The sequence below is a fragment of the Struthio camelus genome, chromosome 1, assembly GCF_040807025.1.
Source record: "Struthio camelus isolate bStrCam1 chromosome 1, bStrCam1.hap1, whole genome shotgun sequence".
NCBI classification, from domain to species: domain Eukaryota; kingdom Metazoa; phylum Chordata; class Aves; order Struthioniformes; family Struthionidae; genus Struthio; species Struthio camelus.
This window is the reverse complement of record NC_090942.1, coordinates 175,187,789-175,259,877: the sequence shown is the minus strand read 5'-3', so window position 1 is coordinate 175,259,877 and position 72,089 is coordinate 175,187,789.

The window sequence follows — 72,089 nt, the reverse complement described above, 5'->3', positions numbered from 1 at the left end:
ACAAAGTTAATATAACATATTACATTGATAGCAAAAGCTATTCAGAAGAAATGCTCCAGGCAAATATTACCATGGTTCGGGATATGTTGCTGTGACCCTTCCTGGATAACCTGAAATGGTTTCTCAGTCACCCATAGCTCACTGCTGGTTTGGCAACAAAAATGTGACAACATCGAGACCAGACTGTTGTTAAGTAGGAAAAGCACAAAGGTGGGGGTGTGGGGGGAACAGAGAGAGAAAGAAAGAGAAATTCCATTTAAACTGTAACATTGTGTATCCATATCTCATTTTGGTCATTTTCAGTTAACAAAGTTAAAATAGTAGTGAAGACGAAGTATATGAGTTTGGGCATTAACTTTGGATATCTATTTTGAAGTAAAATCTTCAGAAAAGCTCAGACTAAACCCAGATTTGTTTTACTGCTAAATTAATTCAAGTTAAGGGACTTGAATTATATAAACTATGAATGTAAGCAGTGCAGACATATCCTTAATGAGTCCAATTTTGCAACCCTTTCTCTTACATAAGCAACCCATATTCTTTTAGACAGTTTGAACATGCTCACTGGGCCTGTATGTGCGAATAAAGTTCATAGAATCAGGAACACCGGGTTAATACAATATAAGCATAGAAATGCTAAGGTCGAAGTATTTTGGAGCTGAAAGATTTATTAGACGTTACAGTACCAAACAACGAAAATTCTCAGAAGAGCAAAGTGACATCACTTTATCAAAAGTACTGCCAACTCTAATTACAGATTCATATTAGGAAGCTGCTTTAAAAGCATATACTTAGTAACAGGTGGCTTTACATGCAGACATGTATCAGCAGTTTTAAACATTAAAAGTATTTTGTTTACGTTAACTCCAGCCTTACTTACATTAAAACGGCACAGTTAGCCAGTATGACATCCTATCCCTTTCCTTTCCAGAGGAACTGTTTGTCATGTAATCTGAATAATGTCATTTGTAGCAGTGTCAAAATACGTAGTGCAGCAGCATATATGCATTATGGAATAAGGTTTCTGCCCCAACCCCAACCACCAAGCTATACAGCAGTGATGGGAGAGCAAAGCAGGATAGTGTGATTGTCAAATTAAGAGCCAAATACCACTCATTTTAAGGAAGTGGTCATAAGATACTTTATAAAAATGATTTTTTCTAAATACACAGTTTACGAACAATCATAGAGAAATATGCAAGAAAAGGATTATGTTCAAAAAAATACACAGCTATTGTACAGAGTAAAGACTGAAAAATTAATTCCTGGCACACTGTGGCATAGCTGAGGTCCGAAACTAAATTAAATAAATAAGTTAGAATTTGATTTATATTTCCATTGACCTCAATAGGAATCAAGAATAATCAGTGCTTCCAGAATTGATTTCTGACTGTAGACACTATGCTTAGCATGATAAATATCAGATTTTCAGTAAGGCTTTAACTGTATTGCAATTTATGCACAAATCATAGAACTTGAGTTACGGAAGTGCAACCAGTCCCTTATTTTGATCCTACATTTGGCAAGCCATTAAGCACATTTTCATTTCAGCCTTTCGTGCAGTCAGTGCAGCTATTCATATTTTGTCATGTGCCCAAGCGCTTTCTGAATTGAATCCTATACTAAGGTTGCTTTACAAATTATTTTTAACAAAAATCATAAATTCACTGCACTCAGATTGTTTTTTAATAACTATCAAGAAGTGAAGAGCATGAGATTTCCTCTAAATAAATGGTTTCTACATGTTTTTGGGGCAATCCTTCCTTCTGCTATGTTCTTCTCTTTATCCTGCTTTCCAACAACCTACCTTAAAGTGCTGAGACTTTTCTCTTCTCTGAACCTGCCCACCAAATTCCTTGCAGCTTTCTCTTTGTGACAGCACCAACTCCTGAATAAAATGTGAGCTAGGAAACCTAGCCTGAGCCTGATAACTTGTGCTGTCCCCATCCCATATTTTTAAAGTTGGTTTGCCTCACTAGTAAGAAATTGGAGATCATGCTTCAGAGCTCTGTTTTACCTTGTACTCAGAGCCACATAAATATGCTAGTTTCCACTTTCAAATTAAAGGCCTGAGACAAATTCGTCTCTCAGCTATGTTTATTACTAGTGGACAGAGCTGAATGTAACTCAGTCACTCTCTTCTTCATGCATACGATGGAGTTTTGCTGAAACATCACATTAAGCTAACTATCACAACAGCTCAGTCTGTAATAATCTGCTCAACCCAAAGGAAGCTAATTCACAACAGAAACTGGATTGATTTCACGGGCTGTTGGTGTACACGGACCTAGCTCTCTGACAACCAGAGATCCTGTAAAGCAGAAAAAGAGCCCTGGTTGCTGCAAAGCTGCAGGAAAAAGCAGTCCCAATTGCAGTTTCCACCACTGTAAAAAAGATACGCTCTTTTTAATGTAAGAAGAGATGGACTAAGCGCTGCATGTTTGTTCCCAAACACTTTCATTAAATGTAGACAGAAAGGTGACTGTCCCTTCTTCTTCTCGAGCCAAAGGACAGACGACCTAGGGACCGAGCTCACGTAGATAACCTTATTTTGCACTGTTAAACTGGAAACATTTTTTGTTTGCTTACTTTTTGGACATGCAGCCAATATCATGTTTCACAGAAAAGTCAATAAGATTTGCACAGGACAGTGCATAGCTGAAGGGTAAAAAATGTCATTGTGCAATATTCAGGAAAGGTCACCTTTATTAATTACAGTATGCGTTGAAATAAGAAGGCACATGCAGCCTTGCAGTTCATTGTTGCAACAGTGTTTGATTAGTATTTATTCCTTTTTAATAACAAGTATCTTTCCCAAATCCTGATTCAGCCAGATAGAATGATAAGGTCTCCCTGGAAGTGACAATCAGAAAGAAGGTGAGTGGAAAGGCATGGGGAATGGCTGATGGTCTAGATTTCTTGAGATTACTGGTTTCAGAAATACTGATGTAAATGTAGCATAAATCCTGCTGAATTATCCTTAAATTACATCACTGCCATAAAGAAAAAGAGTCTAACCTTGTATGTTCTCATGACACTTCATTACTCTTCACTTTACTGATCTTCTTCTTATACTTCTGTATATGATGTCTTGTACAGATTATGTCTTATTAAAAAAATACTTAAATACAGCACAGTGAAACAGGCCTCTTTAGCTTGCAGGGGTTCAAATAATTTTTTTTTTTATAAAGTTGTAGGTATATCTCTTTGACTCAGTGCGTCATTTTTCCACCCCATATCTCATATCAAAATTTATCTGAAACAGGATGAAAAACTAAATTGGCTCAGGTTTGTTTGAAATTAGGTTTAACCCAAAGTTTTTCTACAAATTATAGTGAACCTTTCAATCATTATTGACCAGGTAGTGAGCTGCAGTGAAACTGAATCAGATGTGTATTTGTTTCTTAAGTTTTATTGCAAATATTTTCCACTCTCCTTGGTGGGCCAACATCATCCTGGGTCTAACTTCACCAAAGTCAGCGAAGTTCTACCGAAGGATAAATTGGCTTGTTAATTTTTAACAGACTGCTAAAGGAAATTCTGATTGCGTTTTGCAACTCCGACTCTTTCCTTTCAAAAAGAAAAAAAAGAAACATTTATACAGAAAGAATATTGAAGCATGACCTAGTTAGTAAACTGAATATTGTTGTCATATCGGGCATGTTTGCTAGTGTACTTTTAAAGTGTTTGGAGAATGTATATGTATCACTGAAGGGTTTTTTGGCACAGTCACTTGATATCTGGATGTAGCAAGCACTTCTTTTATTACTGACAAATAGAAAGCATGTGTTTGGCATTATTTATTGTTTTCTGTGGAGCATGTGTCAAAGATCTGAAAGTGAGTATTTCACTAGTCACATGCTAAGTTTAACTATTATAATTAAGTTGCTAATATTTGGCATGGTAAGCAGTCAGTAGGATTTGATTTGACCATTTAGGAGACTGATTTGACGCCTTCGGAAACTGATGAGGAGACACTCAGCAGCACACTGAGATAAATACCATCACTTTCCCTCTCCAAGGGATTTGTTAATTCTGGCTCTTCCACACTTGAGTGTAGAAATGGAAAGTGTCCATAAGCAACTTCACTTGACTACAGTTGTGTTTCAAACATAAAAAACATTAAGAGACATTTTGGAAATATAGTTTTATTGTGTTGCTATTATTAAGAATATTTTTTTTTAAAGAATACCAGCAAGATTTCAAAATTTAACACATTTTTTGCCCATTTTCCTCACTTCAATACTTTTAGCTCTAATTCTGAAATTTCTAGAAAAGTTGGTCAAACCAGAACGTTTCTATACCATGAGAAATCTCACATTTCAAGCTCATTTTAATTTTCAAATGGCCATTCTATGAGAAATAATTTTATTTTGTATAGGAATAAAATCAAATTACTTTGAAGTTTTGAAAAAGATGTTTCAAGTAAATGGTATTTTGTTTCTTTTTTTCCCTTTTATACTATATGCCTTTTATATCTATCTATACAGTATATGAACAGAAGAAATAAAAAGCCATTTTGAAATATAAAAATCAAAGTTATTGTTTCTAACATACAAAATAGTGTCTGGCATTGAACTGAAATTTCATATAGATAAGTGTGCTTCAACTTTTTTTCATTTTGAGGGTTTTTTTTTTTTCCGACATAAATAGCAGTTCAGAGAAATTTTGACTTGCGGAAGCATTCCATTAGAGAAATGGGTATTGGATATATATTCAATGCTAAAGTGAAGAGCAGGTTATAAGCTTTATACACACAACAAAATTTAGAGTTGAATGCTGCAGTTTGGGATTTTTGGGGATTTTTGTTTGTTTTATTCTGAAGAAGTCAAAGTATTCAAAATACACAGACACGCAAATGGAAATTTTCATTAGCTTGACAAAATACTCATAGTGGTTGAGATAATCAGAAAGCCTCTGTTCAGTCTCTAATTTTGCATATACAAATGACGAACATTTCATACAAGTCAAAAGATACAGATGAAGTATGTAGTATTAGGTTGCATCTATACTACTAAATAAAACAGGTCAGAGACTAGTTCAAGTGGCTAAGTGGCATCGCACAGCTTGCCTCTGCGCAGCTAAACTGCTAGCTGGCATGAGCCAAACCACTCAAGGAGCTTGGTAAGCAGCATGGATAAGTGCAAAGCAGTGCTCCAGCATGTGCACTGAACCTGTATTATTCATAGTAGAGACACAGCCTCAATGATTCTTGAAAATTTAGCTGTACTGATATGGATATTGGTAGAGCAAGCAACATTGACTTTGTTGGTTTATATTAAGAATAACAACAACACAAGTCTTAAGAGGACTGGAACTCTCTTACTATCAAGAAGCTAAAAGCAAAACCAGTTTAATGAATAAACTAAACTGATTATGCTTTTTTAAAGTCATTCTTAATTTTATTGAATTGGAGGGACAGTCATGATTTCAATATACAGACCAATATAGCTATGGTTATCATCTTTCCAAACATTTTAATAGTCTGTAACCTGTATTTTACTAGCAAACATTTTGGGGATATGACTAAACTATGCTATATTGCTATATAATGAGTAAACAATAGATAATATTTTCAAAAAGAAATAGAGGTCTATGTACTGAAAATGGCCTACTGGCCTAACACCAGGAGCCACATGCTTTTGCAGCGCAGCACTCTAAGTCCTCTTAGAAGAGCAGTGAGTGAGTGACCACGTGTCCAAGCAGACTAGCAATGGGATAAAAAACCTCTCCTGCTTACCTCCCGCTTGCAGTTAGAGTAAATTATGAGGCAAAAAGGAGTTTCATCCACTGGTGGCATTTTTTGCACATGATAGTTATGACTTGACTCTGTTCTTCAATTTAATGTTTCATTTTGAGACTTTCTGTTTTTTTTTTTTTTTTCTCTGAAGAGAAATAGATTAGAAGGAATCCGAGAGTGAAAAAGTTAACTAGTTAATTGTTCTGGGCACACAAATCTTCTGAATGACTCATTTGAGCTGTATAGGCTCATACAGAATTAATGGACTTCAGCAACACCTGTATGAGAGTTCCTCCCACTGTGGTGTTATTTAGAAAAGAGACCATTTCATATATAGATCTAGGGCTGAGAGAAATTTTGGTCCTGCTCCAAGGCAAGCCAGGAAAACAAACCCACATATGACCAGACTATGTCATATCGGTGAGCACTAGCCAGAGATGATCTGAGGACATTATACAACTGGCACTACATGACACTTTGAGGCAATCTCTGAATAAGATGCAAGCATTTTTCTGCATTTTATCCAGAGATGTCCTCCCTTAATCTTAAGATGAAGTACATTGTGCCTGGCTGTTTGTTCATGCTATATAGGTGACTGGGCCTTACAGATAAATCCTGTTCCCAGGTAATAATTTCTATTCATTACCTTTAATGGCCATTGATTTTTAGCAGATTTAATGAGAGTGAGCAACTGCCAAAATCTGCCAAAAGGAGGTAGAAGAAAAGCTTAAAATACTTGAACAGTCAACTATTTGTAGTGCTATCAGTCAGATTAACATTTTCCAGTCACTCCGACTTTGGTTGCCCCAGGTTTAAGGTGCTCAGTTATCTGAATTAGTAGGGCTTGCACAGGTGTGACTGAGGGCAATAATTAGCCCATTCATTCTACAATGCGTGCTTCTCTGAGGATCCCCAGGGAACATATTACTGGCAACAGGTATTTGTAGCACTTAGTAGTTTCATGTTCAAAGCCAAATACAATATTCTTACTGTGTAAATCTCCTAGGTTTAACACTTTGATTAAATCTGAGACTGAACATTCTTGCCCAGGAAGAATGAGGAAGAGTTTACTTTGTGTCCGCCTGCACTTTTCAAGCCTAAAGAGGGAGAGTGGTTTTCCTAGGCTACTGGTTGATCTGATAGCTATAAACTGTTAGCCCCTTTCCCAGGAAAGTGTGACAGGATTAATCTAAAAGCTAAAAACTCAGAAAATACAAGCACTTCATAGAATATACCAAAATGGGGACAAATATACCAAATGGGCACTTCTCTTCTGCCAAAATTCATGCTACAGGTGAAGGGAGGAAGGACAGAACTACACATGCTGCACACTGGCAAACTGGAGATGTTAGACAGAAATACTTTGGCAACTGGATTACCTGTTACATTATAGGCATTATAACATAGTGAAGCTGTGACTGCTAAACATCAGACTCTGACTTACCAGAACGACATTGTGAGGCCATCAATTCAATGTTTAAAAATTCCTGTCACACGTGGCCTTATCAGATGGCTTTATTTACATTCAGCTACAGGTGTCTTTACTCTTTCTGCATGACTAAGAGGGGTGGAGATACCTACAGGAGAAAAAAAAAAATCTTTCTTTCATCTATTTTCAGGAGCCACAATATACAACGCCAGCTAGGCAAAGCAGTCTGGGCTAGGGTTTCAGAAGCATTTAATGCTAGCTTAATTGCTGCTGTTGAAGTTTATAGGAAATTTATAACATTTTGAACTCTTGAAAATACCATTACATCTGGTTATTTTGATGCTCAGCATTTACATCTGTTTGGTCTCTTCTGAGCTCTTCTATTTAGCTAGCCTCCAGATGCAAAAAAGTTCTGTGAGCGTTGAAAGTGATGCAGTTTGGTGTCTAGTGAATTCAAATCGTGTCCTTTGATCCTTCTATAATAAGGTGTGAGTTCCAATACTGTCCTAATCATGTAGATCTGCTATAGATCTATAGATCCTTTGCATCTAATAAAGATTGTGCTATAAAGTTGCATGTACTTTCATAAGACTTAAAAGAATATTATACTTCAGATAATGCCTTCTAAAGTGATAGGCAGAAAAGAGGAAAAGCATATCTGTCATACATAGAGAAAAGCATGACTAAAGTTCTCTAGGTAGCCAGACCAAGAAAAAAAATAGGGAGGATGGGATACATTCAGCATGTTGGCAAGATTTTCAAGCTAAACTGAGTCTTTTTAATTACACACAGACCTAATGAATGGTTATGAGTTCTGCAGACTGGCTTACACACAGTGCTAGACACCTGCATAGAAGAATGGCTGGGAGGGGTGTCAAAGACACGGTGTAAGGAATAATAACGATGTCCTCTGTCCAGCCAATGACTAATTTTTCCTCTAGGTCCTGTTCTGTAGGCCTCTGTAGGACTGTATTGCTCGTGTTTTCCATAGCTGCCCCAGGCACCTGTTTTTGTGAACCCTGAATGTTTCCTTTCAGTGAAGCAGAACCATAGAAAATTTGAGATTAAAAGAATTTTTCCTGAGTAAGAGGGAAAAAAAAAAACATAGAAAGGAAACTGAAGCATCGATTTAAGGTAAGCTTTAATTTCCCCCTGAATTTGTAATAGTCAGTTTGTATACACATCCTTGATCTTACTTGCCTTCCTTCTCCTCGTCTCAGCTCTCTGGGTGTGCTTAGAGATGACCTCTCACATTTCCTGTATTCAGCTATGGTGAATCCAGCTCATGGCTTGCACTGCCACTGCCAGTTTGTTCACTGGTGTTTGCTCTTTATGGATTTCATGTGAGATATTACTCATCAATATGACTAGTCAAATGATTTAACAAGTGTAGTATCATCCAATGAACACACTCTTGTACTTCAGCCTGACTAAGCCAGCTGGTAAGGATAGCAACAGCTGTTGATTCATGAAAGGAATGGGAACATTTCTTTGCTAACGTATCCAGCAAAATCTGTCTTAAATGAAAATGACTGACTACAGCTATGCATCAAATAAGCCCAGGTGGAAGTCTAGGCAGGGTAGTGGGAGTTTTGTGATTACAAAAATCTGTTCTAAAAAGGAAAGCTGTGAAGAAAGAGATCATTTATTCTCTCCCCTTTTACCTTGTTTTTTCCTGAGATTTACTCAAAGTCTAATGAATTTAACACAAATTTTAACATATACAGCTAATACTACTAGGTGAAAAATTCTGCATACAGACCACAGTCCTCTGCATCTGTCAGTTTCCATCTCCATTCTCTTCTTTTGAGATGTTGCAGTCCCCTGCCTTTTCTTAAAAGAATAATCATACTCACACTTACACAACCACGTTGTCGTATCCTTGATCATTAACCAGTGAAAGTCTATACATGAAGAAGATTCTGGTGAAAAATATTTTCTCTATATTCCTCTTCATTGTCTTCATATAGACCCCCAGCTTTGCCAAGCTCAACGTCAGAAGCAAACTTACTGCAGATCAGTGCGTGCCATGCAAGAAACCAACATCTCTATAACCCACGCATTAAAGGCTTCCAAAAACAGAACTGTCAAAATCCCTGGATCATACAAAAACCCTTCTTATAATATGTTTCTCCTATGGCAACAAATGCTCTCATAGAAACCATAGTGACAAGTCAAAACAATCATCATATACTAGAATGAGTTTGCTCAAGCACTCAGCAAAGGACTGAGATGCACAGTCTGCATGGGGATAAAGTATTTCACAAAACTCTGTCTAATTTCTCAGTGCTGATCTTCAGTGGAGACCAACAAAACACTTTTCTAAGACAAGCCTCGACATTAAAATCATGGAGTCAAGGGATATAATTGTTTTATGGTACATGTTAATTTCTCTCTCTCTCCCAACTCACCCCTCCAAAGATGTTATTTCATGGGTGATAATATGATCTCTTTTCTTTTCTCAGATGACTGATTGATTAGAACAATTGTTTTTAAGGTTTTTAATATAAATTCAGAGTATTTTTTCAAAATGTATTTATCACTGAAATTTTTTGCTGCTTCTTAGAGCTGCAGGCTTTTCTGAAAGTCTGTTTCTTTTCCAGATGTTTCAGTTGGTTTTACAGAAGATATTACTTACCATAGCATTATTTTTCTCTTCTATACCAGAAAACATCATGGCTATGAGAACACTAATTCTGCTTTCTGCATTTCTTTTTCACAAAGTAAAATTACAAAATAACTCAAGACTATTTAATTCAGAACTGTCCTAACAATACAAATTACTGGAGTTCCACATAAAAACATTCCTTGACAAATCGGAGGCTTGGAGATTAGTTGTGATTTACCACTGCAGTTCAATTTGCTCTATTTACTCTACATTGTAATATAGGAACACATATACATTCAATAATTGAAAGTTTGTTTTTGTTTTGAATCGTAAAGCTTCTCAGAACCTGATTTTATGCTAGTCTAATTCTGCAGTAGAGAGTAGAGCATACAGAGTAGAGCCAGTGTTTTCCTTACATATAGTCATCCTTCATAGATAGAATGATAGCTCTACAATATCTCCTACAAAGATTCCTTTTGGACATTGAAAAGAAGTATTTGCATATTGTACCTATGTTATTTTCCAACATACTATTTTTTAGTGTTAGAGATACTGATCTTAACTGATACTAATTCAGAATGATATTGGAAAGTGAATGAAACGTGTGATATATAAAATATCATTTCTGATTGATGGAAGAGATACATTTCTTGCTGTTGAACTTCATGGCAACATTGCAAAAAATGGGAAATATTTCCTGCAAGTTAGACATATTCTCTACAAGGAGATATATTTGTGCTTGGGGTTTTTGGGTGGTGGGGGGGGGGAGTTTATTTTGATTTTGTAAGACATTTTCCATAGCAGGTTACTTAATCTATCCTATAAAAAATAGAAGTGTTGCCAAGTTTCTGTTTAAACAGAGGAGGAAGTGAATATGAGTTTACTCTCTGAAAAGTAAATGTGGGAGACAGCCTTCCATAAGAAGAGTAATTGTCTAAGTTATTGGTGCCGAAATTCTTTCAAGTGAAAGAAAGTTATAATCTGTTCTAAAGAGGATAAATGCCTTCTAAAAAAAAAGAGGATTAATGTATCAACAACTTAACTCTAACATCTCCTCATTATATAGCTGCCTCTTATAACAATCTTTCTGTGATTCAGTCATCAAACTTCAATTGACATGTGTGCTTGACCCCCTACTATAAATCAGCCTTGAAGAGGTAAACCTTTGTCACAGTGAACCAACTGTCTAGCTTCACAGGACTGTCTTTTACTTAGGGTGATAGTAAAGCAATTGTAATAGTAACATTTGAACAGTGTTAACACTTTCCATGTCCTTTTAAAATAGTTTTCCTTCGAGTGTTCTTTGGTGGGAAGTATTTTTAATGAACCAAAGCATAAGGATCTGGTAGTATTTTTACAACAGAGGAAACAGAAACTGCAGTTAACAATAATAATTAAAAAAATCATGTGTAGAGCAGATGAGTGTCTTAATAGGAACTAGGATGAAAAAATATTTCAGGAATCTTGCTTTGTGCTGTCAAATGGCAGCTTCTCATTGACTTATAAAGATATAAAGTCAATGTTTCAATAAAAACTCATGTAATCTAATTATCTTTATTCCATGTGATGCATGCATAAAAGTCTCACTCATCAGCACAAAGTTTACAGCATCTATGATGATATAAGCTGGGGGATGAATATAATGTATATAAACAGAAGCTAAAAACTCAGCAGTATTTATCAGAGAAGTATACCGCACTGCTTATTACGGATTTCACAGATGTAAACAAAGACAAGGCCTGTCTCTCAAGAGCCGAAATTCTAGATAAGCAGCTTACTAAGATTTGGACTGGACAGGTCAAAGGTATGGTGACTGTGTCTGAAAAGATGAGATGTAAAAGAAACACAGAAAAAAAAAAATCCTTCTTAGTTTTGACTTTACTCCTATGCTGTTTCCCAATGTGCGATGCATACATTACTCTCTGCTAGATAACGCTGATGATAGCTCCCTAAGTGGGGTCATGGCCCATCCTGTCCCCACAGGCAGGACTGATGAGCATAGATGTTTGAATGCAGAAGAAAATAATGAATTAATTATTCCCCAGAAGAAAATCAGAGAGCTGGAATTCTTTTGGGTTTGTTTTGTGGTGTCTCATATGTTGAGCTCTTCACTTCCATGGCATCTGTCTCTCTGTGCATGCTTTGGTCTGCTCCAGACTATCAGCGTAGAAAGGAAGATATCTGCTTATCTGACCTTAGCTGAAAAGATTAGCGTTCCTGTTTCCTCCATGGCAATCAGTGTTGACAGTCAAAATGTAATTTCTTCAGTGACATGAAATTATCTTCCCTGCACATTTTGTTCAGTCATTTCACCTCCTTTAATTCTACCGTTAACAAAAATCTTCACAAAAAGAAGGACATGTGAAGTGATTTTTTTTTCTTCAGGTATAATAGACTTTAATTATGGCAGAGTAATTTGTCAGACCAGAGAAAAACATTGCTTATTAATTATCTTATTTATTAACTAACACAAAAAAGATCTGTCTATAGTGGGGTGGGGTGGAGTACAGCTGCTGCAGCAGTCAGGACATTTTACATAACTGTTTGCTGTGCCCATCTCCCATGACAGGAATCAGGTGTTGCAATACACATCTCTAACATGGGAGCATGGACTCCCTTTCCCCCATTCTTCTTCCCCGTTCCCCTTTTCTTTTTCCCCCTTCCCCTTTTTCCTTTTTCCCTTCCCTTTCTTCCCTGGTAAAGTCTTGGTGGTATACATATATTTAATTAAGTAAAGCTGCAGCAAAGTCTAATTCTTCAAAAAAATTTTAATAAATGCTACTTGAATATTTAATTCAGGACTTTTCTGTCACTTGCAGAATGTAGTTCTGGGCATCATGTCCTAGAATGTAATGGGTTGAAGTGCCAGAACTGAAATGGCAGTTCATATACTGCTAGCACAGGGTGGAATAAATTTGCTACCTACATTGTATTTCTGGGGACAGTAAGTAATTGTTTTCTTCTTAAGGAACAAGGTAGAATTAATTTATTGAGAATGATCTAATTTTAGCTAGTTCAGAAAGTAGAGAAATTTTGAATTAGTACTCAACTTCAGAAAATTACTGGCTTGGTTTCTTTAAAAAGTCTATCATCCATCAGTTATGAAAATAATCAAGTGCAATTGTTCCTTGAGTTGTCCTCAGACTAAAGCATTCATGCTCTGGCTTCCAAGGGCAAGACTCTGTGGGTGCTGCCATGTCAACTTTGTAACTACATGGAAAGGCATGCAAGGATTCCCAACTCGTTCCCTGGCATAATTCTTAGAGGATAAATAACCTTTTTTCCTCTAGTGAAGGACCAGTTGACTCTTCTAGGATAATCTGTGTCCAAAGATTGAACCTCTCTATCTCAGCCTAAAAAAAGTTTCCTTCAAGTAGAATCTAAACTTCTACATTTCGTAGCTTTGGAAAGACTAGAGGCATTTACACATTTTTTGAACTTCATTATGATCAAGAAGCTTTTTCAGGGAGGAAGAGAGGGACAATGCATGTACTTGCAAAAGAAGATCTAAACCAAGTATCTGTGTGTATATTTGTTTTCTGCAATGAGGTTATGTGCAGCAGAGAAGAGAAAAGGGAAAGACTGAAAAAAGAAAAAAGAAAAGAAATAAATTTCTCAACTTGTAAGAAAATATACAGATTGCAGTTGAAAGAGTAATTCCTGAAAACTTCCAGGAGAACTTAGCCAAAAAGTAAAGTAAGCATAAATAAAAATGGTCTCCTAGACAGAGGAATGTTAGAGAAGTTTTATACATGCATTTTTGTATAGCTATGTCTTTTAATTGCAATATTATCTTTGGTAAGAGGCATGCTATATAATTGAAAAATAATGATAAGCTACTATCTTCTCGATAACATTTTCCTAGTGCCCTTCACTACTGGATACTAAATGAAAGACTATGACCTTCCTTGACTTAAGTGTTTCAGGTGTGAAGAGGAATGCACTGCTCAACCCCCACTTACCACCTGACTTTGATTATGTTTTCTTCTCTACAGTTATCTTTATTCTACATCTCTACATTCACCCTTCCTAAAGATAGAATATAATATCTCACTTTTTACTCTCTCTCTCCCCCTTTATTCACATAATATTAATTTGCTTTTCCAACCTGAGCCAATTTATTTTGTTTGATATCTATCGTATGGTCAAAACATAGGCTTCCTTTCATATCTCCCTTCTTTTATATCACATGTATAGAAACTATGAGGTATCTCATTTAGGAGTACAGTTGTGTTAGAGGACTTCCATGATCAATAGCGAGAGGAAGACTGAAATCTCATTATGGAGACTTGAAACACCTCCGGAGGTCACAGTCTCTCCCCAGTCATTACAAGAGGAGCTGCGGATGACTGTGCCCCACCAGGTACTGAAAGCTGAGCTGGACAGAACTGAGCTTTCCTGCCTTAGTCGTCACTGAAACCACAAGGAATGAAGATTACACAGTCTCTTCTCAGGGTGATCTGGATAGTTTATGGGTATCTTCATAAAATAAATGATGATAATCTTCCTGCTTTAATAAAGCCTCAAAAGCAGATGACTATTGCACCCAGTGATTAACTGCTAGATGCTGGGTTTTCTTCTTTTCAGTTGTTTCAGAAAATGATTTGTTGAAGGCACGTAACAGACTATAGCTGTAATTTTTATAGGTATCTCATTCTTCCCTTTCCTCCTTCATTTTCCATGACTTTTTTCAGACTTATCTACATCCCTTACCTGTTTTAATGTGGTTTCATTAATTCCCAGTCATTTTCCTTTGAATGCAGGAAGAGTAAAGAAACATGCTGCAGTGACATAAATAATCTTTTCCCATTTTAGCCAGGTTAAACTTTCATTCCTTCTTGTATAATTGTAGCTATAAGCTCAGAAACAGAAAAAAAAAAAAACAAACAACCCCCTCCACACCTTTCTAGAGAGATTTATCTTGCTGTTGGTCTTCCAAAAACATTGCATAGTCAAAAGTAGAGGATCAGTAACAGCCCATCCCACAATATTTATCATAGTTCCATACAAAACAAAATATATTTTAGACATAGCTGCAATGATTATAGGAAGTGAAAAAAATGCATAGCATGAAACGAGAAGAGGACAAGGAGAAATCAAGGAAAGGTTTGAAAATACTGAAAAATTCTTCAACCTGTAATAAATCATTTGGCCAGATATAGAGCAAATACTTCCTCCCTTGTGAAACAAAATGTTCAGATACTGTGAAAGTTTTCCTCATATTTTGAGGTCTCTTTCTGTTAATTCAATGCTATGCACTTATTGCCTTCTTCAAGAAAGACTTAACAGCATGCCAAAATATCTTTAAGATGAAAAAATGGAAAGAGTCTGTGAATCTAAGTAATGCTTCAAGGAAGACTGAAGGACTGACAGACAGTCGTATTTTTTCACCAAAGAACTATTTAAGTTTAACAAAATATTAGGAGATGACATTTTATCTGAGAGTTCATTGCACAGGAACTGTTTTATTTTGGCTGATGAGGGAATCTGGCTACATGAAGGAATCCCTTCATTGCCACTACAGAGAGAGTTCACACAGCATTTTTTAACATCATCAAATATTCTATTTGTAAGCTAAAATATGTAGCTGTTTAAGTGTAATGTACTTCTTTTACAAATATACATGAATTTGTTTTAATTGGCCAAGTAATTATTTATGTACTGACCATGAAAATGTTTTTCAAAGCTTCTTTTTGATATACAGAAGGTTCTCTTAAGCTCGTTGTGTAAGCTATGTAGCTGGTGAAAATCACCACAGCTTCCTAAAGGACTTTCTCAATAAATGGCCGCCTGGGTGCCATTCTTATCCTGAATCTTTTTTTTTTCTATACTTATAATTTATTTTCTTCAATGAAATATTTCTTTACTGTCACTGCACTAAGAAAGTCATGCCCCTTCACTCTTGATATGAATGACTTCAGTTCACTCCAACCAGGCTACTAATAATTTCACAGAAAATATGGTTTTCTCAAAGTTCCTGGGTAATTAATGGTTAAAATAAAACTCTCACTAGCCGGATTGGTCAGTACTGCCAGCAACAACCAAACCTATCCTTCTCAGCCCATTTTGTCAGGTCATAAGAATTTGCCTTTTAAGAAAATTTTTCTCTGAAGGTAGCTTGAAAAAACTACAAACACTAATAATCCTTGTATCTTCTTATAGTCTGAATTGAAAAGGCTGGCAGGGTAGCAGTAAATCTAGGTCTTTAGTCTAAGGAACCTCTGATGACTCTACCAGAGCTTCGGATGCTGCATATATGCTCTCAGATACTGATGTACGCTGTTGCTAGTGTCCCATGCACAGCTCCTTTCCCAGGTTTGTAACCTATAGGTTTTCATGCAAACTCAAAAGCTCAATGGCACAGTATTTAATGTGGTAACATTCTTTTTAATTTAGGGTGCCTTTTCTTAAAATAAACCCAGAGGCACAGAAGGAAGAAAGAAAATGAGAAGCTTCCTTAAGGGAGCTAAAGGGAAGCATTCTAGATAGAAAAAAACTGAAGAGCTCTAAATATTGTTTCTAGAACTGTCAATGAATTTAAATATTTAATTTATTGAGACTATTACAGGGAACAAGATAATTCAAAGAGCTCAGTCCAGTACATCTAAAGCCAATAGTAAAAGGAATGAGCCCTGATACACAAGGCAGTCTTGGATAACTTTCCTGAAGTTTTGATATGAATATGTTTCTAAATCAAGTATTTTGAATAGACTTGACTGATGGTATAACTGCTTTTTACTTGTTCACAGATTACTGTTTAGCTACTGTATTTTTAATGTCTTCAGTAAAAAAGGCGTGGTAGGGAAGTAAGGAAGAAGGCAGCTTGTTTATCCTGTCTTGGCTGTTACATGAATCATCTTAAATGGACTTGTTACTGCATAAGAAATAAACTTTTCAGAAATTTAACCTGCAAAGAAGTCATTGTTTTGACAGTTGATTGTCATTCTGCAAGATAGTCTGCCAAACAAACACTTCCTGTTTTTCGAAATAGGTTCAAGAAAGTCTTACAAGTTTTCATCATCATGGACTTTTGCAAACTAAAAAAGCGGAGAGATTCTGGAGACTAGTTGTTGAAAGCTTGTAGAATTTACCAGATGTGTATACGATAAAGTCAAGATCTTATTGTTAGTATTGTCAGGATGTTAAATTTCCAAAGCAAGGGAAAAGAGAAGTTTAGGTATTTTAAAACATATTTACTCTTATTAAGACCCAGCTAGAATATCAGCTCTTCCTTGTTCTTTGAGCATTCAAAAGCCTTCTGATGGGAACAAATGGAATGGGATCAAAGGGAGCAGTGCTCTAGTGACCCAGGGTATGGACCAAGCAGTTTTGTGTACCAGTATGTAGACAATCCCGCAGTGGAGTTTGGCAAATTGTATTTATGATTAGGGGATTATGATTCTGGAGAGATTTATGAAGATTTAATAAAATCTATTTTTTAAAAAGTATCTCTTCTATGTGTTTACATTCACCATATTTAGAGGCCTATTGAGGGTGAGATTCAACTCCAGATTCAGTTACCTGCCTGCAAAGACAGGACTTGCTTGCCTTGCACTCCCATTTTAGATGCCTAAGGTACCCCATCTGGTCCTCAGTTGACTCTCCAGAAAAGTAGAAGTCTCTTGTAGCTCTTGTGTCATTTGCCAGCCCTGTGAAAGCCTCTTGGATCCACTTCATTTTCTGACACATACCTGAATTTAGGCAGCTGCAGCTATGTAAGCTTCCATTGTAGTCAGCAGAGGTGTAGCTCATACAATCAGTAGATTCCAGAAAAAACCTTTTTTTTCTTTTTTTTGATCAGTATCAATCTGGAATTCAAATCTCTCTTGACTTTAAAAAAAAAAAAAAGTCATATTGATGTTTCCAGGAAAAGACAGTAGAAAAGGCAAGCCAGGGAGAAATAATGTTCTGACAGTGGTTTGTCATTCCTACAGCAAACCATGCATCACCTTCCTTTATTTATTTACAGGACTACATTCATATGGATTCAATCAAATAGAATATATAGGCTGAAGTTTTTTTCCACTTAGGAAATTCATTGTCCCAAGAAATTGTTTATATATTCTGTCAATTTTTTCAATATTCTATCTCTTTTATCTTATGGAAATGAGTAATAAAGATTAATTTTCCTATATATCAAGGTCACTGTACTTTCAATAGAACATTCTGAGAAAATTTTAGAACAAAGAGGGAAAAGCTTAAGATTTTTGAGAATTAACTGTTGGTTTTCATTTATTTTCCTCTAATTATACTCTTCTGCATCCTTTCTTCTGTTTGCAGGCACTTACAGAATAAAAGTATTTTGTAGCAAATTTGATTTATCTTAGCTGACAAATCAAATCTTGCAGACTTAAACACAGTGGAACTCTCTGGGACCAGAGTGCATATTAGCAGCATTAGTTCTAGTTACATTCATAGAAACATTTACACTGTACATGGCAGAAAGATTTCTTTCCTTTGAGAGAATGGTTGTAACATATATTCTATGAGACCTTCCTGGTGATGCTTTATAGTTTGATGCTGACAACTTTGGCCATTTTTATACTTGTGCTGGAAGGATCTTGCTACCTGAATGCCAAGTCAGTTTCTCAGCACACTCAATAGCACCGTTCTGTAAAATCATTTATAACGTAGGCCATCTCTGTATATGCTGGCCAAAGATACATCCTGCTGGTGAGAACACTGTTTAAAAAGAGTTCCTTTTAAAATTGTTCCAGGACAAGAATAGACCAAGCATTTTTTTCCTAGTCTACTTATTCACATCACAATGAAAATTAATTTTTTTTTTAAAGATGGAGTAAGGTAGTCATCTTGTTTTCAGAACATTATTCCCACCTGTGGCAGAATGTACCAGAATAGGACAATGTTTTGCAACACTGCATCATGAAACTCAGGGGATAGTGGTTAATGGGTTGCACTCTACCTGGAGGCTGGTAACAAGTGTACTGGGACCTGTCCTGTTTAATGTCTTTATTAATGACACAGAGGAGATGACACAGTGCACTCTCATCATGTTTGCAGATGATGTCAGACTGGGGGGACTACTTGATATGCTGAAGGGCATGGCTACCATGCAGGGCGACCTTGATAGGCTGGAGGAATGGACTGACAAGAAACTCATGAAATTCAGCAAGGACTAGTGACAAATCCTGGCTCCGGGAAGAAAGATCCCCTTGCAGCAATACTAGGCACAGGGAAGCTGGAGACTGATAGGCTGGGGAGCAGCTCTGTGGAAAAGGCCCTGGGGGAGAGTGAGCTGAACATGAGATAGCAGTGCGCACTGGCAGCAAAGATGGCCAGCAGCATCCAGGGCTGTATGAATAGAAGCATAGCCAGTAGGTCGAGGGAACTGATCATCCCCCTCTGCTCGGTGCGTGTTGGACCACACTGATAATAATCTGTCCAGTTTTGGGTCCCCAACACAAGGAAGACGTCAATAACTGGGGCAAGTTCAGGGAAAAGCCACCAGGGTGGTTGAGGCGGGAGCGCTTTTCCTGCAAGAAGATGCTGAGGGACAGGGGCTGGTTCAGCCTGAAGAAGGGACAGCTGGGAGGGATCAGCAAGGAGACAGAGCCAGGCTCATCACAGCGGTGCTTGGAGGGAGGATGCGAGGCAACAGACAAAAGCAGAAACAAGAGATGTTAAAAACTGGATATAAGCAGAAATTTTTTCACCTTCAAGACAGAAAAGTGACAGAGCAGGTTTTCCAGAGAGGCTGTGAAACCTTGGTGGTTTTCAAGACCCAGCTGGATAAAGACCTGAGCAACCTGGTCAGATGTCAGAGTGAGCAGCAGGCTGGACTAGATGCCTCCTGAGGTCCCTTCCCACCTGAGTTATTCCGTGATCCTGAGACTGTCTCTTGTTTCCTCCATCTTTTTCTTCATATTCTGAATTTTCATGTTGGTAGCATTTATGATGAAGGTTATTCTGAAAACATTTTACAGTTCTGCTTTTCTGCCTCAACCTGAAAAAAAATAGCTATACAGAAAATATCCCATTTTAATACATCAGTTTCAGACCAAAGTAACTCCTTTCACAAGTAAAATAGATTTAATAATTAGATGTCACGCAATGTTCATAATGTCAATTTTTTAGTCTTTCCCTTTAGTTGAATGTCCCTGCATATTAGTGGATTATTTAGATTTCTCTTTTGTGTGTTATAAATTTCAGACACTGTTTTCACTTTGGCAAACTGAGTGTTTCAATATTTGGAGTGAATGTCACATCTGTTTGATGAGCTATTTCTGAAAACATCCAAATTGTTCATTTCCTAAAGGTAGAAAAAATGATTTCTTCTTTGGGATTGAGAGAGTTATCTTTGCTCTCTTTGTTGGTTATTGTCTACAAATTCCTTTGCTCTTTTTGTTGCATTACCAAATTAATTGGACTTATTTGCTGGGTCCTCTCTGTTGAAGTTAGAAGAGAACTAAAGGATAAGAAGAATCACAAGAAGGCAAGAAAAAATTCACCTATTTACTGCTTTTACTTCATACAGTTTATTATCTTTACTTTTTTCCAAGTGATAGATATCTTTTATTTTCCCACAAGTAATTTAATTTTCCTAGTTACTCTCTCTCCCTGAAAGAATTTTTACTAGTAGTCTGTCACCTTCTAAAAGGTCATTTCCTAACTATTGTAATTCTTTCTTCCATAGCAAGTAACAGATTTTGATGCTTTTCTCATAAACTTCCTTAGCTGCTGTCTCCATTTTTCAACAACAGTATTGTCTTTGGGTGCAAAAAGCAGATATATCAAACATGGTATCAGTGAACAGATATGTGTTCTGTTATATAAAGTAAAAAGAAGAAAATTCTGTAGCTGCATTTTGTTTATATGAGAGAGAATGTTCATAAAGGAAGTCTTTCTAATTTTATGCAAAGCCTTTCAATATTTTTAGCTGAATCCAGTTCAGCTTTTCCATTTGCTCTTTGACTGACTGTTGCTCAATGATGAGCAAAAGTCTTACACAGTCAGTTTGAATGTATATTCTCAAATTCTGTCTGTTTGACTTAGCTCTTCTTTGAAAAATCAAACTCAGTAAAGAACTTGTTTCCCACCCTCAAAGAATGAGCAAAGCCAGTGAAACTATTCATTGTGTTAAAAAGGTATTCTTTTGCTGCTTTTTTTTTTAGATCTAAGAAGTCAACTGACGTACGTTCAATAGACTTTTTTATGAAACAGGTTGGCAGCATTCTGGGAAGCCAGAAGGTTTACTTCTGCTGTGTTGGTAACATAACTTTTTTTTAACTGAAGTTACAATATTAATTTTTAAGTTGGATTTTTTTTTTTTTAGTAAAGTGTTCTATTTATACCTATTACCTCTTTTTTATTAGAGATGGCCAAAAGCTTTGGCCTTGATGATGCACCATAAAATGTTTTGGAGGAAAGCTGAGTTTCATATCCATTCATCTGGAAAGGTGGCTCCAGGGAGTACAATGGAAGAGAGAAAAACAGAGACAGACTCTGTAACTAGTCAATAAGGGTACTGACCTGAGCCATGAAAGAGCCTCATTATAGTTCTTGGTTTTCTGGATTTGGAATGAACTAGATGGAAAATATTACTCTCAATCTGTCAGAGTCTGATTGGCATTAAAGGTTCAAAAGGTTTCCTTTTTGTGCCAAGGTGGAACAAAAACAAATTCTGGAACCATGCAAATTACTATGGAAGGAAATTGTCATCCTCAGGTCAGCTGTCCCTGATTAGGGTTGTTTCCCAAGAACTTGTAATGGAGAATTTTAGCCAATAGCTGGATCTTCCCCCTGGGCTGCCAAACATTTTCTCATGGAATAGGCTTTACAATGGTCTGGTTTGCCTTCCCCCCTCCTCTCCCCCACACCACCCTTTTAATATCAAATTCTAAGGCTAGGGTAAAAAGAGTGCTCCTACAAGAGCAATGTGATCCAAAGTGTCATGTCTACATGTCTACTAACACTAAAGTATTTTAAGGAAAATTTTTTTTTTATTTCCATTGACAAAGCTTTTGGTCACTCAACGACTTCAAGTTGCCACTGCTGGGGGAGTGGGGGGGGAACAGTATTTGGATCCACTAATATGAGGTTTGAGAGATATAAAGGGATGGAAAGTAAATCAAAATAGGTCAAGGTAGCCAAATGGCCTAGTTTCAAACAAATGTAGGCTCATGCTATTTTGATTACTATCAGACAGTGGCTGCTGTAAGGAACTCCATAAGACTCTGAGAAAATGGCATTTTTACTGTCTGGATTTATAAATGTAAAGATCTGTTCAGCCGTTTCAAAACTAGACACTGTGCTGCACCTGAGAAACAGTTGCATATCTATACGTGTATTTTCAGTAACTGTACGACATTGACCTACTGATATCACAGACATTTTCCTTAGACTGGTCACACATCAAAGTGACCAGCACTGTACTGTTGCCTGCTGCTATTTGCATAGTTTACTTGTATAACTGTAGTCACAAAGAACTCATGGATATCAGTATGTGAATTGCTTTTGCTAATATGTGGTGCATGTTCTTTCCATTTCCACTACTCAGAATATGATATCCTAACTTGGTCTTCGACACAAACTATTCATTCTGGGCGTCCTTGATTTACATTTCTAGTATTAGGCAAGCTGTGCTGGCTAGGCTGGTAGCCATCACAGAAACATATTGTCTCAGGAACACAGCCAATACCCTCACATTTTCTGTATTTTCTGTGCCTATCAATGGAAATGGAAACCAGCAAACACAATCTAACCCAGTGACAACAGATCTGACTGAAAGCATTTTTTGAAAGACACTGTTTCAACCTGCACTGTACCTTGCAAGCTTTGGGTAAAGAGTATGTATTTTTATTACGCACCCACACCATCTGTGAAATGCAAAGAGAACCTGCTGCACCGTATCTTTTTGCCTCATTCAGTGGGCATATTCAGCAAATGATTTAAGGGGGTTTTAAAAAGAGATCACAGGCACTCCAAAAACATATGCAGGTTCTGGAGAGTCGAGACTTAGTATGTTAGCTTGTCTTTCAACACTTGGAGAAGTTCAGGCACATGTGAAGGGAGTTCACAACAGTTAGTATACTGAGTGTGCAGCCATCTAGAGCTAGGGAATAGAAAATGTAGAGCACAGACGTTCAAATTCCCTTCATTCCTGAGTTAAGGTGACACACTGAAGTAGCTCTAGCACCTGGCAACAATTCTTGCAGGAAAATACTTCAAACATTTTTTAATTATTTATTTAAAGACTGACTGACTGAATGATCTTGGTTCAATACTTTTCCCAACTGAGGGGTTCAAACCCTGTACTTTGTTGGAGAATGTCCTAATCTGATGATGATAAATACTTGGAGGAAACAGGAAGAAAAAGGAGACAAAAAGTTTTTGCTCAGTGTCGTGAGATTTCAAAGTGAACCTCTATTCAAATCCTACTGTAGACATCTATTCTATCCCTTAAATTATTGTTTACTGCTTTGACAATGTGTCTCGGCCTCATAATGCTATAAATCCTAAAACCCCAACTTGGCTGATAGTCCATGTTGTACCGTGCAGGGCTTTGGAGTTATACTAGATCTCAAGAACAGTACGGTCTTATTAGTATTGCTGTGCATCCTCAATAATATGTCCTGTTTCACAGTATACCTAATTATCACGGAGGCTGTCCAAAACTGACACAGCTACTTTGCCTCCTGTGCAAACACAGCCTGTACAGCTTTCTAGGCAATGTAGAAATGCCCTAAGATTTCCATTAACAAGTGAGATTATTTAAATTAAATACCTGTGCATTAAGCCGCTTGTTGAACAAAATCCTCCAAGAAAGACCTCAGCAGCGTATTACAGGCTGCAATCTCAAGTACAGATTCGCAGGGAGTAGGACCAACAAAAACAGTATAGGAGAGAGGAAAGAATATTTGCTAATTTATAACAAAATTTCCTATCAAATACAGATGAATATATTCTATTAGGAAGTTCTGTTTTCGTGGTAGGTCTTGGCCTTCCTTCTGGCCTTTTATAAACTAGTTCTAGTCCTAGTTTTTCCAACTATGCTGAAAATCTGAAGCCTCTACTGGATTCAACATTCTATAGCAAATAAAAATTAATAGCAGGTAGAATGGGTAGATATACACCTCAAAGCCTCAGATGTGAGTTAGATATTCTATCTGTTAAACTCTCCCCTGGTGCAGCAGTCATCTCTCCTCTATGTCTTCAAATTACCCTATTCTGCAGGAAGGAGACAACATGAAGTACTTTGCCAAGTCGAGTAGGAGCGGTTACTACACGGACCCCATGTGAGCCCATTTTGTGGGGTTACATCAGCTGGAAGAAGAGATCTCCCTGCTGGGCTATACCCTCTCCAGGTTAGCTGTTTCAAAAATTTTTTTTTTCCAAACAAATAAACAGACAGACAGCACCAAAAGAAAAGAAATTCCAGTCACCCGAAACAAGATAGGGTCTTTTATGCATCCTGTTTTGCTTGGCAGAGGCCATTTTAAATATTTAAGCAACTTTACCCAGTGATAAACCACAGTAATCTCAGGTTTAAAGTATACATTTAGAGCGGCAGTTTTCTGGAGCCAGTTTCAGAACAAAGAAGGTTTACCTTTCTTCACTGTATATCATTACCACTGACAGCATCAGTCCTCTTCTCCTTTACAAGTGTAAATCTGTAGCTTTGTTGAAATTAATGGCTCACACCAGCACACTGTTAACCTGCAGGGAGAATCAAATTCTGGATATCTACAGCAATAAAACTTGCAAGGCTATGGAGAGCTTAATTACCACTTCAGACTCCTTCTGCCTTCTAGAATGCAAATCAAATGATTCATTGGCACATGGTATGTCAGGTAAGGTATGCCGAGGAGAACAGACAGTAAAAGCAATCCCTGGTCAACCTGGTAACTAGCAACTTGGCCACATTTTAGTTCACATTATTTAAGGGAATTCAGATGCTACAGACCTGAGTTTTACTAGAAATACGAAGGAGAGGAACAAAGGGCAGTAAGAAGCATATGTTTTCTTAATTATGCTGTGAATTTGCTTTCTAATGGTATCCTGCCAGTAAATGCCATGCAAAGCTGATGACATGTGATCCAAGATGATGCACAGATGCACTTTTATAGAGCAGTGATACATGCATAGCACTACATATAGAACACATGCATTTGATTTTGTAAATGCTGTACTGCCACATATAATCACTTTTTCTTTCTTTCTTTCTTTCTTTCCTTTTTTTAACTTTACAGAGTCAGAGGAGTACTGTCTATGCTGGAGAATTCTGATATACCCATTACCATGTAAACTGAAATGAATATGCTAAATGCTTCATGCAAGCTTGCAACCACTGCTGTACAGACATTTATACTGCCACTGAGATTGTCTCTGCAGTCAGCAAAGCTAACCACTACATTCTCCACCATCCATAAATCTACCTCTCCTCAGCGCAAGTCTAGACAGCAAATGTGGGTGTAGAACTGGACTCATTCAGTAGATCCTCCTCTCTTTTTCCCACCCTCTAATCCACTTTAAGGATATGAGCTAGCCTACTTCAAGTTTTCCAAACGTTGTCCCAAAAGAAAACAGGAACATACCAAGAAATTCTGCTCTACTTCCTTCCATTTTGCTTCTCCTTAACAATAAATAAGTGGCATCGAAGAACCCTTCCTAACAGCCTCAAAAGCCCAACCTTTTACTAAAAGAATCCGAAACTAAAATAGTTCCCATCTGTTGTCAGTGGAAAAAGCTCTTTGTAAAGCATTTAATTATTTTTTTTTTACTTTTTAAAAAACAAACTTGTTACACAGTAGCAAAAGTTTTAATCCAATACTGTAGCAATCTTTATTCATCTTAAAAAAGGAAAAAGCAAAATAGAGTCATAACAACACAGAAAGAAAAAGAAAGAGAAAACCCTCCTCTGGTCTCTGCTTAGTTCTGGCTTCAGTAAGAATTTACTTCTGGTGAGTAAGGTGGGGAATTATTTCTTGGCTACCAGCAATCGAGAAGAAGAAAAAATATATACATTAGGTATGCAGCATGTTAAGAATGCTTTCTGTCATAACCTGGATGCCAGCAAGGAGCAGGTTAGTTAAAAAAAAAAAAAAAAAGATCCCAGCCCTGCAAGTAACAATGAGCGCAGTATCCATCCATTCTCTGGCTGGTAAACCACCTGATATCTGGTGGTTACAGAGTTGTTTTTAGCTGGCTGGAAAAGACTCTGAAAGGAACCAAGCACAAAGATTTTAGTCTAGGAAGATTCCTTGCTCACCATAATAGAGACTGGTTTGCTACTACATCAGAGTCAACAGAGATGAAATTGTGTGGAGGTTTGGGGAAGTGACCCTACTTATGGGCCACTATTAATCAGACAACACATATTTCATGCTATTACTGTCCAGCCTTCCTAAGGACCCCTTAGCTCACCATGTTGCGTCGCTGCAGCTACCGTTTATCTTCCCTGTCCCCCTGGGTGCTCGGTACAGTCCACGGGGCACCACAGCCACTGGTGAGATGGGAGTGAGGGAGGACCTGAATCCAGCTGCAAGGAGTTCCCCAAGGGACCTGCTCAGCTTTCACCCTGGCACTCAAGATGTTGGTCTCTGAATCCTAAAGGTCAACAAAAAACCAACCTTTTCATTACTAAAACCCTTGAGAGAAAAAATTCAAAGGGGAAAGGAAAACATTTGCATGGGAAAGTTCCTGAGCAACCGCATTTCTTCCTCCAGCATTGCCACTCAGGTATGGCGAGGCTCATCACAGTACAGCCCAGGGTGCTGGGCCTGCAAGTTCCTGGGAGGAGGAATAGGGATTGGAGTCCATCCCTCCATCCTGCACCAAGAAAAGAGCAAGCGCAAAAGGCTTTTTCCTAAAACACAGGCTCAAGCCCTTGGCAACACTCCCCAAGTTAAGCCACTGGGCTTGGTAAGGGAGCGAGATGGGATTACAGGCAAAACAAACAAAGTGGGTGTTACAGTTATATAACAGAAGCAAGAAAAGACTGAAATTATTAAACTTAAAAGTGTGTGGTGGGGGAACAGTAGAATTGCTCAGACTGCCAAGAAAGCCATGTTTGCATGAAGCTGCAAAGGTCTCCTGCATCCAAATAACCAACTAATCTGACGTTAGAAATTACTGTGTCTCCCTGACTTCACTGCAGCTCTTGCTGGGTGTAAAAGTCAACCTAAGTGGTTTTGCCTCTTGAATAGTTATGTGGGCAGTAGCAATATGGTAAAGATGTCACCTATAAAATAGCAGCTTTTTTGTGTCATCAGTATTTTTGAAGTTAGAATTGCTATTGCTAGCGTTGAATCAGAAGGTTTTCTTGGCTGCTGAGCTTTGAACTCTCTGTAAATATTTCATTGTGAACTGTGTTTTCTTTCAAAGTTGCAAGTATAGCCATAAAATAAATGTGACCGGGGGGGGCTCAGGATATAGCTGGTTTCTCTACGACATGAATCGTGAAAAAACTATGTGCACAATGCGTTGCAGCTACCATGCCAAACTGCTGTTAAACAGAGTAATGCTATACTTGAAAACAGGGTAGCTTGTAGCTAGGTAGTCTTGTATATATGTATGTAAATGCACCTAGATGTGCAGATATAGCCAGAGGTTGTCTTGTTTGTTAGTATTAGCAGCCTTCTCCTGCGACCTCAGCTCTTGAGCAACAGCTGCTATTTTACCATCTTCCTATGACATTGAAACCTCTGTTTTCAAATGTGAAACGTACTAAGAGTTTTCTTTAAATGATGCTCCTAGGAAGGAAAAAAGAAGATAGGTAAACTGGGGTATAGAAGGACAGTGATGCATCTGCAACCCATCACCAGGCACATAGCAAAACTAGAAATAAAAGATTTATTTCTGGATTGCTAGTGTAGCATTGTGCTTGTCAGACAGGCAGTCTCCTTTGCCAGCAGGCATCTCACAGTTCCCCTTCAAGTACAGCATGGTTTTAACTCCTCCTTCAGATAGGTCAGAAGGAGGAGTGACTTGCGTTGTGCCAAGACCTGAAACGGGAGATTGGTGTAAATGGCAGATAGCCAGCAGCGAGGAGACATCTGGGATAAGACAAGGCACTAAGGTGTGTTGTACATAGTTATGAAACTATTCTACCTTTGTTTTCTGTGTAACGTTATATTTTTAAGAACTGCGCCTGCCTGAAGAGACAGTAGTTGTTTTGTTCTCAGAATTGCTGTAGCCTCGGGGTGTCAAAGTCATTTAGTGCAGAGGGTTGAATTCCACGTTAAATTATGGTTCATGGGTCATAGTATAAATATACGAATTGCATACTTTCCAGCGCAACAGTATCCCAGTGATGTCAGTGGAAGTTCATAGAGAGATCAGCATTGCTCAGTTGAAAAATTTGTTCCCTTTTCAGACCACAGCTACCCAGTCTCTGTATTCCCTTCTTTCCACCAACTTCCAATTCCAGTTCCTTGAGGGACATACTTCTGCCACTTTCCCATTTCTTGCTGAAACTGTTTGGGGAGATTCACGAGTCTGTCAGTGTTTCAGGTTGCCAGCGGACTTGGGTGCATCTTATATCAGTTATGTAGAGTTATGTTTGGAAGCTTTTCTTTGTGATCAGCAAGACTGAAAAACGGAAGCAGGATTTTCTATCCTGTGGATCTGGATATGGCCTGCAGGCTATGTTTTCATCTCCTTGGTGTAGCATGAACAGAAACAAATTTACTGCTTTACCTTAGTAACTGGATGCTTTTCTTCATTTAATGTTGGATCTGTTTGAACCACATACATATACATGATAGAAAAGTACTTCCACAAACACTGAAGTCTGCTGCCTTGTGGATTTATGCCTTGTGATTGTCTCACTTTGTTATACAGGAAAGTTCAGTCTTTGACAGGAGCTATTCCTCTTTGACTGAGTTTCCTAAAGTATATCTCCTATGTGGATTCTTCGGTGTCTAATGATGTGATGGCTCATACTCAGTGCCTTACCCTCTATTATTCTGGTTGCATATTTCCATAAAATAGTAATGTAATTATTTCAAGGTCTTTCCCCTAATTTCTTTGAAGTCAACAATTACGTAGGGAACAGAAGATAGCTAGTTTGTTTGGAAGGGAAATAGGAACGAGAATAGGAAGGAAGGAAACAAAGGAGAATGTAACTCTGTGGCATGATTAGGTAAACCTGGCGCTGCATTTAAGGCATTCTAAATGATAACATTAAGATTTGGTGGCTATCCCCTCCCACAGAGCATGAGTTGCCTTACACATAAAAGAATGGCTGAATTTCTACGCGAGGATGTGTGCTTGCATAAATCTCTGTATATTTACGTCCTTAAATCTCAGTTTCAGCTCTCTTGTCTTGTCAGCTCATCCCTTCAACTCCTCCTTTTCCTCATGTGGGATGCGGATGTTGTAAGAAGATGTTGAGATTGGAACATTGATTTTCTATTCTCCCTCACAAATGAGCAGGAGATTGCTTTTAAAGGTATTAAATGGACACAGGTGGGACTGTAAACTTAAGTGCCTCCACATGGAACATCTGCTGCATGGTCTCCAGTTCCTGTTATCTTTATAGCAGAACTTGATCTTTTAACCCCTTCCCTGCTGGCCCCCTCAGCATTTGTGCAGAGAAGACATGCAGTGGCCTTTCTTTGATGTTCCAGTCAAGTCACAATGGATCTCTGTGATGTGACTGGCATATGGCATAGCGCTCTGAGCTGCCGAGAGCTTAGCAACTCACGCAGGTGGGTGGGGGAGGAGGACAAGTGTTACCCAGGTGCTCTCCTGCTCACCACAGATAAGAGGATTCCAGACGTACCGCAATACTTCGAATATCCCCATTCCCCCTCCTTCTCCCCTCCCTCCTGTGCTTCCCCCCACCCAGAGAAATTCTAGCTGGGGAGAATAACTACTTATGCAGATATTCCAAGCTAACTAACACAATCCTAGCTATTTTGATTTAAAAGAAACGATTTATAAATGTTTGCTCTGGACTCAAAGTGAGGTGACATTTCCTTTCACCTCCCAAACCTCCTCCTGCTGCTTCTTCCAAGCCTGCTTCCTTTCAAATTTAGGCGCAAAATACAAACGTGGCCATGTTAACATGTATTTAACCTCTTCACTGCTGCCCCACTATTCCCCAGCATTTGTGCAAAAGAGCTGTATGGCGTTTTATTTACATTTATTTGAAGTCCTAATGAAGTCACAATGGATCCCTGTGCTGGAACCACAAGCTGGCTGCCAGGTGAAGCATTCATGTATCTTTTCCATGTGCTCAGCCTGAAAAGAAAAGCAAAAATTGATTGAAGGCAATTAAATTGTGTAGTTCCAAGCTGATTTAAATGTAGAATGAGATTAAATGCTGTAGATTCAAAATGATTTTTAATATCAGTTGCTGAGTGTATCTAAATGCTAAGATTGTTGATGCCTTGTGCATGAGTTCATTCACAGCTGGAGCGATGAAGAGAGAGGATGTGACACAAAGTGAGGAAGAGTCCTATCAGTAGAAATCAGTTTCTTTTAGAGCCTGTAGTCATACTGCGTGGGAGGGAACCCAAAAAAGCAACCTTGTGTAGACAAGGCCTATAGCATCCAGCTGTGGGGCCAGTCATAAGTGGATCTAATTTTCAGCAGTCTCATCCCAGCACTGCTTGTGTGCTAAGTGTGTGTAACTGTTCTGATCAGCAGTCTTACGACTGGTTGTGCAATTGTTTACATGTAAGCAACTGAAGAAGAAAGTGAACCATCAGGGCCAAGCAAGAATTCCCAAGCAAAACAAGAAAGATCTCAACTGTCCTCAAAGCCCCATGTCAGTGCCTTTCATTTTGTTTTCCCTTTGCCAGGAAATAGGATCTTGGCTTGTTCTGTTTCAGTACCTCCAACGTTGTGGCAAGCACCTGTCTGACTGAAGAATAAGGAAAACTGCCTCTTAGGAAAGGATTGGCTTTCTGAGAAGCGATTGGGAAGGAAATAAGTACATACAGATCCTAAAAAGTGTCTCCTAGCCTATATGTTTCTCTGCATGTGATTTGAACAAGAGTAGGTGAAATTGTTCCAAAAAGTGTAGCATTGTTTGCATTGTAGTTTAGGATGGGCAGGAGCCTTCAGTAGTTTTTTCTCTGCACTTTCTTTGCTTTGTATTCATTCCACTTCTTTTCCAGGCTTCTGTTTCTTGTGCCATTTCCCCTCTTTTCTTTGTCTTTCACTTTAGTGAAATGCCATCTAACAAAACTCCACTCCAATAGCTTAAGAAAGCACTGCTTCCTTTTAGACAAAAAAATGAACACACTAATAACCAAATATCTTAAATCAAGACGATTTATGCAAACCATCATTCTGCTCAGTATGTATTCTATCACTTCTCACTAGGCCATTGTCCAACTTGTCTACTTAGATTACAACTCTCTTTTGGAAAATAAATCTCTTGCTTTGCCTATACTTACCAGCAACGGGCACATCATGGCACTCTTTGGGTACCTGTACTGTCCATGCCTGATGCTTGTTAGAGCGCTCCCTGGCTTTCATCTGAAGCATACTCTTCGGCTGAGGTCTATTGGGGAGTGAGGATGCAGCCAGTGCCGGCACCCAGAGCTGGGGACTTGGAAGCAGTCCTGGGTTCTGCAGCCTAGACGTCTCCTCTGTTACTCGTGCGCAGTGCCCAGAACAATGGCATATTTCTTAATTGTTCCTGTTTGGCCCCTCAGTAATCTTGTAATATAAATAAATAATTCTGTAAGAACATATGCCTGGCTATCATTTACAGGATAAGCACTATTCATGAACACTTCAGATTTTTTCAACTGCTTAGTTTGTATATTAGGTTCGGTATTAGAAAAAAAGAATTGCTTAAGCGACAGTTACATTTGAAAGCAACCGCTGTTTCTGGGGTAATAAATGGAACAGTGTTTCTAGAAGGGTTTTTCAAACACCAAGAAATTACTCTGGCTGTCGTGAGAGACAGCATTCCCGGAGAGAGTTAATACAGCATAATTCTGAGTGATATCTAGAAATGAAACAAGTCTTAGTGGGAAGTAAAGAAGTACCTCCCATACTGTAAACCCTGTGAGAGTTGGTGAAGCCTCCTGTTCTTTGTGGTAAATGCCTTAGGTCAAAAAAGGCTTAGTATGTACAGGGAGGCATAATTTCTGTTATCCTCCTGTCCTGAATCTGGCCCTCTTAGCTGTAACAAAAATTCTAAGCCAACCCATACTTTTTGGATTACTTTAAACCCCATCACAGTGCTTTTCTTAAAGCACTTTATTTTGAATAGGAATAGCTCCATGAAAGGACTCTGATATGGGCTGAAACTAAATCAGTTTCAAGGAAATGCAGCTGGAAGCACACTAATCTAAAAGCTTCCCAGGCAAAGCAGTACAGGCGTCTATTCTGCGGGGCGTCTCCGCCCCTAGCTAAAGTGCACCAAGACTTTCTGAGCTCGTTTAACCCTTGCACTGCGGCATTGCTTTATGAGCAATATTCAGAAAATAAAAGCTCTAGCGCGTTTTCCTTTCATTGGTCTCTCTGTATAACATGCAGTTTTAAGGTGCTCACCCAGTTGGAGCATGTCTTTATTTATTCATCTATTTGCTTTTGCAGCCTTTGAAGGGTTGAATTGCAGTCCCTGGGATGCCAGCTAAGACTATTTCCGTTATAGGGCATTTATTTGATTCCCATTAGTCATGACAGAGTTCACATGACATTTTATAACACTTCTTGTGGATAAGCAGCATAGATGCACATGTGTCAAGTCAAGCTGTGACTGAATTTTAAAGAAGTATTTCAGATGTTTACTGAAGGGTTAGAAACTGTAATTTACACAATAAATGAGAAGTCCTAATGGGAGCAAAGTGGCTGTGGGGAATCGGACAGAGGAAAATGCTATTAAGTCTGCAGAGTAGTTCATCCTTCTCTTAACATAGAAGATGTTTTTTTTTTTTAACAAAAGAGGCACGGACGATGATCTGTGTAGAGTGGTCTGGGCCTGTCCAGGCTGTTAGGGTGTGGAGGTTATTTTTTTTTCCCCCAGGCTGCTGTCACATCTGCTTTGTATACCCAAATTCTTCACTTTATCTTCTTAACCACCTTCAAATCATTTATAACCTACACAGCCATCGAGGCTAGTGCTTTCCACTGTGCGTTTCAGGAGCTAAGCTATTGGCAGTTCTACATAGAAGATCAGAGTTTCTCTTTGGTCTCTTGAATTTAAGGCTTTAAGTTTGCAGGCAGGTTTAGTTGCCATGGGCAAGGCACTTACCACCTCTCACTTCCACGTGAGCCGTCTTTGAGAACTTCCTGCTCTGGGAGCAACAATTGCTTAATGGGATACATAAGCCTCAGCTGCTTCAGTTTGTAGCCCGGTATCTTAATATTAATTGATGCTCCTGAAGAGTGGCTGTGTGTACCGTTGAGCAGTTCCTGTCCAGAGCAGTAGCCTCGGGCGCTGGGATGGGATAGATAGCCAGGGATGCCAAGTGCTCCAGCTGCCCCTGCAAAATCCACTTGTAGTGCTGAGTCAGGGCCTTCAGACATCACCGTGGTCCTGGCAGCTAAGACAGTGCCGACAGAGTATCTTCTAAATGCAGCCTGCTAAAAGTGCTCCTCTCTTGTTACCAGAAGTCACAGTTTACACTAATGAGTTCATTGCACTGAATCATTGCTATAATTTAAAACAATTTTAAAATATGCGAAAGACTTTTGCCTTAGAGACAGTAAAAGTAAAGAAAATAATAGCTGATCAGGTTATTTGTCTCATACTTACTTCCAAAATATCTAGATGTTAATGCACTTTTGCACACAGTGGTATAACTAACAACTACACCAAAGATGGTGACGATGGGGGCGAGGTTGACTTCAAAATCTAGAGCGTATTTTCATTTATATGTCTATACCTACCTATCTGTATTTATATATGTAGTAAGAGATTGACCCTGCCTGATATAAAATGTATATGCATGAAAAAAGAGCAGCTACAGCTTCAACACCTGCATGTTTGCATTTCTATATGACTAATACAGTGCTTTTTAAGTTTGCATTGCATTCTAAGACAAAGCTATCAGTCTTTATAATCTCCTGCTAGTGTTTGTCACAAGCTTACATAGAAGCACGTGGAGTTTAAAATAGATATGTGCATAATTTGCGTATTAGGTATAATGAAGCAAATCAGAACCATGTTAGGCCTGAAAAACAATAAGGGCAAAATTAAATTTTGTTATTGATATCCCTCAGGATTTCTTGATGGTTAGTCAGAGGCAGAAAATGAATTTTTTTGACACTATGAATAGGTTTTGTGCACTGTTATGGTCACATACAGTTATTGTTGAAAAAATCGGTTTCCAACCTAGAAATGATTGTACAGGTGTGCTACCATCAGGCGCATGATCCTGCCCTCCTTCCCCCAGACAGCCTTGTGTTGCTGTTAACGATCATGCAAAAATGTGGTCGAGTCCATTGAGAACTATGCAGTAGGGAAACGGTGGGAACACATGGCCCGGGGCCGGGGCGAGGGTGGCTCGGCCCTTCCGGCAGCACCCTGCAGTTAAGTCGGTGTTAACCCAGTTGTGCAGACACGCCTTACCTCCCAATGTAGCCTTGGGCATGTTGCAACCTCTTTCTGCTGCAGTTCCACCTCTTTTTGCTTCAGCTCCTCTGCGCCTTAATTGCTAAACTTTTTTACGTAACTTTTGGAAGGAAAGTCTGCTCCTGTTTACCAGAGGTGCTATATACACAGTCTACAGTGTTGTTACAAGGAAAAGCAGCCTCTGAATGTCTTCTCTTTAGAAACCGATCTTTGAAAAGCATTTCATTAGTCTCGTCGCAGCCCAGATGCTCCCTAACGAAAAAGCACTGCGACTTTAAGGCTATCGTTCCAGATCCACATCACACCCACATATTTGTCCTCTCTTTACACAGCGAGTGCCAAGCAGTGACATCTACTATAGTCTCCAGGACATGCCGGTCTCTGCGGCGCAGGAAAAAGGGCGCGAGGGGGAGGGGGACGACAGAGAGAAAGCACAAATCCTGTTATGTTCCAGAAGGATGAGTCACTTCCTCGCAGTAACCCTGCGATGCTTATTTATTGCCGTTGGGCTGATACGAAGCCGAGCTGGGTTTCTCGGCGGAGTCCCAGGACGCGGCCTCCCTCCTGGCTGTCCATTAATCATGCGGGACTGTTACGAAGTGCACACAGAGTGGGAGTTCTGCCCGCGAGTGGCCTTTAGCTGTCTCCAGTTCAATGAAATTACCTTGTGTGAAGACTTGTTTTATGAGAGATTGGTTTATTTGTAACTAAACTACTTCCTCCGTTATTTGATAAGCTCAAATATTTGCTACTGATAGTCGGAGAGTGTCACATTTATTATCCCGTTTCAGGCATTGCTTAACTCCTTTGTATTAAGCTTCTTTAACCCCTTCGAGGACGACAGAAAAAAGACTGGAAAAGAATTCTTATTGCTGCTACTCTTGTTATGAAAAGAATTGTTTTTTTTTAATCCTGTAAGGGATGTGGCTTGATTAGATCTATTTATTCTAATAGGCACAGTGATTTTCTTAAACATTTGACATAACATTCAGCAAGGCTCACCTCCATCGTTTCTTAGCAATCCAAATTAAAATGAAAAAAGAACTATATTTTTTTTTCCTTCAAATGTTATAGGACTTCAAGTTTTAAGTAAGTGAATGGCTGCATATTAACATGATGCACCATGGGCTCAAGGTTGGGGCACACATAGTCTTCGATAATCCTAAATCTCATTTGCTGTCTTGCCAGTGGTGGCTGTCTCCTGTGACCCATTTTGTACTTCAGTTTGTATGTTTTTAACCCTATCTGAAAACAGACTTGCTTAGCTTTTTAAAGTGATCTCATGTCATGAAAGAACTCCTGAAAAAAAAGTCACAAAAAAACCCAAACAAACAAACAAATATGCAGTGTTAGAACTAAGTAATACTTTTATAATAATCTACTTCAATAGACTACCAACTTTTTCCTAGATTTTTTCTTTTTTTTTTAATGTGGAGGAGAAATAATTGTTATTAATTATTTGCTTTAGAGGAATAAACAAATCATGGCCCAAATGCGCAAAGGTACTTGAATATGTTGGTCTTATTTTAGGAATAATATAGGTGCCTGACTGTACAGGACTGATCCTTAGGAACTTCATCTAACTACTCTAGCCCCATAGTATTTATTACAAAACTTTCTCAGGAGCTTCATATTCCAGTAGTGTACCCACCATAAGCAGAGCTGCCTTGGTTAAAATGAACATTTCAACTCCTACCTGCTAACACTGGTGACTTCTAAGTCTTTATACCCCAAAAGGTCTGCTCAAACCAAGACGGGGTAGGGAAGTAGAGAAACAACCACTCTAGTAACCAGGCATGGGAGCTCTGGGCGGAAGGCTGTGAGGTGGACAGGCTCACCGATCCTGTTTCATGTTTTCATCGTAGTCCAACTTCAAGCCTTTGAGATACCTGAGGCCAGAGAGACCATCTGTAAGGGAAAGCCTGTGCCTGCCTCAGTGGGAGGTAGGGTCACTTCTCTCCTGGGGAGAGGATCATTCCAGGACTGCTAATGCATTTTTTGCATTTTTATGCTGGGGCTTGGACCAGGTGATCTCCAGAGACCCCTTCCAACCCCAGTTATTCTGTGATTCTCTTTATCCAGAGAGTCTTCAAGGTATGCAAGCTTTTTGTGCTACAGCCAGTAGGCTTTGGGGTAGGTCTTTAGACTGGGGAAATCGTATTGTGCCAGAACTTGTGCTGTGTTCTAGCATATGAACAACTTGCCATATTTATGCTTGTCAGAGGCTGCAGTGAGCCAGTCCTGTTGCTCACGATACAGTTTGCTAAATCCTGTCTAAAGTTAATGGGACTGTTCTTATTAAAAAGGGGGAAGGACTGATGTACAGAGATCAGAATCAGACAGGTCAGAAATCTCCCTCCTATGGAGAAGGTATGAGTTTGGTATAGGGAAACACAGCTAAAGCGGTATCTCATCACAGGTATTACTTACGTGAATATGACTAGGTCCTATCCTAATTTCATTTTCTTGAAATTATTCTTGAGTATAAACATGAAGCATTCTATACAAATCTTTAGACATGTAAATATTCAAGTGAAGCTTTTGATCTTGGCGAAACACGAAAATCCCTTAACTTTCAGGGAAATTATTGTTTCTCTCTGAATTAAAAATTGTTATGGGGCATACTTGTCCACTTAGGTTGGAAGAAGGTGATGATTCATTCTTTCTCACACAGAGGTATACATATACACAGTCATTCAGATGATTACAAACAGATTCAGCAAGCTCACTACACATTCACTAGGTGTCTGGTATATACAGAAAAATAAAGCTTATCAGAAACTCTAAAGACACTAGCACTAATTCAAGCCAGTGGCCTTCCAGAGCCTCCTTACAGGAAGTGAGAACTGAAGCAGGTTGCTCAGTTGATTTCTAATCAAGAACCTGTTGGTAGGAGTCCAAACAGGCTGTTTCAGTTGAGGTCTGCCCTGGAAGATAGGGACAGCAAACCGAGCCTAGAAAGAATGAAGGTTCATTAGATGTGTGTTTGTTTTGGACTCTGACATGATGCTGCTGCTGTTCCAGATGGGGCCTAACTCTTTTGCCTGTGGATTTCTTTGGAGATGTAGGAGGAGCAAAGCTTCTGCTTTGATTTTCATACCACAATAGGAGCACACAAAGACAGCATTCTCCTTTGACAAACGAATTATAAAAAATGCATTGTAAAATCACAATAGGTCAGATTTTTACAAGAGCATATTGTTTAGCTAACCGCAACTATGAAAACAGATAGATACTTTGGATTCTACCATGTGTTTGCTGGGACCACAGTTAAGCCCACATAATTGGTGAATTTCTTTTTGATATAAGTTTGAAGGCACAAGTTTATAATTATATAATATGTAATAGTGTGAAGGCACTAGCACACAAGAGAAGGATTATTTCTCTCTTAAAAGCATCTAGATTCCTCAGGCAGGACCTATTTTCTGTTCAGATGTTTAATTCAGTTGGAACAGCAACTTGGGAGTGAGTCTACAAACTGAGTTTCTAGAGAGAATTAAGTTTTTTTTAATAATTATTCTCTCAAAGAAAGTTCATCTTTCTTTGATAACAGCAATGAACACCACTAAATATCTGATTTCTTCATAGATCAGAGCCATACCTACTGCTGCTATGGTAAAAATGATTCTCTTACAAATGCCTGATACGTTAGGAAGTTATTGAATGGAAGCTGACCTACACCTGTTCAGCTGTTCCATTTATAGCTGAACAAAAATAGTCAAAATATTAAAATATATCTTGTTGGAGGGAAAAGTTCCATGGCGTGGCCTGTACATACGTGGCGAAGTTCATTTTCCTCCAAAAAACAGAGTGGATAAGTCCCAGTCAGCTACTGGGTAAAGCCCTTAGTGTGTGCTGTTCCCTATGTCTTTCGACTTTTTTCCTGGCAACTTCCCTACTATTGAAAAGTTATTCAGTGCTCTACTCCTCTGATAATTGTAAACTTCTAATTTCTGTTTTAGCTCAGATAGAGTTTATCTGAGTCTATTTTTGCTTGTGCCATCGTATCAGCTATTTTTAAAACAGCTCTTTTGCATCTGCGACATTTATCTGCTTACATATTTCTAAATAACGTTGTCTGTATCTGCATAGGTTTAGCCTTCAGTTTGTTAATCTGAAACAGCAAGTTTCTCTCGTCTCTGATTCTCAGGGAGAAACGTTTTGAGTGACATTCTGTTCAGCTGACTTTTTCCCTTACAGGCATAAATACTTGATTTTACTTTCTTCTTTTCACTGACTGTCTTGGAACTCTTACATTACAGTAAGAAAATATGATAGGTAATGGTGCAGAGCCTACTCCATAAACAGTGGAGACTTACAGCTTACAGCCAAGAAGACCTAGCTAACTTCTTAGCTGCTCTTTGTTGGCACCTGTGCAGAAACAGGTATTTCACTTTCCTGTAGGAGACAACTGGTCAAACTTTGCTACCTCAGATTCAGGTGCCTTCAACTCTTGTTGTTACCCATCTGCAGCTTTGAATTATGAACAAAAATAGTGTTTTGTGCTGTCCTCAGTTGCTAACCCTTGGGTCTTGCTCCTATCACAAGTGCTCTCTCTTTAATGCAAGACAGCCTTTGACAGGAATTTATTCCTCTGAGTCATGTTATATGTTCTGCTTCCTCTTACATCTGTGGGGTAACTCTGTTGGAAGGCTTTTTCATTACTCCTTAGTTCTGCCTATATCTAAAGCTCTTTCTCTGTTTTTAGGATCGAGTAGCATATGCCCTGTTTCTCATGTTTGCAAAATTCAGTTCTGCTGTGCTTTTATGTTGTCAAAAGAGCTATGTTTGTCACTAAACAGCGCAGGAGATTATTGTTGTTAGCAACTGTTAGTCTAGCTACCATCTGAGATTATTTGGGAAAAAAAAGGGAGTTCAGAGCTTTCACAGTGCCATGTGTTCTGTTGACATTTATTTCTGTTAAAAATGTTTTAAACAGTGTTGAGAGAAATTTTCAGCAATCTGATACTCTAAGTGTTCTGCCAAAAAAGGAGTCACAATCTACAAGTCTTATGTGGCACCAAGTGCACTGGCAGCCCAAGATAAATATCATAAACCAAATGGAAAGAAAAAGTATGGTGGACTCATTATGTCTGCCAGGAATCACAGGGGAGAAAAGACAATAAAGAAAGGGAAAAAAAAGAGGTGTGATTAGATTTGGGAGCTGAAACAGGTAACGCCAATTTCTAAAAGCAGTTTCATAAACAACACATCTTTGAAGACTGTTAGGCAAGATACACTAGCCTAAGAGAAAGTAGTAAAATAAAAGCAATAATGAGAGCCAAATTTTGTGCAAGGATACAAGAGTGGAGTATTCTAATGTCAGTAGAAATCATATATGTGTATTGTCCATGTGTAGTGTCCATATTTGTCCATGGTTTATCAATGGTTTATTTCAATTGTTTCTTCTTCTTCTTCTTCTTCTTCTTTTTTCTTGTGTATAATTATGGCTGGTTCTGAAGAACTTAAATCCTTGTACTGGGTTTTATTATATATGTTATGAGATATTAGAACATGTTTTGCCATCCACTTTTCGTAGTGGAAATTCTTCTTGTCCCTTTTAGCACATGCTACGGAAAACCTGTTTTCACCCTTTAATACAGAATGTATTCCAGTCAACATCTTTGTACAGTGACAGTACAGTAATGAAATTGATTCTACCTTCATTATTTTAAAATTATATATGAATATGCAGTTTGCTGATCAGTAACTTGATGCTGCAAATCACACATGAATTAATCTGCCAGTAATTCAAGGGGAAAAAAAATCACCAGTCTATTAGGGCTGGCTTCTTCTTCCATTGGAGTCAATGGGAATTTTGCCATTGACTTAAGTGGAAGTAGGATCAGGCCCTTAATGCTGTGTATTTACTTTATTTAGGCCAAAAGACACACAGACACAGAGAGTAGACTGTTCAATGGCTGTAGTTTTATTCAGTAAGCTCACTGCTTGCTGGCAGTATGGCACCTCTAATGGAGCAAAATATTACAGCGTTAGGGATTGCTTTTGGCAGTATGCATATTATAGCATGATTCAAAACAGTTAGGGTTATGTTTTCAAAGATGTGATGAAATTTTAGCTGTTAGACTGAGAAGCCAATTGGAAATGTCAGACTGAAAGCCTGCATGAGTCTTGTTGGGAAGTGGGTGTTTCTTAATTTTTTTTTTTTTAACCTTTATAAATTAAAGCTGTCTTGTTACCAGACAGGACAGTGCACCTTGAGATCTGGATTAATTTCCAGGGCTCAGCCCTGGACATCCTGTGTGACCCTGAGCCAGTCTTTTTATCTTTTTCTATTGCTCTTCCCTGTTTGCAAACCGTGGATAACAATTCTTCCTTTCTTCTTTCCTCACTCCTGTCTGCTTAGCCTGTAAGCCCTTCAGGGAACAGAATGTCTCTCACTGTATGTGCAGCTCCGCAGAGAACACGGCCTCAGCTTTATGACCAGAATGTTTACAATAGTAAAGTAATATGTATAATGTTACTCTCAGGGAAATGTCTCCTTTTACTTGCATTTTTCAAGATTTCATATATTTCAGTTTAAATTTAAACTGATAATTTGTCCTTGGAAAAAGCTGTTGCTGTTTACTTGAGTCTAAAGGCCAGAATCACTGTTAGTAGACTGAATAAAACCTAGCAGAGACAGTCATGCCATAGGAGGATTATAATCCAGGGCCTAATCCTGCAAATATAACACACTCACTCGCCGATATGCCTGTCTGTTAGAGGCTTCAGCCCTTTGTGATTTGTCTCTCATGGCTCGTGCTTTGTGCTCTGGACTTTCCACTACATGGGCAGGGCTGCCATCTGGCCGTGGCGAAAACCTTGGTTACCCTCATGTAACAATTGCTTGGCAGGTAGAAATAAACTGAGTAATAGCTCTAACACATCTAGAACATTTGAGATGTGCTGCACATGTATGAACTGATTTTTACAGGTCCAGAAAACTGGTATGTGCTGGACATTGAAGATGCCATATGTGAAAAGATCAACTGCAAGATGCATATCGCAGTGATCTGATACTGTCCACATAGGACCCACTACTCAGACATTGTTAGTTTGTGAAGGAAGGATGATGAATCTAATGTATCTAGGATGCACTAATCTTCCAGCATCTGCAGAACTTGACTATGTTTGAGCAGTAGACCAGAGACTGGTAACTGGCAAGTTTATAATCCTTGTTGACAACTCTAAATCCAATCCCTGATGTATCGTCACACTTAACTTCATGTATGTACATGAATCACCGTAGTAAAGTCAGTGAGACCTATTCATGCATAGAGTTTAGCCTCTAGCTTTATTCAGAATTGTGCCTAAATTTAAACAAGATACGTATTTGCATGTGAAAAGGACTGGGCCCTATAGAAGCACTATTGTGACAGTGTATTAGATTTGCTCTGAAAATGTTGGCTGGATAGGTTTTTAGGAAGGAAAGGTGCTTTTTTTCTGGATCCTGACAAGCTAGGTACTGAGCTATTTTGCAATGCCAAGAATGGTGCGCTTCTGGGCATATGCTAAGGCACAGCTTTGCATGCCAAAGGAAGGAGCATAGTTAGTCATTTTCCTGAATGAGGGTGTCTTCATGACTTAGGCAATTTCATTTCACTTTAACTCTTTGGGAACACATGTTGTTTTTTGGATATGACCCTAAATTATTTGCTCAAATATACATTTAGGGAAAAGAGTTGGCTAGAGATTCCTGGAAGAGATATCCTTTCCAAGAAAGCTAGAAGAACAAATGGTGTCACTGAAATAAAAATCCCAATCCTCCTAGAGCCTTTCTGGAATATCATACTTGGATATGCTTTGGTTCATAAAAGAACACAACAGTCATTTCTGTTACCCCCTCCATATCTCACGCTATCACATCTGCTGCCAGAACTGGAAGGTCCCATTGTTTATTCCCAGGTCTCTCAACTGGTGAATACAGAGAACTGGAATTCTTTTTAGGAGTCCATCTGTCAGGCATCACAACCCTTATGTCAGATGACAGCTGGGGATAATGGAGAGGGCTCATGCAGGTTCCAATTCAACCCAAAGGATTGATACCAGAGAGAAGCAACACAGTGTCCACAGCCTGGAACACAATGGTTTCATTGATGTCTTTGAGTACTGTTCCTTCTATGGATTACTGACTTGATCTGGTGCAAAAGCCAATTTGCCTAATGTACTTTATAGGAAGAATGGAATCAGCCTTTCTCGAGGGTGAAAAAAAATCAATTCTTCCCATCTTCAGTGGAGTTCCTTATCTCTACATGCATGTCAAGCAGGGACGAGAGGAACAGCGTTGACTTACATGCCATAGGTAACATTAAACAGAATGCAACCTGTGCTCAGAGACATTTCAACTTACTGTAAATCAACTCAGACAACTGGGAACTATTTTGCCAATGAAAAGAATACTTATTTTTGTGGTGTCACCACTGTATATCAAGGTGATGGATATAGACAGATATAGCAGATCTCAGTGCTAGATGCCTTACCAACCATTCCAGTGTCCTCCAGAACCATGCAAAAATTAGGAACAGGAGAGCAATGAAGGTACTGCACATTTTGGCTGAGAAATCTATAATGCTTCAATCATGCACCATTGAATCTCTCTATATCTTTCTCATCATGAAGGACAGCTACTGTAAAGATTCAGAACCTACAAGCTCAAAATGGATATCTGGATGAGGTGATTTTCTTTTGTATAGTAAATTTGTAAAAAAGTAAAAAAAGTAAATTTGTTTATTGGTTCATTTTATATATAACAGTATTTTATACTTTTGGCATGTTTATCATTACATCTCCTAGCATTAAATTGTTCCGTAGGGCAACAAATCCTCATTCTCACCTTGTATAGCGTGTAACATAGCCTTAGAACCTTATTGTACTTTTTTTTATAGTCCTTACTAATTTTTCTGATAAAATAAGTTTAATGACCTTGAGGTCCAGTAAGATGGACTTCTAAGTTGTCAGCTTTCTCTGAAAATGAGATTTATGTTTTTATTTGTGATAAGTAACATGTTCTAAACTCTCATAGATTCATTTGCAAAATATATACCAGAAATATTCTTCTCTCAGTAAATGCTAACAGCTGAACTACTAAGAACACTGGAAAGAAAAATTACATTTTCCTTGCTGAGATCTGCTATGTGACTATGGGGTCACCAGGACAGAAATTCACTAAAGTAAGCTAATTGGTCATTTAGTCTGTAATCACTAGCAGTACTTGGCAGAAGACTTGTGATCAGTCTTGGTCTATTCTACTTGACCTCACTGACAGGGCAGTCATTGTGCATCACTGATATTTTCTCCACTTTAAAATTTTACAAGTAGTATAGCTGCCACCCCTTTTTCCTGCATGGCTGGTTGAGAGTGGAAAGCAAGCTGCTGTAAGAGCTCTTTGTGTTAAACTCATTTTACCCTTCCTTATTTTAATCTTCGGTATTCCTGGATGTGTCTATATTCCTAAATAATTCCCTTCACTCTACAGTGTTTGCACGTTTCAAACATTTGTATACATATGTCTCCATATTTAAGAGTCCTGGCCCTACAGGCAAGATTTTCTGGTTTTGCTACAGAAATTCAGTGAAGCAAAACCTGGCAGCTTTGCACAGATCTGTACACGTAGAGTACTGTAGGTCTTCTGTAGAGTAACTGTAGGTTATACCTTGTACAATATCATAACTTTCACAGTAACATTCATTGCTTTTGGCATATTCATGTTCAATTTTCTTCACAAACTATTTATCTAACCTGCCAAGGAATACTTTGTGTGACAAACTGCATTTTAGACTGCATTTCTTCTTATAAACATGTCAAATATGCTGCTTGTTTCTTTTTTAAATACTGGCCCTCTAAATCATAAAATAAATTAAAGTTATCAGTTTTCTTGAGTTGCTTGTATTCTCTTTAGAGATAAAATTAAGAGTATAAGGAGAAAAAACCTTCTTTCATTCCAGTAAAACATTTCCCAAAAATTATGTTTAAATACTCAGTTGAAAAAAACACTTGTACTTCTGGAATGGAGCTCACAGAAAATGTTGGAGATCTGTAGAGCCCTACAGTCTGCCCATCTTAGCATGCATAGTTTTTTATGAGATACACTGGGTTTCTGCCATCTCTGGACAAGAGGAAGCTTTTAACTGTTCACCAGTGTTGTAGTGTTAGTGTGAACATGTTTCAACTGTGACAGGGTAATTTGTACCTACCTAGGATTTTTATAGGAATTGTTGGAAAAATGTTAAGAACTAATTCTGAAACTTTGTGTAAAAAAATGTTTCTCCCAGCCACCATTAGGAACTCCCTTTCCCTATTATATTTCATGGATTTTTATTCAGATGAGCCTGCTCTTCTACATGAAAAGCAAAAAAAAAAAAAAAAAAAACCTACTCAAAAAAGTGTGTCACACAGGGCAAATCATTCTCTGATGCCAGCTGTATCTTTCCCTTAGAAGAAATATTCCTTAGAGTGTTTTCTGGAGTACCGAGCACAATTTTGAGTTGTACTGTTTTCCTGTTGCCTGAGAATCACCTCTTCAGCTCTCTGAGGTTGCAGTGAAATTTCCAAATTAGTGGATACTTCAGCAGACATGATACAGGTCTTGCTAGCTTGGGTGCTACACCAAATGAATGTAGTAAGAATAATTCAATGACCAAGCTGATTTGTGTACCACTTACTGGGAGACCATTGAACTATATTTCCTAGCATTTTCAGGTCTGGAATTAGCACGTATGAACCCAGCGTTGCATCTCTGTGTTTGCCATATGGCCAGATCCTATAGAGATCTCATTTAGTCTTTCTCAGCAATTATCTGAGGAAGGACAATGAAGAAGGCCTATATTCATATTTCAGTGTCTTTAAGGCAGTGCTCAAAGCTTCTAAGATGTATAGAGAGTTTTGCAGGAAGAATGCAGTGTTTAAGGCACTCAGCAGTGTGTGATGATGAAAATAACAGTGCTCAGTGTAGCCATCTTTCCATTCTACCTGTTCCCCATTCTGCTGTGTTATTTAGCCCAAATTAAGTTTAGTGAAGTATGCATGGAAGAATGTTGTTGTTAATGAAGGGCTATAGACAGCAGGACATAGGTATAAATTTGATTTTAAGTTAGGTATAAATGCTGGGTTCAGTAAGGACCTGTGAGAAGCATGAACTATAAGAGTTCAATTCATTCCCCTTTTAACTTTAGACGCTAGGTCCCAAGTTAATGCCATGTGTATATATATAGGTACCAAACCTAAGAGCACAGTTACTCTAAGCTTCTTCCATAGGTAGATATCAATTCCTCAAGAGAGTGATTCAAGTTTCATATTAATTGGATTACACTCTGAAGAAAAAATTTCTCTCTACTGACCATATATCATACCCAGGACAACTATGATCCTAATTTAAGTGCTTACTGTGTGATTAAAGCTAGGTAGGATGAATATGCAACACAAGTAATAAAAGATATTTCAAGATTCTTCAGGGCAAGAGATGCTACCAACCAATAGAGATAATTAATATTGTATTTAAAAAGAGAAACAAAGACAAGAGGGAAACATTATCTGTAATGTGAGGGGGTTTTGGTCACATTTTAAAAAAAATATTTGAATCGTATCAAGCTTATTATCTCCTTAAAGCACACTTTTTTGTAGATGCTGTCATCAGTGTGCCTCATTTGATCTCAATTTTTAAAGTTTCATCAGTTAATGTTCTTTAGCTGTGAAGATCTATCTTATTTCTTAGTATAACAAAGGAATGATTCTCCTAACGTGAATCATCTCTGCTGTAACTCAGATGGTACACAGATTATCCTAGGTGTCTCTCAGAAGTCCATCAACTTGAAAACCAAATGTCCCAGAAGGGAATTATCACAACTTCCTTAAAAGTACAGAAGGAAAAAAAGAAAACACTTGCCATGTGTCCATTAATAATAATAATAATAATAATAATAAGAAGAAGAAGAAGAAGAAGAAAAGACTTTGGCTATGAAAAAAAAAGCTTACAGATTTTGATCTTAAGGAAGGTGCTAAAGAAAAATCTGTAGATGTAATTAATTCAGCAAATGTTGAAATACTATCTTTAAAGAGCATATTGCACTTAGTTTTAAAAGGAACCCTCCAGCATCAACACTTCTGACATATTAAAACAATCTGCACCCTTTGCAATCTAATGTTTCATCAAGATCGTATTAAATGTAAGTTAGTGTAGCATTCTGACTCCATAAAAATTGTCAGAATTAATTAAGGTAATCAGGCTAGTCCAGTATCCTGTCTTAAACTGTGCTATAATCATCCTCAAATGAATATGCAAGATACTCCACAGAAAATAGTTATGGAATAACTTGCCTGTAGAGATAAGATGCTACAAAACCTCCAACATAGCAGGAGTATCTTATGCTTTTCAGTATTACAGTTTATAGTGCCTCCAAATAGTGTAATATCAGCTGTTTTGCTCCCCAGTCATTTTATGAGTAATGCTCTCTTGTTCTCTGTGATACCTTGTGCCAATAAAGTCCACAGACTAATTAAACATTTTTAAAAATGAATTTCCTTTTCTTAATTATAATTTTTATTTTTCATGTAGTGACCACTTGCTCTTATGTTACTAAAAGAATGAAAAGAGGTGGCTGATAGGATTTCACTCTATTGTTCATTTTTCATGTCCCTTCTTATTCATCTCTGTTCTAAGGTAAACCATTCCAATATTTTCACTTCAAAGTGATATTTCTGTTTTGCCATAGTCTTCTTTTAATTGTCTATAAACCTGACGATAAATTTTGACTTTTCTGGATTATGAAAAGTAATTATCCTTTTAAATAATTAGTTTTCATTCATGAATGTCTGAATTAGATGAAATTATGCCTTCTTTTAATTTAAATTTTTGTAAGAAAGGATTAAAGATTTCATCTGCTACTTTGAATAACAGGGGTTAGCCAAGCATCTGTAGAAAATCTGTAGCATTGAGGGAGTCTTTATGTAATCAGTAGAATGAACTCCACAACTGTCAAGTTTACAACTATGTCCTTTAAAGCTTGGTGTACTAACTCTTTAGGTAGTCACGTAAAATGAGGACTATGCAAACAATGTTATCTCAGACAGCTGGAAGTCAAAATGACTTCCGTGGTGTCTCTCCAGAAGTTCATGAGACCTTTGAGATGCTTGGTTATCTTTTGTCTTTGGGTACCTAAATACATAAAAAAACAAGTTTGTATTAAGTCTCTCATTATGATTACTACATGCAATCCTATTCACTGTAATTCTAAACACTGCTAAGGAATTCCAAGTTTTGTCAGTGTATGAAGCTGGTTCCTGTTTGGGGTGTGTGTACACATCAGACACAATTTTGAGGCACAGGAGCAAGACTGTGTGATGCAGAATCAACACTTCTGTGGAAAATTAGAGTTAGATCAGAATGCACTGTCTGTGTGTCCACCTTGGGTTGTTTTTTACTCCTCATGATGAATTTTTACATCAAGAACTCAAAGATTTTAATTTCCTTGGGGCATAAGAGGACTAACTACTACTGTGGTCGGAGGTTATTTTCAGTAGCTTTTTATCTAAGATAAAATTTCCTTTTTTCTCATCATTGCCTCCCTACTATTTAAGTTAAATCGTACTTTCCTTTTTTTTAAACAGGAAGAAAATGACCACCAAAATCAAAATGGGAAAGAAACCTCTCTCATCTTGTCATTTTCCATGTTGTGGAAGCATACTTTTCACATGCTTTATTTAGTGATTCTGTTCTTCATCCTGGTCTCCATAGATAGCATGGGGCTGCTGCAGGCTAGTCAGGGAGCTAAGAATCTTGGAGACCTCACAGCTTCACAGATAACATCATCACTTAGCTGAAACCACAGTTATGTGCTTTCTTGTCACATAAATCAGGAGAGAGGATTAGAGCAAGGGATCTACTTTTATTCTTATGGATGGTCCAACTTGCAGCATGTTGGCATGTTGGCATGTTGGCATGTTGGCAGTGAGAAAACCTGTACTACCACTGGTACGTATTCAACTTCAATCTTTAGTGCTTTGCTGGTGCTCTGATTGATCAACTTCGTGCATGAACACGGGCTTTTTCTCTTTTAGTACATGAAAACGTCAACAGTGTGTCAGACTTTGGGCGAATATATCCTACTTACTTACTTACCAGGGAATCATTCTCAGCAAGAGACACACCTGAGGCCGTAGTTCTGCACACGAGTACAACACCTTCTTCCTGGGAGCTTCATGTGTGGATGAGTAAAGCTTGGAATGAATTAAGAAGACTTCCATCATTATGCTATGATTGGGTTACTCATAAGCTGCAGGGGCACACCATAATTAGGCTGGAAAAAGTTTACATTGCTTCACCCAGACTCCTGTTTATATCTATTTTCTTTGCCTCCACCTGCCTTTTTCTGGGGTTTGTTTTTCTTGTTTCTTAAGGCTAAGTTTCCCACTCTGTTGGATTTCAGCCAAAGTATGTTTTATATGCTGGGAAGAACTTTTCCCACATTATGGACTAGCACCTAGTGGGTGCATGTTATTTACCATCCTAGAAGCACAGAGGAAGCCTAGCGAAAAAGGGGATGCTACTCTATGGGAAACTATTGCAATCATACAGTTGATATTCATAAGAAACTAAATGAGGTAGTTATAATTAATGATGCTTCCCTTGCCTCATAAACTTTTTACCTCCCTTTATGTAAATGACTGCGTTTTTTACTTTTTTTAAACTGCTTTCCGATAGCTTCTGGCTATCAACTTTTATTTCATTTAGCTGTCTCAAAATTACAGTTGACCATTTCTTTCATCACCTTTATGGCTTTTGTTGCCAAAATCAGGGTTATAATGTTCCAGAAATCTACTGTTACAGTTTATATCAGCTTCTGTAAAGACGTTTATAGAATATTGGCTTTCTGATGGCCTTTTGAAAGGCCTTTTCTAGGGCCTCTCTCATTTCTACTAAAACTGAATCTGTCACCTTGGCTTACTTGGTTCCTCTTGACTTTTAATGAGATTGATCTTTTGTCCTATTGCTAAAACTCCAAAGTGAAGTGCAAGTGGACTGCTTTGTGTTCAGTCACCATCCTTTGACCCTTTTGGTTTGAGTAACCCTACCACAAGTCAAAATTTCCAAATAGCACTGCTCCTGAGTTCATTAGTGCACAAAAACCCGCCTACTGCATCAAAGTGTTCTCCTTAAACAGGAATATAAGTAGAAGTATTCTGTCTTATGTTGTTCTTCCACTGTGGAGGGTTATCCACATAGGGGACATTTCAACAAGTTTAAAAAATGTTTAGACATTTTTTGTTTACTAATCATTTTGTTGCCACCACTGTTTTTCTGTGCCAAGCTAAAAGAAGGCATGAACAAAAGCAACAAAATTAAATGCACATGTTAGACACATGAAAGACATAGGATGTACTTTGTTTCACCAGAGGTAATAATGTGAAAACTATCAAAACTTCCATTATCTACACACGAGATATTTTCTATTTTTATGAATTGAGTGTGATTTTTTTTATGTTCCTATAAAAGATTAGGATGCAGAATCTTCCCAGTGATTTTTTTTTTTTTTAGTGATGAACTATATTGCACGAGCACTAAATTACAATGTTTACAAGTCAGATTCACACAGCTTAGTGTACATTTATAACTAGCAGGTTCTGTGAGAATTCTGCTTTTGTTTTCCTTAACTCTTAGTTTTATGTCACTAAGATAATTAACTTTATACCATGAATTCCATAAGTTGAAAGAATTGGAATAAAATATACCGTGGTAAATCAGATAGAAAAAAAAGTGATACAGTTAATCCATAGACGACTTCTATTTTCGTCTTCTATACAGAGGAAAAGTCTAATAGTACTCAAAAGCGACTTTGCCAGACCCTATTTTTATTGCTATTTGTACTGTTGTTCCAGTGAATTAGTACATATTTCTAGGAAGTACTCATTATCAGTTTCAAAGAAACATTTTTTTTTAAACCTTTAGGATTTGGGTATTGATTCCATAGGAAAAAAGTACCAACAGTTCTTTTATAATTAAACTCCTGCTGCTGAGGGCTGATAAATTGTATTTTAGCAAATAACATTTACCTCCTGCCCAGCATCTTTCCTTGTGGAAATTGCTTTACGCTCCTAAGTAGTGGTTTGTTCAAAGTACATTTGAACCCCATTTCTTGGGTATACATCTTTGGGAATACAGTACTGTTGATACTTCTTACCTCTAACATTTCCATGGAAGACCTGGTAAAAGTTTGCTATTCTTCGCATCTTAGCTTGTGACTTTATCTGTATGCATATATTCACATACTGCTGGTATTACCGGTGTGTCAAAACAGAGGAAAGGGATGCCATGGCCTGTTAGGCACTTTCCTGTGGAAGTCAGCATGTGGAAGGTTGTACTGAGGAAAATACAGGCTTCACCTGTCCAAACAAAATAGTTCAACTCATAGATGAACCTGTTACCTACCTTTTCTGCCTAGAACCTTGGGTGGGAGAGAGAAGAACAACTTCCATAGGACTTCTTTTGGAGAAGGGCCAACTTAACACGGTCCACGGGTAAGGTCTTCTCTGTTTTGAGCTCTGAAGACATGCCTGTCTTCACCATGACCTCTTATCTCCTTTGCTCCTTACCATGTCTTCTAGGCAAAATACAGCTTTCCACAAACACACAGCGCAGGACTTTGTGGAATATTGCACATGATTTTTGCTTCTCTTCTGGGCCAAGATGTCAGATGCTTACACGTTTCCTCAAATTTTTGAAAAAATATTTTATTCTTCTGGAAACCTTCTACAATGAAAAACTGTATTTGTTTCCAGATAGGCTGACTTAATACAGCAAGAGTTTGAAATGCATAGGTTTTGAAAAATTGCAAAGGCTTTGCATGATATTAGGGCCATCTGTGAGTGGAAAATATGCTGGTTTGTACCTTTTCAATGAATCAGTTTTCTTAGGGAAAAATAAAAAAAATGTGCAAAGTACAGATTTTGAGGTTTTTGAAACTCACTGTGAAAATTTTGCACAGCTCTGTGTAATAGTAACTTTCACTTGACACAGTCCAGTTGTTCTGATTCTTTATTTCAGGCTTCTTTATTACATGCACCTGTTTCAACTAACTTGTAGCTGTTTCTGAAACTCCTGATTGGCCTGTAGCCAGGAAGCACTGTATGTTCCCACAGTTAATACGATCTAGGTCTTTAGAGGATTCATGGGGATGTGTGTAATATGAAAGTCCAGACAGATAAAAGCTTTCCTCTTACTTCTGTTCAACAATAGCTGTGCCTGTTCACTTGTTCTGCTCTCACAACAGAAAATTTGGGAGAAGAGGTTGTGCTTTTTGAATGTCTCCTGTATAGACTGAGCTTCAAGTTCACAAGTTCAGGAGAGTTTTGCATGGTTTTGGATTTCATTACGGCCAGTTCATGTGACTCTGGACTAATCCTGTCTGTCCAGTTCCATAGTAAAAATGTGGGCCTCTAATGACATCAACAAATAAAAATAACCAGCTAATTTAACAATAAGTACATTATGCAGTTGAATATAAATATAGAGGAGCATTTTCTCTTTGTACATTCATTTGGTTTTGGGAGAGATTCGATAAAATAAAGCTTTTAGTAACTGAAAATGGTATATTCCCTTATTTCTGAAAAAAATGAGGCTGTTTGTGAGAGTGCTCTGTGGGGCTGAAATGAGGAATATGATGATAAACTCTCTGGAAAAGGGTTTGGCTACTGAGTTCCAAAGTACTCACTATCTACAGCTATTTTTGTTTGTACACATTTTTGTTTGCAATAGCTACATGCAAAAACATGCCTCCTTCACTAGCAATTTCAGCATCTCCTCAAAATGTAAAAAGGATAAACCTATGTTAAACTCGTTGTTTCAATTTCTTCACACGATTTCATTTTTTACAGCAAAACTTCAAGAATCTACTTTACCACTTCCTAGATTTTTTTTTCAAAGGGGCAAGAAAGGCATAATTTTCATGTGGATTGAGAATATTTGTCAGAATTTTTTCTTCATCAGAAGAGGGCTGCACACAGTTTATATAGCTTTTTAGAGCATTTGCTCCTTGATATCTGTGGAGATATCAGTCAAGAAGAAAGAGTTTGACTGTAAGCATGAAGGGAAGCACTTAACAGGGTATTTTTTCCATTTTGCAACACTGTGGTTGCAAGAAAGCAAAATATGACACTTGATGAGATCAGAAAATCAGAACATGAATCAATTAAACTGCTGTTGTTTTGGGAAGGGTCAGTTTAAGGAAACAGCAGCAAACTCTGATTTAACAGAGTGAAAGGAGGAACTGCATAGCACTTATGAGAAGAGTTTATTTTAATGTTGCTAAGCATTCTTTACTAATCATTTGGAAAAAAATAAGCAAACTCTTTCTAAGCTAAAATATTGAAACATTTCTAAATTTTATAAAATATTTGCTAGAAAAAATAAATTTCTGCAAATTCTGTAGAGTAAATTTGCTTACTAAAGTCTATGAGTAATCAGGAATCCATAGGGCCAGAATTTGAGGGAGCAGTGTGAGAAGAAGAGCAAATATTTCTAGAAGTGAAATTCAATTTTATTTTTACATTAGAAGTCTTATTATCTAATTCTTTGACCAGCTCTACCCAGAAATCAAGGTAGTGGGAATGGAAAGAACTATATTTTGAACTGTACAAGCAATCAACCTGAGAGGTATCTACCTAGACTGCTGGAAGTAGTTGATTCACTTAGGGTATAATGGCCTTTGACAGAAGCAACCTGGTGAACTGTGTGCTCATGGTTTAGGACACTGCCTCCTCAGCGGTCTCCTTGCAGTAGGTTGCCCTCTCCTAGCAGGGATGATGGAACAGAGTTTGCTTTCCTTCCTGTTATAGTCACAATTTACAATATTTTAAATTGGAAGGTGGGTTTTATATTAAGATGCTGAAAAGTGGAGTAGCTGTGATGTCCCGATTTGCCAACGCTGGCTGAAGGACACTAATAACAGCTTCAGGGTAGAGTATCTTTTCAGTGAGTCACTGCTTTTACAGCATTGGTAAGACCAGCTACACCAGCCAGTGGACTACTACTGGTGGTCAGTGGTTTCTACCCAAGATTTGCTGAGATTCTGGGGCCTTAAGCTTTATTCCAAATTGCGGATAGGAATATGTGCAATGGGCATATTTTCCTGCTCCATCCTTTCCAACCTTTTTCTCTCCTAGTGATCTTTCCTGACCGTTTCTTGTGACAGTTCCTTCAGCCTTACCTAGTTAGATTTAGTCTCGCCTCGCACAGTCTCCCTGCCCACTTAGTTCTTGTCTTATCTCTCTGGTCCTGGTATACCCTTACTTGCTCACTCCTTTTTCTGGTTTCTTTTCCAAGCTGACATCATTTTTTTCCAACCAGAGCTTCTTTTGCCAACCCATCCTGATTCTCTTAGATGTCTGAGATTCTCCACGATTTCTCGGCCTCACACCTTTCTCACTTTCTTTCAGCCTCTTGATGGCCCCATGAAGCCTTGCACGTACCTCAGTGTTGTCATATCCTCTCTATCTTTGTCATATCAGTGACAAAATCAGTGACACAGTGACACAGTCAGTCGCAGAACTTCTTTAAAACCATCTCTTTCTTTTAGATGTCTTTTTGTAGTCTTCCCTAGTGATTCCATCTTTTTATCACTGTCTTACCTGATTGCTAGGTCTGAGTGACCACATTTCTCTCCCCAGCTTCCCAATTTAACATTTACCCAACCGACCTGTTTCCACAACCAAGGCTAAAAATTCCAGTCTTTCTCCATCCTCCTTTACAAGATTTCCTTCCCCATATGCATTTTAATCATGCTCCTACCTCCACAGGGGGCACCAGCAAAGGAGTCTTCCTGCTTTTGTCCTTAGTGTCCTAGAGTAACCAAGAGCAGCTATTTTAGGGAAATCCAGATTCATCCTAGAAGCTCTGAACTGAAGAGTGTATTCTGACAGTCTCCTTGCATCTTTCAGGCACATAAAACGACAAAGGAATAAGATTATTGGTCTGTGGTGATAACATATATGCAGTCCAGTCAATACCAGTTGCTATGGGTGGGTCAGTCATGATTATTTTATCTGCTGAGCTCTAGCAACATCTATAGGGCAAATGCAAACTATTTCCCCCCACACATGTTTAATCTGATTGCATTATGGATGGATCCTCATGCAAAGGCCATACTTTAAACAGTTTGTTTTAGTTCACAGGTGTTTCAGATCTTCTAAAAGAAAAAAAAAATTGCAAGAATGATTTAGACCTTGAAAAACTTCATCTTTCCATATTTTTAATAATGGATTATATGACTGAAAAAAAAAAAAACTCTACAATAATAACAAAATCCCAAACTAGCAAAGTATCGAATAAATCTTTTAGAATAGCCCACAGCAGGTACTCAACATGCGTATAAACCTCTGGGCATTTTTTCCACTAAAAGCACAGTAATCAATAAGAAGTGTGAAGATTCTCTGATGTGTGATATTATCAGCTCACTATAGGAGAACTAAATTACAAGCTCTGATCCTTCCAGATATGGAAGATTTGGATATTTTACTTCTCTCTGTGGCTTAGAAATATTTGGAAGGTATACATTAATTTTCTGAAACTCTGACTATTTACTTTAAATTTAATTCTCCCTAAAGAAGAGTGATTTTCATGATTGGTCCTCATTTCTTTCAGTATACTCCACTAGAAAGACGCAGGGAAGGTCAATTCTTTCAGAGATGAAGACCTGACCTATGCCAAGTCCTGCCATGGAAAGATATGAGCTGTTGTAACCCAGTTTCTAAAATTTAAATTGAGTTTCCTGGTCCCTGGTGTTTATGAAGTCAATCTTCCGCTGAGTCACCAGCACCATAAGTTCGAACATCCATGAAAAAATATTTTTATGGAAGCTTCTGGAAGACACTGTGCTATTCATTATATTTTTAAGCACTGTGAATAACTAATGTTTTGTTGGTAGTAACTGGTAACTATCCTCATCTTAGCTTTATTGCTTGTAAAAAGAGAATAGAAAATCTAAGGCTTTTTTAATTTTCTTTTTTCCTAAGGATAATAAATTCAGGAATAAATCTTGAAGTCCAGTTGTATTTCAAAGTCTACTTTAGAGACTGTCTACTACTAAGTTGGCTAATATACTGCCTTTCTTCTCCTGTGGAAGCCTAGGCTCATCAGGAGGACTAAATTTACGAAGAACTGGTAGTTCTCACCATTTCACATCGCTGTAGAGCTTCTATTTCACCTTATGCCAAATGATTTAGTAAAAATGGAAGATAAATCATTAAAGGTCTGCTCATCACTGAGAGACCTTTAACTTTTAGCAAGCCATATTTAAGATTAGCCTGAAAAACTTACTACTGCTTTTGCCTATATTTTAGAAGCTTGTCTTTTGCATGGGATGTTGAAGAAATGCAAGAACTGTAGGTTCCTTTTTTTTAGTGAGAGTTCTATTTGTTTTTTGTTTGCTTCCTTATTTTCCATCCTGTAGTGGATTTTATTCAGAAAAGCTCTTCAAAGTTTAGTATTAGAAGGCTTCAGAAGGAAAGGGAACGTGTATGTTATTTACCTACACTCATCCAAAGGATACTGGGCATGGTTACCTCAGTGCTTACGCACAAGTTCACGTGTCTAATGACAGAGACAGTGTTGAATCTGATGCCTAAATATTTCTCCTTATTATCACACTAGTGAAATATCTTGACCTGAAAGAATTAAGAATCAACAAAAAATTAAGATTTAATAAACCTCCCAGCCATACAGATGATTATGCATTATTGTTTCCTGTTTTTCAGGGGATTTTTAGCCTGCATTATTTGAGATTAAAATGTTATAAATATTCAGCAGCTCCAGAAGGTGGTGGGTTGGCCAGACTGAGATCTGTGGAAAATATTTATGTAATAATGTTTGCATAAAATAATGTAAATAATATTTACACTAAATGCAAGGAATTTCTGACCATAACAGGCCCTCTGAAACAGACAGAAAGATACTTTTTAAATTATAATTCTATCTTAAAGCTCTGGCTGAATTTTGAGCTGATGGTTCTGATTTAATGCTCAGCTTTATGATAATGATGAGGCACTATTAGGTTTTAAAGTGTCAAGAAAAGGAGGTACTTGACCAAAATTATCAATAATAAACAATCTTGTATTTAAAAGTAGGATTGGCTATTCTAGAAGATCAGGCAAACATTTTGCATTCCATATCTCTAGTTATCTAATAGCATATCCCTTGATTCAGTTAAGTATTTAGGTTTTTCCAATTATCTCTGTCCTCTTCAGCTTTCTCTGCTCATTTGTCTATCTATCTCCAGCTCCCATTCCCATCAAGCTCAGGAAAGCAGCAAAATCTGCAGGTAACCCAGTGCTATTTAGGTTGCATAACCAGGAAGACACTGCACAGAACTACAGAAAACTATAGAAAGCTCTAAAGCTCTACTCAATGTAGTGTAAGCAATATAGTAGCAAATTAAGTTCCATATTAAAAAAATAAAAATAAAAAAAATCCAGCAGTGCACTTTATAGAGAAAAAAGTAGATCATTCTTAAGACCTCCAGGTTTTTAAGCATCCAGAAAACAATTTAGATGTCACTGTAGGCTGCTGATATGCACAATGTGGAATGTCTGGGTTTTTTAAGTAAAAGTAAAAGAAGCTGGAATGTTAGGATAAAAAATTGGTATAGAAAGAATTTAGAAACTAGAATATATCAAACTGCTGAACAGATTACTAGCTTGTAATCTCAGTTTCACTTGTCAAAAAAATTATGCTATCTATCTGTTGTAAACTATTTGTGCTATTTCAGTCACTGCTTGTTGGGATGGTGATTTGAAGTGTTTTTTTTTTTTTTTTTTTTTTCATCCAGGAACTGTTTAAGGTAAAATGAAACATAAATAGTAATGTATAAACAGGAGTTAGGTAACTCAGGACCTCCCATATGCTTTATCTCCCAAAAAAGAGAGTTCCAAAGTCATGCTCCTTCCTGCCTTTTCCTTTTCTGTCCCTATGACTTGTGCTCTCCTGGGAGTATAGACCAGCTTTAGGATGTCAAGGATGCTCTTGTACAAAATACTGTTAGGATTCTCAGGGCACCTGAAGAACAGCAAATTTGAAATGCCTCTGGCTTCAGATCTCTCCTTTTCTTGGGTAGTTATTCAAACCACTAGAATATTATATATACCGATTCTCCCATCTACATGTAAGATAAGAATCTGTTTCTATATCCCAGTTTGGAAAAGGTGCTTAAATGTATTGCCAAAATAAATGCCAATCTTCCTGGGTGATAGGAAGGGCTAGATACACACATCCTTCTATTGCTTTACTCAGTCCCAGGAGTCAGTGCTGGCCCTTGTGAATACATGATCCATGCAAAGTCTATGGTTTGGAGACTGCCATACCTAATTCACTTGTGTAATCTCCATTTTGAGTGCTGGGTGACTAGATTTTTGGCTCACTATATTCAGGATCCCTTAGTACATCACAGCTCAATTTCCATGCAAGGAAAAAAAAGAGTTTCTATAGATGCTTAATCTTTAAGTAGTGAATTATACGTCTCCCTTATACAGTTCAGCTTTCCTTTGCACTTGTAACAGTTCACAAATAATGTGCAATTAATCTCTCCTCTTACTTATTTCCAGACAATAAATTCACATAAGCTTTTGGGTTTTTTTTGTTTTTTCAGTGAGGAAAATATTATGTGGAAATTTTGTTAAAACCAGCAAGGCACACAGAGCCTTTTTCTTAAAATGTTATGTAGTCAAGGAAATCAGAAAGAATACATCTTTTTCTCTCTTGAACCCTCCAACATGCTCAGAGATGTCAGTGACATGAAGTATACATTATTAATCAACAACCACTCCCTGAGTACTTTTTCAGCATGTTTGCCAATGGAAGCCTGCAACCTGCTACTGAAGAATTTCTCATTGCAAGGTCAGGGATCAAATAACAGGCTGCTTAAATGATCCAACAGACAGATTAAATAAAAAGTGGAAGGCTTGCCCGAAAAGGATATGCTACCTCTGCTCCATGTATCTCTAGCTTTGACGATAAAACAACTTCTCATTTCATGAAGAAAGCTTAATAAAGACAGTACAATGAAAAATTTGATTAGATAATCATTTCACAGAATCACAGAATCACAGAATGGTTGAGGTTGGAAGGGACCTCTGGAGATCACCTAGTCCAACCCCCCCCTTCTCAGACAGGGTCCTCTAGAGCACATTGCCCAGGATTGCATCCAGGTGAGTTTTGAATATCTCCAGGGAAGGAGACTGCACTACCTCTCTGGGCAACCTGGTCCAGTGCTCTGTCACCCTCACAGCAAAGAAGTTCTTCCTCACGTTCAGATGGACCTTCCTGTGTTTCAGTTTGTGTCCATTGCCTCTTGTCCTGTTGTTGCTGGGCACCACGGAGAAGAGTCTGGCCCCATCCTCTCGACATCCTCCCTTCAGATACTTGCACACACTGACTAGATTGCCTCTCAGTCTTCTCCAGACTAAGTGGGCCCAGCTCTCGCAGCCTTTCTTCAGAGGAGAGATGCTCCAGTCCCCTAAAACACATCACTGCTGTCCACTAGACCATATTATTCCTCTAATGGAGCTGGAGCAGACTGCTACAGAGCACCTCTCCCTGACCACCACTAACTGAGGTGCTTTTAGGCTCTGTGGGACAGGCTCCCAAGTGGTCATGCATCTGTTTGTTGTTGTGACCCCATTCTCTAATGGCATCTATCAAATGTGCTGACAGTGGGTTTTGCTACACATCCTGCAACCTCAACACTGCCTGAGTTGAGCCCTCCGGCAACTGAGGTAGCCCTCTAGGTAAAGAAAGCTAAAGATAGTCCTCTATCTTTAGCCTAGTGTCTCCTGAGTCTGGATTAAAAGAACACGGCAAAGACAGTCTTGTGGTACCTGGGTCCATTCTGGAGGACAGGCACACTATACAACCCTGAGGATAAAGAAAATAATGAATAATAATATCTGTTCTCTTTCTCTAGAATATTTATGATTATAAAAGCCTCTGTCAGTCATCTCTGTTCTAAGTTAAAAGACCTACTCAGTTTGATCACTGCTTACCTAAAAGCTATTCCATAGCTTTGATTATATTTGCCACTCCTTTGTACATTTTCTAGTTCTGCTACAGCTTTTTAGAGACAAGTGACCAGAACTGGACATCATAGTCAAATGGGACTATGATGTAAATTTATACCACAGCATAAGGATGCTTTTGTTCCATTGCTTATTATTTTCCTATTTTTTCTAACATTCTATTTGCATTTATATAGCTACGTAGCATTTGACTCTTTTCAGAGAAGTATCTATAATGACTCCTATACCCCTTTCCTGGGTAGTTTAAAGCCCATCAAAGCGTGTATATAGTTAGATTTATTTTTCTCTTATTCAGATTGAATTTCACCTGCCGTTTTATTACCCAGTCACTCAATTATCATGTGCTCCTGCTACATTTCTGCTCAGCCAGCACTGACTGTCCTCAACAAGTTTGTGTCATTGGCATGCTCTGTCACGATAGTATTCACCCCTTTTTGTGTCAGTTTTGAGTATACTGAACACAACATATCACTGAGGGACCCATCCAGTGGCCTTCCTTTGCTGTGGAAGCTGATCATATATTTACATTACGTATTTCCAAGTTTCTGAGCAGTTGGTTGTCCATTAAAGGCACTTCTCTCCTGGAGTGCCTGAGAAAATTTATGCATTCAGATGGACACTTAGGAAAAGTCAAATTATCTGAATGTTTAAATGTTCAGCTCTCCCGTCATCAGTCTCTCAGAAACTTTGGAGGCTGCCCACCTCTTGCTTGGCAACAGTGACAGTCTTGGGGGCATTTTCTGTGCCCTCAATCATGTGAACACCATTTTTATGATGAACACTGTTTTCACTGACAGCTCTCAAGCAGAAAATCTCAGAATGTATTCTGGGGACATGAGGAGCCGTCTTGAAGTGCAGCTTGCCAAAAGTCTAAAGAAGAAAAATATAAGCGTTTGAATGCATATGTATACACACATATTTATTTTTAGCTGCATTTTTCCCTCAAAGCATATGGCTCACCCTTTTGAGGCAAAAAACTTACTGACTGGGGTGACTCCATCCTCAAGTCCCAAAGGTACAGATATTGTCCATAATAGTTTCTTTCCAGATGTCTAACAGCTAAAAAAATGGGAAAGGAAATGTACCTTAAGTCCTTCACTGGAGACAGCGTTGTTCCCTAGTGAAGGCAGCATATTAGAAAGGGAAGAAAAGGTAGTAAGTTGTGACTGACTGGGCTACATTTAAGCAAATGATAGTTACTTTTTCCAAGATACAGTAGCTTTAGCTTACTCCTGAAGTCAGTCTTTAATTTGTGGAAGCTGGTATAAGGTAGAATCTATCCCTGAACTTGCAGTATTCGTTCCTCAGAGAACTGGGCCCATAAGAATAAGGGAAGGATTTATTTTCAGAATATTTAAAGTTAAAGGCATTATATTACCAGAAAATAATCAGAATAAACGATATTCTTCCCAGAGTATACACACGGTAGATACGGTCTTTCCTGAAAGGAAATATTCTACAATAATTATTACTAAAAGTGTAATTCTATGCTTTCTTGGAACATGAGAGTGCTGGAAAGAAACTGGTTTAAGTATGTAGATATTTTACATGCACAGCAAAGCTGTTTCTTTTATTTACTTAAAAATATATTTATTAATCTTGAGCACTAACTTGTGAGAAGGTAAAAACCTTCCCTGCCTTTATAAGTTAAGTAAATTTGGGGTTACTCAGCAATTTGCAGATTTGGATTCGGGTTATATAGGGTATTACATAGCCAGCTACCGAGCTGAAAAGACTTGTTTAGCTGAAAGACTGAACTGAAAGAAAAGACTTGTTTAGAGTATGCCAAAGAGGTAAAATGAGGAGAGGCATTTGGGAAGAGATTACGGATGGGTATAATTAGGTGAAATATCAGGAAAACACTTTCTAATCATGAGGATTATTAACCTACAGAACAGTCTCCCAAGGGAACCATTTCAGAGGCAAAGGAATCTACCAGCTGAAATACAAGCTTTAGTCTTTGCCTTCCCTATGATTCATATTCCTTATTCTTTCATAATACACTCTTTGCAGCATGCATGTTTTCTGTTTAAAACGTACATGTATTTTTATCCTTACCCCCTTCCCCACCCCTGCGACAAACAAAGTAACTACAATATTTAATTTTCATTCGCTTTAGCTGGGATAAGTTCAATGCTTCTTGGACTTAATCATGCAGACATTTACTCATGGAACTTATCTCGCTCTTGGACCTAACCCTATTCCACATTGAAAGCAGCAATTTGTATGGCAGTAGACTTCCATGACAGCGACTGTTAAGAGGACTGGGCTCTGATATTGCTTTCATGCTAACAAAGTAAGGAATCTGGGGGCTCTGAAATGTGGACACACGCACTGCTACATTCATAGAACAGTTCTGATCACAGTTTTTTCCCGTGCCAGCTAGCACCCTCCAACCCAACTTCTGGGTGCAGTTTGGGAATTAACAAGCTCACAATAGGTGAAGGAATAAATTCTAAGGCAAGGAGAGTAAAATAACATAGCTGCAGGCTGTTCCATGTTAGTTGGCCTCAGAGCGAGGGAACGATCCTAATGCATACAAATTATTGAGTTAGCCTTTGAAAATTTATATCAGCAATTCAATTCCATAGCCTCTTTATTATAGAAAAGATGTTTATTTGCTATCCATCCTCTCAAGGAGATCTTATTTTCTTGGCTACTGAAGGTTGTACCTGGAAAAAGGATTACTCTCCACTAAAATTCTGCACCCTTTTTCAATACTAAGTAAATTTTCAAGAATGGAATTTTTCATAATGCAGATCTGTTTTCTCATTGTTCAGTCAATGAGTTTCAAAAATTGCCAGAGCATAAGACTATGCATTAATGGGCTAATAAACCTTAAATGGAATACCTATAGCAAAACACATAACGGGCACTGATTTCAAAAGAAATGCAACAACTTTCCCTATTCCTTTTCTTCTTAGCTATTCAAATTATCTGCTTTTACTTTCAGCATCATTTATTTGCAATTTTTTGGCTAGTTTTCCTTCTCTGGGTAGTTCAGGGCTGAGGGCCATTTCTCACTATTGAATTATGACAGCAATTGTCATAATCCTGATAACTGTCAGTGCATGCACAGACTGACAACGAAAGACACGTTAATGCTGATCTATCTGGGGATGGGGAGTCGCAGGAAGGATTTTATTCAGACCTTTCCCCCCTCTGTCTCTTTTCGAGTTTTTCTGAGTCTTGTCACTCTTCTCTCTTTTTCCCTTACAGAAATATTCACTTTTGTGGTTTCGCTTCCCTTCTTCGATGAGTTTTGTTCACTGTTTTCTCTTTGCCATCACCCAAACCCTGAAGGTACGAAATACAAATATTTTCCTATAAGGCAGGATTCATCTTCTATAAATTTAATCTTTTACAATTAAGAGATCTAGTGTGAGAACTGCCTGGTCAAATTCACCTATCTATAGTGCAAACCAGTTGCGTAGACTCTATTTATATCAGCAAAGTAAAGCATGTGTTTCTTTTGCATCATTCATCACATTCTAAAGAAAGCTTCTAAAGTAGGTTATACGATTTGTGTTCAAAAAGTGCTTATTTCCTCATTATGAAATTTTCTCATACCAATTATGAATTATATTTCCTCATTATGAATTATGAATACCAGTGGAGTTAAGTGATGTGATTCTTTCTGTTTGTTTACTCTTCTCATCTAAGCTGCTTTTTTTTTTTTTTTGTTTTCCTATGGTAAGAGAATGCCTAAGTGAAGCAGTCCTCTTATCTTGCTTAGACATTTATCAGAACAGGATAAGTTGCCATACTGAGGCCCCTGTTTTTCTCCATTGCCTGTCAATGAAGTCCAGACCACTATCAGAGATGATTAAATTTAGGGAGGATCCTGCTCAATGTACCTGAGACTCTCATTCTGTGTTCAGGATGAGGGGTCCACATTTTCCATGGCAAGAGATGTGAGACTCCACAGAAGAGTCTCAATCCCTTATGTTTCGCACAGACTATTGCTTTGAACTCATCCACTAACCCTAACTGGAATGGACTAATGGCCTGTTGTGATAATCTCATCTGACCTGTTTAACTGGAGCTATGAGGTTTCTCTGAATTAACACCGGCTGCAAGTCCAGTAGCTGTGTTATGAAAACCATTAAATCTTGAGTTTAAATGTTATATACTGCAAGTTTTAGTGAACTTTGTCTTAATGACTAATTACCGCTGCTGTAAAAAGCTGTGCTATATCAAAAAATATATATTCAAAGCTATATCCTGTCAACCTTCCAATTTCATACAGTGTTTGCATGCTAGACTGGAAATCCCTTTGCTATCCACATAAGCTCATTGCATCTTTAACAATAATACACATTTTCTAATTCTTCCTTCATCATTATTTGTCTAGTCTCCTGTGTATGCTCTCTCCAGTGTCACAACACATTCTCCACCTGCAGGTACTGAATCTATATTTAGTGATGCTGGAGTAGTTGTACCAGAGTAGTATGACACCCTTACACCTACTTCATTTCCCTGCTCATAAATCCTGGAGTCACACTGGGTCTTTTTAATAACAGAATAATAGCATGAGCTTAATGAGCATTTTTCTTTCCTATCATAGTCCTTTCCTAGACAACAGCGACTGAAACATTTCCTCATGCTTAAAGTGTGGCCCATGTTGTTTGCCCTTACATTTTCAGAATACCTATTACTTGTCCTTAGCTTTTTAAATGGTGCAAACCACTTTTTCGGGGAACCGTACTGTCATCATTTACCATTCTTACTCGTATTTTTGTCACCTGCAAACTTCATTAGTAATCATTTAATGCTTTCTTAAAAATTATCAAAATATTTAGTGATATAGTAGAGAGAAAGAGTTGCTGCGAAACCTCATTTGAAGACATATCTGCTCACTGGTGAATTATAGAACATTTAATTGTGGAAGAAATTATGACAAACTTTCCCTATTGGCAGGGAACTTCCAACTGTTGAAACAATGACTTCAGAAAACTTGAGCCTACATGAAATAAACACTAAATAATTAATAGTAACAAACCAATTAACATAGGTATATTTTTTCCTTCATTTAATATGCTAGCTTTATCTGTAATTTGACATATAAAAAATGATGAGACAGTGATATGTCTGAATGACGAAAGCATAAGTTATACTAATTTATAGAATATTTATCTGTTAAGTCAGCTCATGACTGGTGTATGATTTTATAGACAGAAAGTTCAAGTGCCAAGTAAAAGGTTCAATTTTTGTATAATTACATTTAACAGAGTGGAGCTGCACTTTAAATTTCACTGATGCTGCTAGTCATAAATCTTGATAGAACAGATACAGTGATATCAATGCCTTTACTTTTGTTTTAGATATAAACTTATGTGAATTCTGAATTCAAAACCTGGTCCCTTGCCTCTTTCCTTGAGTGAGTTCTTTCTGTTCTCCTCCTCTTTAAACACATAGACATAGTACACACTATACAACACTACTTGCACAATATACACATTCCTCTGAAAAATGATGTTACTTTTCTGTGATGGCACCCAGAAACAAATTTACCCTATTGGGAATTTTGTAAGATGCCCACTTTTATCTAGCTATTCTATGTTAAGCATTCAAAAACAAAAAAGAAGAAGAAGAAGAAAATGAGCATTTTTAGTGTTCATAACATAATCCTCCAAGAACGCAAACAAAACAACACAGAAAACAGGTCCCATAAACAAAACATTAAAAAAGTAGCGTCTTGCTAGAAGCTTGTATGAATCATTCCTTTGGAAGCTCCTAGGGATTTCCACAGTATAAATACTGCGGTTTTAGTCTAAACTTAAAGTAAGTAAGAAATCTAAGTGATGCCAAACTTGACTACAAAAGAGCTCTTCTTCATGGAAAAATAATTATTCACATTTACTATCTCTCCCTTCTCAAAAGAGGAAGCAAAAACAAACAAACAAACAAACAAAAACCTTGTGAGAAGTCCAAGGCAGAATGCCAAAGACAGCATTCAAAATTAGGGCTGGTTAAAAATGAGAGGGACTGGATTTGTACAAGCAGAGGCTTAGCAGCATGACAGGTCACCCTACAGGCACATGTGCCTCTTTTTTTTTTCTAAATATAGAAAAGAAATAAGGAAAGAAATTGTGGTCTTGTGGGCTGAGTATTGACCTGGGTTTGGTTCCTTCTCTGCTTCCAGTCTTACTTTGAAGAAATCACTAAGGGTCAGACCACATTTGATGTTAATGCAGCACAGTCAATAAAGTCATGCTGCTTTAATCCTTCTGAAAATCCAGTTGATAATATTTTTGTGCCTCAGTTCCTTACTTGTGAAATTATAGCTAATGATATTTCCGTTCTCCTGTCATGTCTCATTCCTGCCTGTTCATACACATGCGCGCGCGCGCGCGCACACACACACACACACACACACACCCTCACACAAAACCTGCCTATACTTAATTGTCTTAAAATATGCCTGTTCAACACAGAATGAGCTCTGGGCACTCTCACGTCCACACAGTAACATGAAGGAGTGTGCTCAACGACACAGGAGCGTTTATGCTCAGATTTCCAGTGTGTGCAAAAGCTGCTGTTTCCGTGCTTTTGCTGTTGCCAGCAGCACCCAGTCTAGCGGTGTTAGGGTGATACATATATGGGAATACGTTATGACTTCACTGATGCAGATTTAGCCTAAATCCAGAAAGTCGTGAGATTTTAGAAGATACTCTTCACTTTCACATATCCCAAGGTGCGGATCAGGCATCTAGCTGATCAGTCCAGTCACGATTTGCAGTTCTGAGGGTGGACTGAGGTACCTTGCTCTCCCCTGAGCCTCACTCAAGTTTATAGATAACCACCGTATGGTTCTGGACCTACGTTTCTTCAGTCATGTTGTAATTCAACATCTAGGGGTTTTGCTGTTATTTTTCTTCACTGAAGTACAGGCTGGTGATACATAAATCAAATGATGCAGAAGCAAGGCCATCTGCTATAAAAGTGTTGATATAAAAAACGAGAAACTGTTAGGCCCTGCCCTCATGTTAGATTACTGTAATACCCAGGCTAATCCCTATAAAACCTCTTGTTGAAGTGAATGGGATGTCCATTCCTGCCACTAGTTTCAAACTGTCAATCATTACTATTTACAAAAATCCCACTGGCTTTACATATGTAAGGACTATTTTCTGTGTTTTTTAGAGATAAGACCAACAACGTGAAATTTCTACCCCCTCTAGTATTTCTAGTTTGTCAGATCCCCACTGGACACGCTAAGGGAACAGTCACCACACAATATTTAGTTTTGTTTCTGGCTAGAGAATGGTTATGTAAAGGTAATGGAAATGAGATGGAGAGTTTTACTGAGAGTTTCATCCATTTGCAGAAGAAAAAATATCACTTTAAGTAAGCAGAACTGATGAAGACAAAGGATGTAGAAATGTATTCAAAGAGTTCATATGAGACCTGAGTAGTTTTCCTTAGCTAAAACTCTTTGAAGTTTTTTGAAGTGCGAAAGAAAAGATGGTGTTTTTTTTTTCCAAATGTAATTTCATAGGATGTCACATAGAAAGTTATTTCTTCTGAAAAATAAAGATTTTACAGTTGCTGGCCTGTTTGTTTGTTTGTTTGTTTGTTTGTTTGTTTGTTTTTTACTGCGATATGTCAGAAGTTACTCACCTAGGGAAGGAACAATGATACTTAAACTTAGTTAGTCTATAAGAAGTGACAAATGAACACATGGAGAAAAACAGATCTCTGTTCATTAGAAAAACTATAGACTGCACTGCAACACACTAGTCAGCTGTGCCGGTAATTTTGACATTCCTTTGCAAATTAGCCAGGCTTTGTAAGTACAGGTCTACTTTACTGCACAGGGGGGCTTTCAGCTTTTGGAATCTGGCAGGGGTTCAAGATCAAAGTGTTGCTTTGAACCCACTTGTTAGCCATGCAAAATAAACACAATTCACCTTGCAGTAAAAAGCATCAGCAAGGAAAAAAAAGAACATTTAAAAAAAAAAAAAACCCTTCAAATGCTAATTCAATACTTAAACTATTGCTACTACATTAGACCAAGGAGGAAAAAAAAAGATTAAAATGGAGTGAAAATGATCTAGAAGTAAAAATCTCATACAATCAAAGAGAACTAAATTTTTTTTCATGATCGCAATTGCAGACAATGCTTTAAAGCACAGAGAGCATCCTGATATTGCCATAAAAAGTTCCCTGGCTAATTATTTGCCAGTACAACTGTTCACTTCCTGTGGTGGATTTATGCTAAATCCTGTTATTAGTCTTGCTCTGCAATTGCCATTGTCTGTGACTGGAAGCAAGGCTCAAAGGCTACAGTCAGCCTTTTATTACAAAACATGTGAATGGAGATTTGACCCAATGTTCGACCACTTCCCCTTTTGGTTTTATGTAAGCTGCTGAGCCTTTCCCTATAAATCACTATGTTGAAATGAACTTTTACTCTTTTTCTTCCCCTCTTGCAACCCTGTAGTTTTTTTTTTTTTAACTCAATAAGGCATCTAGTTTCTTAAAAAAAAAAAAAGGCTTTTCAGAACCCTTTAATTACAAACTATCACCAAAGACTCCTACACCATGGGAAGCATAAAAGAAATACTTTAAGTCTTGAGAATAGTGCAGTGGCTGAATTTTTGTGTTTAAAAAATAAACAAATACCCTCCCCCAATATAATTATACTTTGTCTGAAATATAATGAACAATAAATACAGTTTACTGGCAGGCAAACCTTAAAACGAGTTATTGTACAAATGAAAGGTTTCCTATCATGCCCAACGTGACCTTGCATTTCTCTGGAGTATTTTATCCTTTAACTCTTTTAGGCAAAATTTTTCTTACATTTTTGTTATCGGATAACAAAAGCTTGCTAGTGTAAATATGTAGAGAAATAGGGATGAAAACTATCTATAATGCTGAAATATTTCTAAGAGGCTTAGTCATTACAGATGGAGGAGCTAGTCATGCTGTCATTAGACTGAATAAAATTCTCATTAAAGTGATAGAGCCAAACACTGAAATAAGGGTAAAAGGAGATTTAAGTAGATAATAGTGTCCAAGCTCAGTATCTGTTTTTGTTGGCACTTGAGTCACATTCTGCTCTTCTATTTAGTTTAAATTTAAATTAAATTATTTAAATTAAATAAGTTTTTGGAGCTAAAACTAGTTATTAAAATATTCATTGCAATCTTTTTCTTCCTCATACTAATATAAATTGGAATACTTGAACTTAAATTAGTGTGCCTGAAATCCCTTTTTCTCCTGTTAAATTCACTGAGATTTTCCAGTGACTGTAAAAATTAAAAAAAGGAAAAGAAAAAAGAAAAAGATTGGGCTTGCAAATAAGTGAAATAGAGGGGAGCACAAAGGATTCTAAGGCCGGGTCTTTTCACATTTCCAAATGAGAAAGAGAATACATCTAAGGATATCTTAAAAAGCTTACGTACTGTTCTGTTAACCAATTGCTAGTAAATAACAGCGTATTTTTTTTTAAAAGAACAAGACTGGCATTTCAGTCGTGACTATCCAGTGGAAAACCATTAACAGTCAGTAGCTACACAGGTCAAAACAAAGCGGCAGGCAGCAAGTGCTTCCCTGCATCTCATTGCCACTACTACGTTTAGAGAGAGCCAGAGCTATTGCTTAGAGAAAATGATATTGAAGAGTAGCCAAAATAGCTTCCAGATCTCATTTTTGGATCTGAAGTAAGTGCCTTATCCCCAGTCATACTAAAAGTAGTGTCTTTATGAAGGCCACAGGATGGACTAATCTGTGTTTGCTCACCTAGCTGACCATTACATCTTGCTCTAGACAGGAGGCTGCTTCAGACTCACCACCCAAGGCAAAACACCCTGGGAGCAAAGAGTTCAAACCACTAAGAATAGTGTCTTTGAACAGTTTATTAACATTTGTCTGCTACCTGGCTTAACAGTTAATTTGTCATATTAATACACTCCTGCATCCTGTTGGGGCAAATCCTGTGCTCCCTGAACCAAACCTAAGCAGCTGGGATTTGATTGGGGACTTTCAACAGGGAGCGAGACAGTTTACTCTCTCTTTTCTTTTTTTTCCTCCAATGCCACAAAGAAGTAGTAACGATGCTGCGGCTATCGCCACCGCAATAGCATCCCCATTAGTTTTACCATTGGTAGAATCGCTCCTCCCTGCAGAAGGAGAAGCAGGATTTTTCCCTTCATACCATATGATTTTAAACTGTTCACGCATTAAGTTTTTTTTCCCCCCCCCTCCTCTTTTGGCTTTATTTGCTTGCTTTCTAAAGCATCTTTTACCGATTACTTTTCAGCTATTTGTAAAGAAACAATGCCTAAATCATGAGTCATATTGTGTAAACTGCTGATCTAATTTGAGGAGAATGTATTTAAGGAGAATGTTTTTACATGTGACCTTTTGCAGAAAGTCACAATTTTGTCGTGTAATCTGAAGCGCCCATCATAATTTCTATAGACTTTGTTGACATCTCCTGCTGAGTATGGAGCTGATCAGCTTCTGACTTCCTGGGAAAGAGCTCTGCTAACAAGGCTGCCCCTATTCCATCATGTTAGCAAATGTTTCTGCTTTCTGGGTTGAATCTCCTCAGGCTGAAGACAACGGCAACATTCTCTATTGACATCACCAGGATGAGGATATGTGAGCCTTTGTTTGAGAGAAGCTCAGAAAGAATCTGTACCTCCTAATTCGGAAGAAAGTGGGCTCAATGCAACCTGACAGTTTCATAGATTTGGCAAATCTGACAAATTTGTTTTGCTACTATGTCAGCAAAGTGCAACGTTTATTTACATCCTGATTAGTTTGCCTCTTTTAGATTAAAAAGAGGATGTCAATCCACTGTACAAAGTGAAGTTTGGCTTCTAATTAACAATATATGTCACATGATTGTTTAAGATTTATTAAATGCAGAACATGCTGAATTTTAGTATGTGCAGGCAGTGAAGAAAAGAAACCACTTTCAAGTTGATTTAGCCTAAAAAATGTATTCTTTCCTGGAATTTAATATTTTGTTTTGATAGTTTAATGTGATTATTTACAATGCTATTAAAAATAAAGTGAGTCTTCATTTGGGACAAAATTGTTCTGAAAGTTCATCATGCTTTCAGCAGTAACAAGACCACATATTAAACAAGACCACAAGCTATTAAAAATCGACATTTGCCCAGAGTTACTACACAGTAGGTATCTCCAAATATTTTGAAAGAAGTGTTGTATAGTGTCAAATGGTAATTGTTGACAAATGTTTGTTTTTTATAGGAAACTGTATAAGATGGAATATACAATAGCAGTATAGAATGTATATTTTACATTAACATTTATTATTTTTTATATCAAAGGAAACATCATTTTTTAGATTTCTTCTTTTCCATCCCTTGTCCTTTTTTGTTTTGAGGAAAAAAGCTATTGATTGTAGTCCAATCAAGCTGTTTTGGGAAATGTAGTAACGAAAAACTAACAGAAATTTTTGGTGTCTGATTTTTCTCTGGCAGTTACAAAAGTTGATAAATAATATAGACTTTCTAATTGTTACTTGTGAGAGAAAAGAGAACGGACTCTGCCAATAGCTACTGCACAGAAAATGATGAGGGAAGCAGTTCTTATCCACTGAAGAGTAATGTTCAGGATAGGACTGCCTCTTCTAAAGACAGATATTTGACGTATTGCTGATGCACCCAGATGCGAAAGAGAAAGATGAAATTTGATGGGCCATCTCACATTGTACAGTTCTTCTGAACACTGTGTGGACTACTTATTTCCTCCAGAGGGGAGGAATACCAACTCTGAGTTACGTGTATGGAACACTGGCCTTATTAGGAAAACAAGAGTCAGCTTCTGCCGTTTAAAATCCGTCATGTGGGCACTGCTTAGACAAGATTCCATGCAATGCCATGGGGAACTATTCATGAAAATAGTGTCACATCCTATGGTGGCTGTGTGGAACCTACCTGAAGAAGAAGCCAAAATAGCTAAGTTAGCATTGAAGGTAGGACTGATTTGTTGCTGAAATGAGTCATCGGTAAAGTGTTTTTGCCTGAAACAGTATGCTTAGCATGAATGCCGAGACAGCCGAACAAACTGAATGCCAGAGACAGCAAAGTAGAATGAACCCTATACGATATCTTTCCATACAGAAAGAGAATGTATGACTTATATTCTTACTGAACATAAATTAAAATTAGCGAGTGAGCAGAATAATAAGGTAATATGCATCAATAAAGAAGAGTCAAATCATGTTCCAGCTGATAATTAAACTTGAAATTTTGGAACGGCTGCAGTGATTAGATGAACTTGACAAAACTAGCACCACAGTAGAATACCACAGCAGAAAGACCAATAACCCGATAACTGAAAGTAACAGAGACTGAACTATCTTTACCTTTTTATGGGAATCTCGTCAAAATAAAACAAAGACACATAAAGCCACAGGAAGTAGCACTATTTGTAAAAAATGCAGTTTCCACTCAATGTAACTATGAGAATACTTCCATTTATAGGACAGTTTGTTTCATATTTTCCATGCTGTGCTATCACCTCTGTCTATTTGCGAGGCTATGTCTCACTACTCTTTACAACCAAGTCTGAAGGCCTACAAAACAAAATTCTTTCCTTCTGAGATTTCAAATTCCTGCTAAGCATACTGTTTTATCCTCCAGGCTGAAGGACCTTAGGTTGGAACTTATCTTTAGTTTACTAAAGTGCAAACATCCTCATCTTTATAACCGGTTGTCTTGGACTCCCTCTCTGATCAATAGAGAAAAAATAGAAACTTCTAGGATGT